The 72,089-nt window shown below is 46.6% G+C and overlaps 1 protein-coding gene and 1 pseudogene across 1 annotated transcript; one reads left to right on the forward strand and one right to left on the reverse strand.

The window, feature by feature from the left end:
- Nucleotides 1-432: 432 nt before the first annotated feature.
- LOC144784181 (coiled-coil domain-containing protein 71L-like) lies at nt 433-29,007 on the reverse strand (annotated as a pseudogene).
- An 8,291-nt stretch (nt 29,008-37,298) lies between these two features.
- On the forward strand, nt 37,299-43,573 carry LOC144785619 (uncharacterized). Its single transcript, XM_078664428.1, has 2 exons — nt 37,299-39,129; nt 42,751-43,573. The coding sequence occupies exons 1-2, from the start codon at nt 38,197-38,199 to the stop codon at nt 43,183-43,185; spliced, it is 1,368 nt and encodes a 455-aa protein (XP_078520554.1). The 5' UTR covers nt 37,299-38,196; the 3' UTR covers nt 43,186-43,573.
- Nucleotides 43,574-72,089: the final 28,516 nt, after the last annotated feature.

Genomic DNA, 72,089 nt, shown 5'->3' on the forward strand with positions numbered 1-72,089 from the left:
CCAACTATTCAGTGATAGGACAAATTAAACAGTCATATGTGTGGGCTAGATGCGGAAGAACAAACTCCGAGGAGGCAATCAGTGTCTATAAATCCACAGTGGGAAGGCAGTTTAGGCAGGCCGTTTCACACAAAAAAACCTCCGAGGGTAGTCAATTCAGGCAGGCCGTTTGATGCAAGGCCATAAAGAAAAGCATGCACTCCTTTGGGACCCTTCGCTAGAGATCTCCCCCTAAGACGGTGGGGCTAGGTCCGGGATGTTATATAGTGGGTGCAGGCCTCACGTGGCCTGGGGACCCCAGCCAATACCCCAGGGGCGCTGTGCTATTCGTCTGACTCTAGAATGCATCTTTGGATGCCGGGGCCATGAGGTTGGGCTCGGAGGCCTGTCAGTAAAGTGTGGTTCAGGTGTGTAACCAGCCCTTTCGCAGCGCTAGAGGCAGGCCATGGGGAAACGGCGGATGCGCCCCACGGGCTCCAGGTTGACCCGCAGGATGTGCTGTGTATGGTGCCGTGCAGCCGCCAGGCTAGTCTCGCATGACACGTCCCGCACGCGGATGCGGGAAAAGCTGGCCAGCAGGCGTGGAGTGCCCGCCTCCCAGATCTCCTCCAGGGAGCAGCCCAGGTGCAGGTAGGTAGCGGGCGTCAGCGGGCTTGGTAGGGGCCAGCTACGGCCACTGCTGCAGCTACCGCCGCTGCAGCTGCTGCCGCTACTGGAGCTACTCATTTCGTGCTCGTCGCCACCGCTGGTGCTGCCCGCCCCGCGGTCGACTCGCCGCTGCTTTCTGGGCACCCACTTACAATAGCCACGCTTCCTCTTGGTGGAGGGCTTGGTCGGGCCGGCGGGCCAGTTTTGGAGGCGCGAGGGCAGGCGGTGGCTTGTCCGGGCTGGGGCACCAGTGCGCGGCACAAAGAGTAGCTGTAAACGTCCTTGCTGCGCAGGATGACCGGCGAGAACTCATCATATTCTGCCCTAATAAAAATATGGGGCTTGGCTGTTTAAATGCCCAATTTCAAAACAAGAGACGCCTCGAATTATTGTTGAATCCATATTTAAATCGATAGTTGAACCCGGAGAGCCATTCTTCAACCAGGCAATGAAGAATAAAGTCTCGCGGAGGGCCATTCTCGAGTCAGGCAATGAAGAATTCACTCTCCACACTAAAGGCTGGGTGAGATCAGTCGTGGCAGCCATGAAGGTGTGTCCAGCGGGTTTGAAAGTATACAAATGCCAAGAAAGAGATGTCAAGGGGGACACGTCGAGTCTATATCAGCAGCAGGAGATACGTTTTGATGTCAGATACAAGCTGTCAAGAAATATTTCAGTGAGGATGTTGATATATTAATTCTGAAGAGATTAGGTTCTGTCTTGGTTGAAAAGTTTGCCGGAGCCGAAGGAGGTCTGTACATGGAAGAGTATACTTTTGTTAAAATAGTATTGAGCCCAGGTGTTGAGATGACAGAAAATTATATCAGATGTTAATATCCAGCAAAGAATAGCACTAGAGTTATTTTGCAGACAGAAGATAGCTATTTAGTGAATTGGTATATTTTGTCCACTAGGTGGCAGCAAGCCCTTGAAGATTAATGTCTCTGTTTTTAAACATTGACCCAAATGCTTCATTTTGTATTATAGAAGAATTGAAATAGTTATTGAAAAGGAATGTGGCAGAATTTATTGACCTTGTCAGATGAAGAGCTTTAGTTGTCTAAATCCATAAAAATCATCAGGGATAACTGTGGCAGACATCAACATGACGTTGTGCGATTCTGAATGGGTTGGAAAACAGTTGTTTTGCCGCTTTTTGCCTTTGATGTATTTTCTGGGGTGTTGCTACATGCACCTAAGTTTTAGTGGACTTCTGGTCACTTACCCTGCGCCTGAAAGGCACTGCTTGGAGGAGCTGGGGGAGGCGCAGGGTGGCCGTCGTTTTTATCATTGACATTTTAGAGTCTGTCTGATGGATGCTAAGTAGAGGTGTGGGGGATAGACTGACTGCCCCCCCCCTTCAGCAATTCCACCGAAAACCTAGAGATAAATTGAGATCCCTGGTATAATTCCTTCAGGAAGTCCCTGTGACCTAAAGATTTGTGCCAAGAATAGCATGGCTGGTGAAGGATCAGAGGGTACCTCTTTAAATTAAATAAAGTGTCCAACCTTCGTATAGCAATCGGAAACCCCCACAATCGTTGCAAACCCCTGAGACTTGGGTTGGCTGATAATAAATCCATTGAGGTTAGAGGCCATGTCTGTCTGGAGGGTGGGCAATGGCTGAAGGAGACATAGTGGTCTTTGATGATGCTTTAGCTTACTCCCATACATCACCTTTGTGATGAGGAAAATTGAATTTTGCCTTGTCATGTGTGCCTACGTGTTCCTCATCATATGTTATATGTGCATGATCGATATGCATATATCCCCTTATGATCGATTTAAGACGCAATTATAGTTGTGTCCAACGTTAGTATACCAGTTATCCAGTCCTCGTGAAAGCAACGAGTATTAGGCCTATGTTGCCCACGTTTTACATTATGCACGTTAATTCATCGAATTGTCCCCGTTACTAGGCCTCAAAGGGCCTGCACACCAGATTCAAGCTCTAGTCTCCTGAACCCACTCCGAGGAGCGATGCAGCCCCACCTGCATCCCTGACCCTTCGCTTACTTCCTGCCGAGCAGCGCGGTGCCCGGCCTGGCTCTGCCTGCCTGTCTGCCAAGAATATGTTATGCCTACAGTTATCAGTTCAGCTCTCCGTCTTTACATTCCTAAGCTAACGAACCGCATAAACATCTTCAGCTATAGTCTAGTCTTCCTGTCTCCATGCAAGTGAATTACTGAATTAATATCCATAGAAGATTCATAGCACACGCAATACACGGAGAATATATGCATGCACCAGCCTTAGTGTCAAGTAGCCTTTGCTCTGATGACTTTTAGATTCTATCAACATGTACTCCAAACACAAGATACCAGATATGATATAGGTACATGTCGTCCTGACATCTCAGACTTTAGTCTCCTCTTCTAGTGCAGAAGACAGAGCCCCCAGCTCTCCCTAGTTACACGTCATGGCCCGTTTGCGCGCACCACTAGGTTAAAGGTTCCAGCTGCCCAGGTAGCCCCCCCTCCATGTATCCACCCATTTATGACACTTCTGTGACGTTTTCATCACATGTCTACGTACACGCCTTCTTTGTACGCCCATTTGTTCTTATCTTACGTTTGTCACTTGTTACGCCTACTGTATTCAATGTAATTGTAATATTTTTCTATATATATCATGTACTGTTAATGAAACGTTGCAGCTGCCATTCCATGCCATTCTATTTCAGGCTGTTCCGATCCTGTCCCTTCCCTTATGCCTGATTAAAGCCTGTTCGACTCAGATACCCCGGATCCTGCCTCTTATTTATTGAGCTATCTGTTTTATTTTATGCATAGAAAAATAGTACCGGTAATTAATTATTTATTTACCACATAATGGCGCCCGAATAGGGACGAGCCCCTTCCCCACGCGCCGGCGATGTAACGCAGGCCCCCTGACCCTTCTACAGCCGTGACGGAACTCTACCGTGCACGTGCAGATATTTCTGCTTCATCAAGTCTCCCTCAGGCCCACGGAGGAGACGGAGACTGCGGTCCGGCATCCAGACGAGGCGGTGAGGAATGCGGTTTGTCCCGACCAGAGCCCAAGCCGAGAGAGCAAGGTCCGAGGTATCCGGAGGCCCACCTATTTCTGAAGCCCGAAGTTCGAAGCGCATGCGTAGTAACCAGACGTCGTAGCAGTCCAGTCCAGTCCGAGGCCTTCAAGTTTTGCTTCCCGGTGAGTACCGTTGCTGGGGGAGTATCTAGACGGGGTCATTAGTTTGTCTCCGGTCCGATGGGTTTGGGTACACAGATCCAGTCCGACGTGTCCATCTAGGTGGATACGGTATGACGTGTCTCTTTATGAGACCGGTATGTTCTGTACTGTTTTAGCAGTGCATCTAGTAATTCTAGTAAGTCCGTTTCTCGAGAAATTCAAGTGTTATGTTTCTCAGTGTGTCAGGTAGTATTCTGTTCGAACTGTTATTAATGTATTTCTATGTCGTGGTATGAGTGATTTGTTTGCCATTTCATTACTGTGATTATTGTGTATTGTGTTAATTCAAGTACGATTCAGATATGCCTCTGTTTTCAAGGTTACGTCAGATAAAAACCAGAAAAGGGTTACTCGAAGAAGCAGTTCCTGTCCCTCCTAGGGACAGTCCTGGACACTTTATGTATCACAAGCATGGCTTAGATGCCATATTATATCTAGACTTATGGGTGGATTATACAAAGAATCTTGAAGAGAAATATAGATGGCCTGTATCAGGTACATGGGATGCCGAGTGCATCATGCGAGTAGAAGAAGCATTATGGAAAAAGAAAGCCAGACAGTCCCAGAAAGATGCCATAGAATTATGGCGCAAAGAATCTCATAGAAGAACCGAAAAAGAATTCAGAAAAGCAGAATTAAGTAGAGAATCCTCAGAAAAAGCCCAAGAAAGGGAACTTCTAGAAGAAGGTGAACGAGTTAGAGCAGAACAATCAGGCAGACAGAGAAATGCCCTAATTAAAGGTATGTATCCTCTTCTCGCCGAGGGTTTGCCGAAGGCGACCCCGGAAGCACTCCATAATTTACCGCCACCATTAGTCCCGACTAAACTGCGTCATAAACCGACTGCAGCTGAAATTTTTCTTTCGTCCTATTTAGACGACACTGTCCCAGAATATGCTAATACAGATCCTACTCCGCCAGTCCAAGTTCAAGTCCAGCCTCTTGTTAATATAATTCCTGTGCCTCCAGTCGTTGGTCCTGTCCATGCGCCAGTCCCCCAGGATCAACCCACATTACGTACTCCTACTGTACCAGTCACTTTACCAGCACCCGCACATTCAGTATTAGTTAACGATTCCAGTTCAGGAGGAGCAGGGGGAGGAACTCCTACCACCCCGCCTCAAACAAAACGCCTGGCGCTGAGAGATGCAGCGTTACAGCACACGCCCAAAGTGGCTACGTATGAAGCCCTCAAGAAGTTCCTTACTGACTGCATATATGATTCAGTTCCAGGCGAAGATCACATGATATTATATTCAGTACGTTTAAGGCGAGTTGCCAACTTTTTGGCCACCCTGCCCGAGATGAAGGAACATCTAGACAGAATATATCATTTTATCCGTACTGGGGAGAACCCAGGAAGTATTCACGAAGCTATGGCACACAGAAAAGTCGAGATTCAAGGCATGATTTTGCAATTTCTGATAAATTGTTTAATAAGAGAACAAGATTATCCTGATAAAGACAAAGACGAGATGAAAGCCCTGACTAGGTGGAGTGACAACATAGCCGAGGGAAAACACAAGACACAAGGTAGTATAGAAAGTATGTACAGGAAAATTCGTAAGGAAATTATAAGTATACACCAGAAGGAGGAAGCAAAAAGAGCAACCGAGAAAGAGAATGACTCTTCAAGCGAAGAGGTAGACAGCGAGAATCCCGCCAGAATAGCGTATGTAGGTAGAACTAGACTTTCCGATAGACATTCACGCCTAGATTACAAGAAAGCTTTTCCTCCTTCCGTACCAGAACAGTGTTCTCTTGAACAAATATTCCAGGCTACAGATAAAATTCTGAAACTACGAATAGGTTATAGTGAACTTAGTACCATGCATGAACAAGAACTAGCCCGATCAGCAGTCCGATGGGTTAATGATCCTGCCACGTTTCCAGACGAAGTAGTGGCTCAAATGTTTCTGAAACTGCCCCCAGCCGAGCAGCGTCTGGTGGGTATGTATATGATCCAGCACCTCATTACACTGTATGAGGATCAGCATTCTGATCCAGGTCCATTACCTGATGTACTGAACGAGTTACTCCTAAACCGATGGAAAGGTCTAGGTACCGATTTAATTAGTGTCATTTTAGAACAGCGCCACAAATACAGAACGTTCCTGAATCCACATTTTGTTCCTGTTCCACCCCCAGTAAGACAATCATTCTACATAGACAGACAGAATCCGTTACGAGAAGTGCATCCAGTTAAGGGAGAGGGAGGAAATCTCGAACGAGTATTTGTTTACACCCCTATCACGAAAATAGAACTTCTAGAAATGAAGAAGTTAATACCCTGTCACGATAAAGATCCAGCAGGGTTCCATCGAGAATTAAAGGACATGCTCCGTATGGGAGAATACTCGTATCCTGATATCATTAAAATGTTAAAGGTCCTGTTGCCTGCGGGCATATATGAAAAACTTAAAGAAAAAGAATGGGAGGTGGGAGAGAAAAAGATAGATTGGACCGCGTTAGAGACCGAAGATAATGCACGAGTCCCAGGAACTGGTCTTGGGGATAAAGCCAAAGAATTACCCGAACTGTTAATACAGGTCTTGCCAAGATTACTAGCCACGAAAAAGGAAGATTGGGATGCCATCTCAGCCTGTAAACAGAAACAAGACGAAGACACTAGTGATTTCTATTCTAGATTTGAGAAATGTTTCATTATTAATAGTGGTCTGAAAACAAGCAGTGAATCGTATCCACATCTTTTTGTTACCAAACTAGTTGAGAATTCTTTACCGCAAGTTAAAAATAGAGTATTGAAAGTCGAAAGTACCTGGCAAGCTAATACTCCATCACAAATGCTCCAGATGCTACAGTATCACCAGAACAGAATCAGGGAAGAGCAGGAACACGAAAGGAGACGTATGAAAGACACGAAAATGAAAGTACTAGTTGCACAGTCTGTTCCACAAGACAGTCAGAAGAGGGGTCCGAATCAAACTAGTCATTCTACAGCTCCCGTTAAAGGGACCTGCAATTACTGTAAACAGCCAGGTCATTATATAAACGAATGTGCAGTTCTGAAACACAACATAGCTACAGGTAAGACGAAAGAGAGACCACGTCCTTCTAGACAAGAACATGTTCCGCAGAATTCCCAGCCACCGCAGAACGCACAACAGACAGTTACAGTACCGCAGCCTATAGCTGCCACACAACACGTAACACAACAGATGTACCAGTATGCACTGTCAGATTATCCAGAATATCAGCAGTATTCATGAAACAGCCTAGAGAGGGAAGTTGGCTTGCCTCTCATCGAGATTCCTGTAGATCAAGAGGGTCCCTATGTACACAGTCAAGTATTAGGGAAAGACAGAAAGTTTCTGATTGATACAGGGGCAAGTAGGACTACCATCAGTCATGACGAGGTTCCAGGGGCTCCACTCTCAGGCTCTAGAAATGTTTCCCTTGGATTTTCAGGAAAGCCTATTGTTAATGAAATATCGAAACCAGTATCCCTAGAAGTTGGTCCATTGTCCCGAACTACAGACTTGTTACTTACTAAATCCTGTCCTGAAAATTTACTGGGTATTAAGACATTGAAAGAATTAGGAGCAGTTATATGCTGTTCCCCAGAAGGTGTGAGATTGTTTTTACGTGATTTTAAAGGTCATTATGTATTGCGTGATTTTGATCCAAGATTACTGAATGTACCACAGCATTTATGGGCGCAAGGTCCAACTGATGTAGGTTGTATGCACATTACACCATATCGTGTCACTCTGAAGCAAGGTGTTGTATTACCACGAATCCGACAGTACAAATTGCCACCTGAGGCTGTAGCAGCCTTATCCAAAATTATTGACGAGCTCATTGCTCAAGGAGTGGTTGTAGAAACTGACTCCAATGTATGTAATTCTCCTATCATTCCGATTCTTAAACGTACTGATCCCAATGCACCTCCAGTTTATCGATTAGTGATCGACCTTCGAGAACTTAATAAATGTATCATACCCCAGTACCCAGTGGTTCCAGATATTTCTTCCCTATTAACTGCCATTGATTCCGAAGCTACGTTCTTTACTGTTATTGATCTCAAGAACGCATTCTTTAGTGTCCCCATTCATCCAGACAGCCAATTCCTTTTCGGTTTCTGTTTAAATGGAAAAAGCTATAAATTCACACGAGCTCCTCAAGGTTTCACAGAAAGTCCTAGCATCTACAGTCAAGCGCTTAAAAGACAACTAGACAGTATTCACTTGCCAACTGACACTGCCCTGCTCCAGTATGTCGATGATCTATTGATCACAGCCCGTTCTGAACGTGACTGCGAACGTGCGTCGCTTACAGTCTTGTATTTCCTGGCAGAGATGGGGCACAAGGTGTCCCTTTCGAAACTGCAATTTTGTGTCCAGCAAGTGGTATACCTTGGACACTTACTGTCCAAGAGGGGTAGACAGTTGACACCAGACCGTATCCAGTTAATAGCACATCTTCCACAGCCCAAGACTCAGAAGGAGGTACGAGCTTTTATCGGCCTCACTTCTTACTGCAGACAATGGATTCCTCAGTACGCATATCTAGCTAAGCCACTGATACAGTTAACGACACAGGAGGCAGCCACATTGACTGTCCTCCCCTGGACCCAAGAACATACACTTGTTTTCAATGAGTTAAAGAAAGCTTTATGCCAAGCACCTGTTCTAGCGACACCAAACTACAGTAAGCCTTTTACACTTTTTGTCACTGAACGTGATGGTACAGCATTATCTGTTCTTACACAAGATCAAGCAGGACAACACAAGCCTTGTGCTTATTTTTCTAGCACATTAGATCCGGTGGCCCAGGCTCTGCCTGCGTGCCTCAAGTCAGTTGCAGCCACAGCCCTAGCTATCAGACAAAGTGATTCCATAGTGTTAGGACACTCCCTGACAGTACAAGTTCCACACTCTGTGGAAGTTCTCTTGAACCGAACACAGACTCAGCACTTGACAATAGCACGTTTAACAGGTTATGAACTGACACTGTTTCAGCCACACATAGAAATCAGACGCTGCAACATTTTAAATCCCGCTACACTGTTACCCTCAGTTACTTCAAATCCTGCCACACATGACTGTGTGGAAGTTGTTAACACCATGACAAAGCCAAGACAAGACTTGACAGACATTGCATTACCTGATCCCGACCTGACACTTTATGTGGATGGTTCATGTATGAGAACAAGTACAGGAGAGTTAGTAGCCGCGTATGCAGTGACTACTGAAACCGAAGTTATAGAAACGCATCGTATTGATACCCTGTCTGCTCAAGCAGCAGAGCTCGTCGCTCTGACCCAAGCCTGCATATGAGCCAAGAACCTGAAAGTAAACAGATTCACGTTATGCGTTCGGAGTCGTACACGACTTTGGAGTACTCTGGCAAGAGAGAGGTTTCATGACTTCTCATGGAACCAAGATTCAGCATGGCCCCCTCATTCAAGCTCTGTTAGATGCAATACATTTACCGACAGCTATCGCTATCATGAAGTGCAAAGCACATACGAAAGTCACTGACATCATTTCCCAGGGTAACGACCTGGCAGATCGAACAGCTCAGACTCCAGACATTCCAGTTAACACGACACAGACAGACGTTCCAGTTCAGACTACTTGTATGACAGTTAAGGACCCTACACAAGACGTACTAGATATACAGTCACATGCTACCCCAGACGAAATCAAGAAATGGTCTGAACAAGGAGGGGTCCAGACAGATCAAGGATGGGTGACGAAGGGAAAAGCCACATGGTTTCTCCCCGACTCTATGGTTCAAGTCATTATTAACACCGCACATAGTCCAGCACATTTAGGAGAAAAAGCCATGTTAGACAGTATTCAGAACCTCTGGTTTAACAAGCATTTACGAGCAGCAGCCAAGCAGAAAGTGCGTACCTGCATGATTTGTTGTCAGTTCAATCCAGGTAAAGGTGTTCCGGTGGAACAAGGTGGATTCCATCCTCCTGACCACCCTTTTGAAGTCCTCCAGATGGATTATATTCAGATGGATCGATGTCGAGGTTTCAAGTATGTCCTCGTAGTTGTATGCGCTTTGTCCAGATGGACAGAAGCATATCCAGTCCCAGATTACACTGCCGCGACCACTGCCAGGCAGTTGGTTCGTGAATTTTTCCCGCGCTATGGATTACGGAGGGTCGTGTATTCAGACAACGGCCAGCCATTCTCCTCCGAGCTCATGAAACAAGTATCTCTTCTGTTAGGGTACCAGTGGAAGTTCCACTGTGTACGACATCCTGAAGCAGCTGGTCTCGTCGAGAGACATAATCAGACCCTGAAAATCCGCATTGCAAAGGTATGCGCAGAGAAAGGCGTAGATTGGATGGTAGCACTGCCAGTCGCCCTTTTTTACATGAGAATGGTCGCTCACTCCCGTTCAGGTCTGTCCCCTTTCGAGGTAGTTTTCGGTCGTCCCCCAAACATGTGGGGTACACCTAGACCACGTACAATTACCGATGTTGACAGTAATATGCTGACAGATTACCTGGCTTCCTTGATGTCTGCACTACTCTCTTGTCGTTCACAGGTTGCCGCTGCCTTTCCAGACAACACCCAAGTGAAACCGCACGAGGTCATACCAGGCGACCTCGTTCTGATTAGGAACTTTGATCGTTCAAGTCCGCTGGAGCCCCGCTGGAAAGAACCAAAGCTCGTTCTGATGACAACAAGGACCGCGATCAAGGTCGAGGGCCGAAAAGGCTGGTTGCATTCCAGCCACGTGAAACGATTCCATGAACTCCGTCCAAAGACTCTTTTCGAGGACTGCCCCGTTCTCAAGGACTGCCCAGATACTGACTCTAAACTTCCCCTGTTAGAGAAAACTCCACAACAGGAGTATAAAGTAAAATTAAGGTCTAGTAAGTCAGCCAGTTTAATTGTCTAAGTCCCTCTCGGGTGAAACGGTTAGATAGGTTCCTGACATGTATGAGATAGACCCACATAGTGAGAGAGTTAGTCGAAACTCTAAGAGAATACGTTATCAGAAAAATCTTCGAAGTCGATGCATTGTTACTCTATTAATCATGTTATTTCTGTGTTTTACGATTACAGGCATAAGTTATGTTTTACATATATATTTTCCTCCTATCGTTTCACATGTACATTTTTCCTCTAATGTTACAGTAGAGCACACATTTAGTGAACTGCCTCCTCACGAGTTATCCTATCGTCTTGCCATGCGCAACAATACTTTTATCCGTATGTTACACTATTCACACCAGACTAGCAATGTCACTAATTGTTGGGTGTGTGGTCGACTCCCCCCTTTCCAGACACCGAAGGGAGTTCTGCCACTCTTTCCCTATCCGTTTTCACACAATGGTTCATGTGGAGCATGGTCCACGTTAACGTCATCCTCAAACGATATGTCCCTTCTGAATAGAACATGTTTCCCAGACAAGGAAGGTCTTTCCCATAGAACAGGGTTAGATCTAGAAAATGAAGTATATGATCTAGGTAATTATTCCTCAAATTTCATGGTTTTGAATGTTCAGTCCGAGACTACTCCAGATTTGCCTGCTATTACAGTCTTACCAGTGAAAGGCGAATTATGTGTCAGAAAGAATGGTTCAGTACATCTAGGACACAGTGATTGTACTACTGTGGTCGAGTATAGTGACAGTGGGAAATCTACTTTCAAAGCCTGACGTCATTCTTATTTTGTGTGTGGTCAGACCGCATATGTTCGTCTGCCCCTAGATTGGGATGGAACATGTTACATTGCCTTCCTACTGCCACCAGTTTTCCTAGCCCCGTCCGATTATCACCGAAATACACATCTAGTACACATCAGACATAGAAGGGAGATCGGGTCCCCCATTGTCGATCAAACTGAAACTGCCTTAGAACAGTATACAGACTTCAATAAAGGTTTCTTTTTCTTCATAGGTCCTGTCCAGAATAGTAAGCTAATACGTAGGCTAACCAGAACCCTTGAAGCAGTAGTGAATGAGACTACTTCCGCTCTAGGTAACTTAACCGAAGAACAATCTGCTATGAGATTTGTCGTGCTCCAAAATCGTCTCGTTCTTGACGTCATACTGGCCGATAGGGGCGGAGCTTGTAGAGTCATCGGATCTAGTTGCTGCATTTTCATTCCTAATAACGCACCGTCTGTATATTCAGCTATAACCAGACTTCATAAAATAGCCCATCAGTTACACCAGAATCCAGGCACCTGGACATGGTCCGGCTGGCTCTGGAGTATAATATCTGCCTGGGGATGGAAAGTATTGTCATTCCTGGGTATAGTAGTAATGATCATATTCAGTTGTTGCCTATGTTTACAATGTGGCCCTGCGATTTGCGGCTTGTGCGCTACCTCTTGTATTCCTAGTCCTAAGTCCCGTTCCAAGAAAATTCGAGACGAGCAAATGATGCTCTATGAACAGATAGATGGTATCATGAATATTGATGTTTCCTGATGGAAACGTAGGGCACAAGGAGGGAATGAGGAAAATTGAATTTTGCCTTGTCATGTGTGCCTACGTGTTCCTCATCATATGTTATATGTGCATGATCGATATGCATATATCCCCTTATGATCGATTTAAGACGCAATTATAGTTGTGTCCAACGTTAGTATACCAGTTATCCAGTCCTCGTGAAAGCAACGAGTATTAGGCCTATGTTGCCCACGTTTTACATTATGCACGTTAATTCATCGAATTGTCCCCGTTACTAGGCCTCAAAGGGCTTGCACACCAGATTCAAGCTCTAGTCTCCTGAACCCACTCCGAGGAGCGATGCAGCCCCACCTGCATCCCTGACCCTTCGCTTACTTCCTGCCGAGCAGCGCGGTGCCCGGCCTGGCTCTGCCTGCCTGTCTGCCAAGAATATGTTATGCCTACAGTTATCAGTTCAGCTCTCCGTCTTTACATTCCTAAGCTAACGAACTGCATAAACATCTTCAGCTATAGTCTAGTCTTCCTGTCTCCATGCAAGTGAATTACTGAATTAATATCCATAGAAGATTCATAGCACACGCAATACACGGAGAATATATGCATGCACCAGCCTTAGTGTCAAGTAGCCTTTGCTCTGATGACTTTTAGATTCTATCAACATGTACTCCAAACACAAGATACCAGATATGATATAGGTACATGTCGTCCTGACATCTCAGACTTTAGTCTCCTCTTCTAGTGCAGAAGACAGAGCCCCCAGCTCTCCCTAGTTACACGTCATGGCCCGTTTGCGCGCACCACTAGGTTAAAGGTTCCAGCTGCCCAGGTAGCCCCCCCTCCATGTATCCACCCATTTATGACACTTCTGTGACGTTTTCATCACATGTCTACGTACACGCCTTCTTTGTACGCCCATTTGTTCTTATCTTACGTTTGTCACTTGTTACGCCTACTGTATTCAATGTAATTGTAATATTTTTCTATATATATCATGTACTGTTAATGAAACGTTGCAGCTGCCATTCCATGCCATTCTATTTCAGGCTGTTCCGATCCTGTCCCTTCCCTTATGCCTGATTAAAGCCTGTTCGACTCAGATACCCCGGATCCTGCCTCTTATTTATTGAGCTATCTGTTTTATTTTATGCATAGAAAAATAGTACCGGTAATTAATTATTTATTTACCACATACGTCTTCACTTACGCGCATAATTGCAGCTAGCGGAGATGACTGATCACCACATTCAGGGTTTTCCTCACTCCTGGAACATCACCAATGGGCATGCTGTATCCCTTGTTATGGCCAGTTCTTACTGGTAATGATTATACACTGATCCATGTAGAGAATGTGTTCCTGTGTACCACCAAGCCAATATTCCTCATTGATCCATTGTTGAGAGTCAATTCTTTCTTCTTCCAATAGTATTTTCTGTGAGATGTGTTGCGTGCGGCTCCGGGGTTCGGCTGGAGCGGGAGGTTCTGGTCTATCTCCTTCCTGTTGATGAGATGAGGCACCTGCCTGCCCAAGATCACCACCTGGTCGAAAAGATATCTTATAATGGACCTGAGAAATGAACGTCCATCTTGCAAGCCTGGAATTTACACCTCAAAGATTTGAAACACGTTAAGTTCTGGTGGTCGTCCACGCTGCAATAGGATGTAAACCGCATCCAAATGGTCATTGCATTGAGGAAATCCTTCTGAGCAGAAGTACATTTTCTGAAAAGAAAGTAACTTGATGCACAGCTTCAGTATCCGTGCGACGTCACAACAGAACGGGCCAAATGACATAGGCAGATGCATCTGTTTCGACGATGAATGCCGGGAGTGTATAAGGTTATTGTAAAATGGGAGTTGAAGTGAATTTGTTTTTGAGGAAGTCCTCTTCCTACTCCCACAAGGAGGGAACTCTTTCCCAAATCAACTCAGTGATTGGTTTAATAGGTCCTCAAAATATTGCAGATAAAATGTCTGTCGTAGTTTGTGAACCCCGCAAGATGTTAGACAGCTTGTACGGTTTTGGAGTTGAGGCCACTACAATACTGCTTAACATTTACTGGGCCCATTCATATTTCTTGGTCCACTGTAACCAATTCTAGGAAGATGACACTAGAAACTTTGAAAAATAATTTATCTTGTTTGATGCAGTTCCAGGTTATCTGAAAACTCCAAAATATCACTCTGGTAGATGACAAGGAAGGCATCTAGTATATCTGTATAACATTACCTGGTGCTTAAGTACCATTGGGTATCATCAAACTGTAAAAACCATAACTATGTAAGAGCTGGTACCTTGAATTAATGCTGTGCTCCACTCATCACTTTTCTTAATTCTGGCAAGGTTGCAGGAGCTTCTCAAATCCTACTTGGATAACACTTTTGCAGTCTTCACCTGATCAAGTAATACAGAAATCAACAAAAGGAGTGCCAGTTGGATATGATTATTGTGTTAAGTTCCCTGTAGGTCTATATTTTGGTCAGTATCAGAAACAGTGGAGCCCCCACTGGTGAGGTAGAGTGTCTAGTGATTTACTAGTAAATAGGTTTTCAATAATTCATCCTCTTTGACACTAAGATCCTCATTACGGCCCGTTTTACACCTAGGGGTCGATTCCGATTCGGGAAAAAAAAACGTCCGTACGATTTGTATTCGGATCCCTCTCCGTACGAATCGTACCCGTCCGTCTGAGTCGCGTTGTACAATCTGTATTCCTTGAATCCGTCCGAATCGTCGTGATCCGTACGTATTGCAAGGCTGAAACCGTGAACCGTATGACTCGTACACATGCCGTACGACTCGTACACATGCCGTACAACCCGACGAGTACTATCGGACCGGGGTATGAGGACGCGATTCGTACGGTCCATGTCAGGTAAGGGCGAGTGGTACGGAAAAGCACACAAACACATACACACCGTACGGTCCGTACCCCCCATGATCGCAGGGGTATGCACCGTACCCCATGTACGATGGTACCCATCGTACATGGGGTACGGCTCGTACACCCATCGTACATGGGGTACGGCTCGTACACCCATCGTACATGGGGTACGGCTCGTACACCCATCGTACATGGGGTACGGCTTGTACACCCATCGTACATGGGGTACGGCTCGTACACCCCATGATCGCAGGGGTACGGTGCATACCCCTGCCATCATGGGGGTATGCACCATACCCGGGGGTGGGCCGTTCCGTACCTGTTTCGGCATGAACTCTGCTTTTACGGCTGTTTTCAGCTCCCGTAGAAAAAGGGTCCTACGGTGCGTACCCGACACGTATCGTACTTGCTGGGTCATAAACGCCAGCCGCGAACCATACAGATGTCACGTACAGCGCGTTCTGAGGGAGTATCGTACGGAGATTAGAGTCGTACGGTCTCTGTACGACTCGTACGGAGTACGGCTCCTGGTACGAATCGTACTTCGTCGTACGTACGGGGGACGTTGCAGGGTACGATTCGTACGGGAAAAACGCTCCGAACGGCTATTTGAAGCGGTTTTTCCCGAATCGGAATCGGCCCCCTAGTGTTATTTCACCTGGAGTGGAATCTCCAGGGTACGGGACGCAAATCGCAAATAATATTGTTTCAAGGCCTGGAATTATTAGGTCAAAATCTCTGGACCTGATCAATTCCAGGCGCAAGACAACGGGGGTAAAATTATGAAAAAGTGGTGCAGCGCAGCAAGTCACCTTGGTGTTCTACATTGCATCACCAAGAAAGGGCAGGATTATGCAGTATTTAAGGCATACAGCGCATTCCTGTCTTTCCACGCTGCGCTGGCACACAATGGGCAGCCATGTGCCAACACAGGCACCTTTGCCCCATGGTGCAAGAGCACCTGTGTTAAATGCAGGGTTGTTTTTGTGCAGGAAGGGTGACCTTCTTGCACAAAAACAATCCTGAGAGACTTTTTCCTCTTTCTTTGTGTGCTGAAGAATGCAGAAATAAATAAAGATATTTCTCCTCATTATGTCTCTGCTGGGGAGGCGTATATTTGTGGCGCATTCCCAGGTTTACAAGTTCTTGTAAATCTGGGAATGCGTCAAAATCTATGGATGTTGTGTGGCAACACCCATGCAAGACCCATGGAAATGCCTTCCTGGTGCAGTGTAATGCAATGCAGCGATTTGCGCTATGTTGCAGGGGCTGCGGCAGACATCGTTCAATAGCCACGTGTGCTGCAGTTGGGGTGGAGCAGTTAATGCTTCACTTGGACAGGCACAAGTGCCCCTGTCACTGCTGCCCTCCTTCCCCATTTAACAGCCCCACCAACAGTCCTGCTGACATTTGACGCTTCGTTAGAGCAGACAGAAAATGTAATCAGTGTTTTCACTGAAATGGTTACAAACTGCTTGGATAAGCACCTGGTCAATCTGGGTGAGAGCAGTTATTCCCCATTTTGGGGGAATCGCTTGCAGAAGCTGGAGTTTGCAGCTGAGATTCCAGCTGGTAAACATCATTGAGATCCTCCGGTATCTCCGCTGCAAACTCTGGGCAACTCGTAATGAAGCTCTAAAGAGAGTAGATCCTGCCACAGGAGATCTTGGATCCAGGGATCAAGTGTTTGGAGCAATCATAGTCTCCAGGAGCTGATAGGATATCAGCTCTGTTGATGTCTTCAAATTCCTTATTCTGGGTTGGCTAGGCAGAATTATCCATTTTCTGCACAGCAAATCAACTTAATGTTTGAGACGGGCACTGGAGGACAAGGGAAGCAGTTATGTACATAATATTCGTAGGTGCATGTCAACGTCTGCTCCCACCATCTTATAATGGATGTACGTTGTTACAACGCATGCTTTTACTACGCATGCCTTTACAACGCAGGTTTTTCAACACAAGTCGTTACAACGACTTGCGTTGGGGGGTGCTGGATAGTGAATAGTTTAATTTACTATTCCAACTCCAGTCCCCGTGGATAGTAGGGAAGGTGTTGGATAGTAAATTAAACTATTACCTATCCTAGAGCGCCCGCCAGCGCAATTCGTTGTAATGACTTGCGTTGAAAAACCTGCGTTGTAAAGGCACTGCGTGGTAAAAGTTGCGTCATAAAGGATGTTTCCCCTTATAATGAGGTCATGAAGTCAGAACAGAGGGGTACCAAGAACAGTGGAAAATGATGGACCATCAATTACATCAAACTACACCTTCTCCAAGTGACCACTGTAGGTGTCCATGAGCAGGGGAGAACCTCACTCATAATGTCTGCAGAGGTTAGCCCTCTGTCGGTGATGCCGCCAATGGGTTCCTTAATTTTTTCCCAAATGATTGGCAAAGATTGCAGCTTCTGAAAGGTACTGTCCATGACACAGCATAAAGCAGCAGAACCCATCAGTCAAAAGTCTTTAATTATCCTTCCAGAGGAAGTAAGAAAATGGGGAGTTGAAAATGTGTCTTTTGATTAACTGGTCTGAGGGGAACTGGTTGCACTCGGTCTGGGTCTCATTCAAAGACAAAAGTGACCTGGTAGCTGACAAGGAAGGGCAGCTCCACACATAATCAACAGTCTTTCTGCAATCCAGCCTTTCTTGTCCTGTTCTGTCCTTTTCCTCTACTGCTGATGGCCTTCAAAGAGGGTCAATTGCATGGCTTCCTCTGCTGGTACTTCAGATGAAATGTTTTTTATCTTGATGCTACTGCTAAATGCCTCCTATGGGACCAACTCTTTTCCAAATGGCGATTTCTTTGTTGTGCATAAATTTGCACTGAAAACTCAATGACAATAGTTGTGGCAATTCATGAACAATGACAATGCATCCTTCAGATCTTCTCTCAGTCCCTGCTCAAAAGCTGCCAAAGCAGCCTCGTTTGTCCAAGCCGCCTAGGACACAAGATGTTGAAAATGACTGATATACTGCAACATCTCCTGGTGCCTTTGACAGAGTTATAGAGCCACTATCTGTTGCTTGAACCATTTACTTATTCGAGGATTGCCCTAAAGTGATTAAGGAAGATCACGTAGAGGCAGACCAATATGCAATGTTTAAGTTCCGAAATGTAGTATAGATCATGGCATCCTTGCTGAGATAACATTATCTGCAGAAAACTGTTGTGGACAGGTCAAATAATGTATTGTACACTGTTCCAGGGAAGACTGGAAGACTTCTCCCGGGAGGACATGCAGACAAAATATCAGAGAACAAATATTGCGTGGACGAAATATTGTGTCAAGAATATCGAGGCCCAAAATATTTTGAAGATAAGTTTCTATTGGTAAGCAACGTTTTAGTATTGGAAACTATTCCACATACATGTACCTTGACCATATATATATATATATATATATATATCAGCTCCGACGCTTGCACACTTAAAGCAGGCACAGGCACTCGTGGGGGTTCATTTGCACACCTTTATTGATCGCAGACGCGTTTCAGCCGTAGCTTTCATCAGTGCTCAATGGTGTAGAGAAAGGTCTCATGTGCACGGGATGTCATTTTTAAAAGTGGAATAGTCTCTCCTGATTGGTGCTGCAATACAGGTAGGCGAAGAAGGACTCCAATAAGATGTACCTTTTCGGGCTGCCATATTAATGTGGTGAGGATACCTTTAATTCCCAGTTCAAATAGATGATGATATGGCAATCATATTTATATATATATATATATATATATTACCTACTGGAGGACACCAGTAGGTAGATATAGTTAGGACCTATTATCCATAGGAAATCCGCAACATTCTATTTGGAATAACTTTGACGCCGATTGACGAATCTTCGCGAACTTTTTAAAACTTTTGGCCAGCTCCGGTCCGCTCTAATCTTGAAAGTTTCAAAGTGATTCGTTAAGCGGGGGCCGAGAAAAAAGGGGGGGCCCAAAAAGCATTTTCCCCATGCAATTTCCCATAGGAATTTAGCCCCAGCTACAACCCGAACTGCTGAACTGAATTACACCAAATTTGGCAAAGAGGTAGTCCTTAATTCAGACTTGTGCCTTTTGCTTAAATGGTGTAAATCCGTTCAGTAGTTCCTGAGGAAATGACAGTTAAAGTCATTTATATATCTATGGGCGCGAGGGATCCGCGTACCCTAAGCGAAGCCTACGCGCACCCTGCCGTGCATGAGCTCTATTTTAATTGGCTGTCAACACTCGAAACCAGGAAGTGTTGGCAGCCATCTTGTGCCTCGGTAGAACCGAGGCACAAGAAACCCCCCAAAAATGTTGCAAAACGCAAACATTTTTTTTTTAAACGGTAGGATGCATGCAGGATCCGCGTATCCTGTGGATAAAAAAAAAAAACGCGGTCTCCCGTGCTAAATATGGTAATTTGCCCCCGAGGGGGCCAAATCCCAGGGGCATTATCAAAAAAATAGTGTGGGGGGTCCCAATCCCCCTCACACTGGCCTGGGGACTGCCATCCCTGGGGCTCTAACTTAATATATGCGGGGCTCTCCCCGCAGCCCCCCGCCGCCCCGGGGACCGCCAACCCCCGGGGCTTGTTTAAATTGGATGGGGGGGCTCTCAGGCCCCCCAGCCCCGGGGACCGCCACCCCCGTGGCTTTAAAAGATTAACTGGGGATTTAAAACATCAGTGATGTCATTTGAGATGTCATCAGTGATATCACTGACCATGTCATGAATGATGTAATATGTGACATCCTCAGCAGTGAATTGCGGGCGCGCGAGATATAGTTAGTACAACTAACTATATTGGAGGAATTTCAATGGTTTTGTACGAGTGAAATGTCCAGCTCACTATAACACCACTAAAACCTATGTTTTTTTCAGTGAATTTCTAAGGTTTTTTAAATGCGAATTCCTAACTATATCAGGCCTGAAACCTATGTTTGTTTCAGTGAATATATATATATATATCAATGCACCCTCCTCAGCAACCAAGGAATGACGACGCCATGTCTTGACAAATCCTTAATTTTTCATTTGTCGGCTGATCGGACGCGTTTTGCCTGAACCAGCAGGCTTGCTCACCAACAATGTTTTGCCAAAATCAACCATTTTTTAAATGCTGTGCATGTGACGTATCACGTGTAGAACTACTAACACAGTATTATGGAAGACAGACTCGTAGTTTGCCAATTCGATATGTTTACAAAAACAAATTAATGTAATCACAAATTAAGGGACAGTATTATACACGAATCATTATTTACATTCAATTATGAATTGCAATAAAATGTAACATCGGTATTTAATGCAGACTTTTCACATTTAGTCTACAATATAAAAGGGAAGATTAGGGTCTGGCAAGTGGGGGCACTTGCCAGGTCGACATGGCAATCTTCCCTTTCCTTACATGCAAGTCACCCCTAAGAAGGCCCAAGGTACCCCTGTGGGCAGAGTGCTGTGTATGCTAAAGGTAGGGCATGTACCCTGTGTGTGTGTGACATGTCCCGGTAGTGAAGTACAGTGGGCATCATTTATGAGGCCCTATCGGCACTTTTGCACCCCCGGAAAGTCACGTTTGTGACGTTCCGGTGGCGCAATGTACCACCGCATATTTATAAGGCCACGAAAAGCCACTTTACGTGGCTTTTCATGGCCATATATAAATGTGCCCCTTTCACTCAGAAAACTGCATGAAGGGGAGTTCCATGGGTGTTGCTGTGGGGGTTCCCACGCAACACCCGTGGAACCTGCCACAATCCCAGATTTACGAAGTATTATAAAGTTGGGAATGCGTCAGAACCTAACGCCATTTCAAGGGTGGTGTTAGGGTGGTGCAACAAAGTGAAATGAAAACATTTCTCCTCCTGCTTTTATTTTTCTATGTGTGCTGCATTCTGCAGCATGCTTAGAAAAAGGAAAGCGCTGGAATGGATTGAATTTGTGCAGGAAGGGTCCCTTCCTGTACAAAATCAATCATCCCCGCAACACAGGCACCCTTGCACCATGGTGTAAAGGTGCCTCCGTTGTCGCACGGCAGCCCAATGGGCGCCGGCGAAGTGGAAAAGGACAGGAATGTGCCGTATCATATAGATACAGTGCATTCCTGCCCTTTCCTTTTGCCGTAGGGCAGTGCAGTAGGAAGGTCTGCCATGCTGCACTACGGCAAAAGCCCATAAATAAGGCCCAGTGTATTTTGTTTTTCACTATGGAAAAACTATCTGTCCCTTAGGATAGAATGGGAGTTTACTTATAACATCTTATAAGCATAACTTCCCATGGGGCCCAGATAGGGAAATGAAGTTTAGTATGCCTGGACTCAGAATGTAGAAATGCATCTTTTAGTAAGAATGATTTTTATGTTCTGTGTTTGAAAATACCTCTTTTAGAAAGTAGGTATTTTCTTACTTAGCCATCCTGTGTGCCTCTGCTGGGTTTTTGGATTGACTGTCTATCTTTGGAGTGACAGGGGCTGGGGATGTCAAATCCCTTCAGACAGTCACTGGGGGATTTGAGGTGTGTCCTGCCTTTCCTGGATGAGTCAGTGCTGGGCCGAATAGACCTCGGCGGCATTTAGAATAGTGGAGGAGATATCCTTGCACCTGAATGGGCCTGGCCTGCTTTATACAATCTGTCTCCACATCCTGCCGGGAAGCTGGGCCAGAGAGGACCAAACTGGTTTGGACTAGGTACAGACACTCTCTACCTAAGAGAGCAAAGAGAAACTGAGTATAAATATTGGGGCTCTCAGAACTTTAGAACTCGCTGGAATCAAAGAACCTGCCATGTAATGGGGAAAAAATGAAACATAAATTTATAAAATATATTATTTATATTTACTTTAAAATCATTAATACATATTAATTTGAGTTAATTATACAATTTTAGAAATATGTTAAAAAATAAAGATACATATATATATATATACATACACCTGTAACATAAAAATTATAAAAATATATAATATAAATTCAAATATTAATATATGTAATATTTTTTAAACCCTTGATTTTAAACTACATTTAGTGCAAAAGTAGGGAAAGTGTTGGATAGCGGAGGGTAAAAAATTAATATTCCCACTCCAGCAAGTGCAACAGTAGAGAAAGTGTTGGATATCGGAGGAGAATAATTTACTATTCCTACTCCAATGTGTGCAGCAGTAGGGAAAGTGTTGGATAGCGGTTGGTAAAAAATTACTATTCCCACTCCAGTGAGTGCAACAGTAAGGAAAGTGTTTGATAGCGGAGGGGAATCATTTACTATTCCCACTCCAATGCGTGCAACAGTAGGGAAAGTGTTGGATAGCGGAGGGGAATCATTTACTATTCCCACTCCAATGAGTGCAACAGTAGGGAAAGTGTTGGATAGCAGAGGGGAAAAATTACTATTCCCACTCAAATGAGTGCAACAGTAGGGAAAGTGTTGGATAGCGGAGGGATAAAAAATTACTATTCCCACTCCAACATGTGCAACTGTAGGGAAAGTGTTGGATAGCATAGGGTAAAAATTACCATTCCAACCCCAGCCAGTGCAACAGTAGGGAAAGTGTTGGATAGCGGAGGGGAATCATTTATTATTCCCACTCCAATAAGTGCAACAGGAGGGAAAGTGTTGGATAGCGGAGAGGAGAAAATTACTATTTCCCCTCCTGCGATTGCAACAGTAGGGAAAGTGTCAGATAGCGAAGGGGAGAAAATTACTATTCCCACTCTAGCAAGTGCAACAGTAGGGAAAGTGTTGGCTAGCGTAGGGGTATAAATTACTATTCCCACCCCTAAAAATGTAACACATATATTAAAAAACAAATGCAATATAGAGCACCTACATTTAAAATACATACTAAAATACATAACACTAACTAAAAAACTATATTTTTTCAACTATATTTTTGCAAATGATATTAATGACTTCGATATTTTAGAAAACAATATTTCTTACCTTAAACTTGATATACTTGAACCCGATATTCTTGCAGTCGATATTTATGTCTCTCGATATTTTGCACTCGATATTAGTGCAAGTTGACATTTCCAACTCGATATTCTGACTGTTTACCAATTATGAAAAAGTGACACTGTGCAGCAAGTCAGCTTGCTGCGCTGCTTGTCAGTGAAAGGGCAGGAATGGGCCGCATATAACACAGTACGGTGCATTCTGCCTTTTCCCAGCGCTGGCGCACAATGTGCTGCTTAGAACCAATGCTGGCCCATTTGCCCCATGTTGCGAGGGTGCCTGCATTGTAAGCAGGATATTTTTGGTGCAGGAAGGCACACCTTCCTGCACAAAAACAACCATGAGAGGCATTTTCCTCTTTCTATGTGTGCTGCAGAATGCACCACACATAGAAAGAGGAAATAACGTGAAGAAATGAAGATGTTTTCAATGTTACGCCTCCACTGGGGATGAACATCATTTTGGCGTATTCCCAGGTCTACCAGTAACGGTAAAGCTTGGAATGCGTCAAAATCCATGGGTGTTACATGGGAACACCCATGCAAGGCCCATGGAACGCCTCTCCGGGGCAGAGTAACATAACGCAGTGATTTGCGCTGCGTTGTGTTATTCTGAATTTATCAAGCCACTCAGGACCACGCAAGGGGGCTTTGCGTGGCTTCATATATCACATCTTAGGGGTTGCTCTCTCTTTAACATGGTGCAAATGTGATGCAACCCCTTACTAAATATGGCTCCTAGTGTATTATGCAGTTTCATTTTATGGCACACTTGCAGACTAAATACTAAGGGGGTTATTAGGATGATGGGCGGACTTAGTCCGCCCGCCATCCTATCGGGACTCGGGACCACCCGCCATAAGGGCGGGGGTCCCGTGGGTGGTATTAGGATGCATCCGCCACTGTGGTGGCAGCATCCTGCATTTATAACATTGTGGTGGGCGGTGCTCTCTGCACCGCCCGCCACAATGCCTTAAATGCATGTATGCATTTGCATACACAATGTGGCAGGCACCGTGCGGTGCCTACTGCATTGTATATGCAAATGCAGGGGGGTACCACAGGTACCCCCCGTGTGCACCCCCCTCCCCTCCTTCACTTTGAGGGCCCGCAGGGGGCCCCAAAAGTGAAGACTGCATGCCTTTCCGTGGCGGCATTGTCGCCACGGAAAGGCATTGTAAAATGCCCATCATAATATGGCTGGCGGTGTCTGATAGACACCGCCACCATATTATTCCTTTTCCGCCCCGGTCGCAAGGCGGACGGTCTTTCCGCCTGCCGAGGTCCCCCCCCCATACTAATATGGCGGGGGGGAACGAGTGTGGATGTCGGGCAGATTGCCCCTGCCAGGCTGGCGGTGGCTGCCGCCAGCCTGGCGGGGGCAATCCGCCCAACATCCTAATGGGCCCCTTATTGTCTGTTGACTGTACCTATCTAGACATGTATGGAAGATGTAACTATAATCATGTGTGAATGTAAGCCACAGTGGGGTCCTGTCCTAGATATATGTGTTTAGTGTTCATTATCTGTAGTAAATCTGTTACTATGATATCACATAGTGGAACTTGGGAGTATAAAGGCAAAGGGCGTACATCATTTGTTCAACAAGTTGGTCGAGTAGATCTGAGACTGTAACTGGGCACTGCTGGTTTCCCACTTTGTGAACAGACTGTGGCACCGAGTGTTGTTTCCCCTGGGTCATGCCCATTGTGTGTTAGGGTCCAGTCCAGGTTTCTGATCACACATTCACTCATGAGCGTTTTTCTTGTTTCCAAGTCTAATCATTCCTGGCACATAAACAAAAGCAGATGAATAAGGTAAGAAAAGGACAGGCCAAGAGTATACAATTTGTTGACATGCAGAAGCCGGGATTAATAGCCATGTCTGGAGAAAGGTATGACTCTATGGGTATTCATGTATGGGTGGTCTTTTAGTGTAGCGATATCAGGCCGTCCTACCTGGCGTCAGGAACGCTGCCGCACTACATCTCCCAGAATCCCCTGGGCCGAGGCAGTACGGAGATTGGGGGCGGCTGGGTTACTTAAGCACCTCCCAGGAAGAGGAGGGTGCTTGTCAATCCTTCCCGAGACTCAGGTCCAAGCCGGATGTCAAAGCGAGTCCCGCTGTGGAAAACGACGCAGAGAAGCCGAGACTGACGCTTGAAGTAAGCGGACGCTTGCTTTCCCGCCAGAGAGGACGCCGTTGGAAGGTAGCGGACGCTTGCCTTCCCGCTTCAGAGGACGCCGTTGGGAAGTAAGCGGACGCTTGCCTTCCCGCCTTAGAGGACGCCGTTGGAGCACCGCGGACGCTTGCCTTCCCGCAGGAAAGGTAGGGGTAACGCGCAGCTGTGCGAGCGAGACTTTATATTTAGGTTTTTGTTTCCCAGAGAGAGTGCACCCACTTTCGTACTTCATCCCCCTGAGGGCCGTAGTGAAATTAACTACGTGGACCCTTCCACGCATTATTCCTGATACGCCTCGAACCTTTTGTCTTCGTGTCGCAACTGCCAGAGTGCGGTGACTTCAACCGTCTAGAGCAGTGCTTGGATACTAGGAACACTGGCCTTGCAACAGAAAGGGAGGAAGATTCCCAACGTTCTGAACATTGAGTAAGTGCTCCTCGATATCTTCCTTGATCACGTGGGAGAAGCTCAAACCCTGTGTGTGGTAATAACTCTCCTTTTTAGGTCTCGCGCCTGCGATGCATATGGCAAAGCCATATGCCATCGCGCAGGCGCGATACTATTGCTGGCGGGTCTGCTTCCCAGGAGACAGGAGATGTCACGCGCACGGTGTGGAAAGCGATCGGCGCCGGCCGCGCGCGCGCGTTTCCCAATCTCCTGTCTCTCTGGGAAGCGCCGTGGCAGGCAGCTGAAGCGCGAGCCGCCTCAGGAGGGGGTCTGCGCGCGGCCGCCTCAGTAGGGGGGTCTGCGCGCGGCCGCCTCAGTAGGGGGGTCTGCGCGCGGCCTCGTTACACTCCCTTTCACTTGTGTGCACTGAAAGTGAAGCGAGGTGCGTTTAGCCCGCAGGTAACGTCAGCAGCCGCGAGACCTCCAGCAACAAGTCTGCGGGGATTAACGAAGCCTCTCGGTCATTAGCGCCGGGTAAAAATATGCCTCCCCGGGAGGAAATCATGGCCGGGACTGCTCCAACATTTCACAATGAGCTTTGGCGGGTCCGAGATAGCTTGATAAATCATGGCCGGGACTCCTCACACATTTCACAATGAGCTCCCCAAGCAGCGCAGGGCTCCGTCGTGTCGTTTCGGGAAGCCAAGGGTGTGAACAAGAACGAGATCTGGGAATGCATATTGCAACTGCTTGACTTGCTCACTGATTCTGTGGTGGGTCAAACTATATTCCAGAATCTCTTCTAATAGGATGGAGTCCTCATAATGCATTGTCTGGTCCTATGTACTCACAGTCCTGCATGCAGTGAGACCTATGCACCCATGAGTCCCAGACCCTTTGCTTTTCATCCCTGCGCACACCGCCATGCACATTCAGGCACTCGGGACTCAAACATACAAGCATGCAGACAACAAACCTACATCAACGCACATACATCAACACACACCAGATTTGCTCACTTTATTGTATTGGGTGCAAAAGTTTTCTAAAGGCTTTGAAATCCTGCAGGCAGCAGCTATCTTCAAACACTACATAGCACCTAAGTAATATAATGTTGGTATGAGAATTACTGCAGCTTTGGGGTACACAGTTGTGGGAAAAATCCATGGATGTAATTAAATGCGAGGCTATTTCAGTGCGGTGCACTAAAGTAGTTATGTATTGTTGCATGTTCAATTCCTTATTAGTTATGCAAATGTTAATAATTTCCTGGCCGTACTTGGTTTGTGAGGGCGCGCCTGTGTATGTTATTGAGGGTTGACGTCAGTTTTCTTCGTGTAACTGTGCAGTTCTTCGATACTGATTTTGCACCCCTTGTGTTCTGTGAGGAGGTACTTTATTCCCATCGCTGCACTGTGCTTCAGCGTGCATTAGTTGCCCCCTTGACTTGTCCTCATTATTTCTTTGTTGGTGTTCTAGTCCTTTGGAGGAGGGAAGAATGGCTTCAGCAGGGGGTGGAGTGGCATGTTCTGCCTCTGAGCAAGGCATCGTTTACTTCCTTCTTCACAGCCTCCTTGACGCTGTCGGGAAGAGCTTTTTTTAGGTGACGCTTCCTGAAGGATTGAAGCACTGTATACTGTACTGCTTTTCTTTTCTTTCCGAGCACAGTGCTGATTCTTGGGGCATGTTTTTTTCATTGTTATATTGTGCATTTATATCTTCTCACTCCTGCTCCTCTTCTCCTGTGCATTTCTCCTATTCTACTTTCCTTCCACGTGGGAGATCCTTGAGTGCTTAATTTAGGTCTCGAGTGCAGCCAGACCGTTTCATCCATTGGTCTGTTATGTTAATGCTCGCATTTTCCTTACACCCACTACAGCATGAGACAACTGGGCAGCCCACTGCAGCCATTGCTAACTTTACTGTGATTGACCCCTTCACAGAGGGCACATCTGCCCACAAAGTAGTTCCTTTCAGTGCTGTGGAGTACTATTGCACTAAGTGCTTGTAGAGACAAAAATAATATTATACACCTCAGCCATTTTTTCTTACATTGACGAGGCTCCAGCAGCTTCCCAGTAACAGTTTTGAAAATAAAATACGCATTGACAGACCTATCCGCTTTGCCAACGCTTGTTTTAGGTCTCGTCTAGAGACCACTTTGCCTCGCCGCTTCTTGTTTTCTAGAAAATTCGTAATAAATATATACATAAATACAAATACTTTAGGTCAACTGTCTTTAACAGTTGGTCCGTTCAGGTGTTAGTCACAATTTCCTTCCCCCCACCATAGCATACAGCATGAGGCAGTGAGTCAGGCCACATCATCCACTGACTGTCCAGCACTGCGAGGGACGGCATTTTGCCTGATTACTTGTGCTCGGCCACCTGACAAGGAGTGCATTTCAGCGTCGGGGCTGGTGTACCTCTGCTGCTGGGCCACTCCTTTAGTTATATATATTTTTTATTCTTATTCAAGTGGGGGGCTTTTCACATTGGGAATAACAGTTACAACTAATTGTATGCATGCTAAGACCTGAGGTTTTGGCTTCCTTGGCAATGCTTGTGATTATTTATTTAGTCAACTACTAGACAGTGCAAAAACTTAGAGTGGGCTTAGAACAGGACCCTTGGTTAACATTGGATGGCATTATTGTCACTCATTTGCTTTCTTGTTATTTGATGGCTTGCTTTCCCATTCCTCTGTTTATCCCTCCTTTGGAGCATAGCCTTTTTGTGACCCTTATGGTTGGTTGACTTGTATTCTTCCCCTGCTCACATTTAGGGAACTACATTTTAGGGCTCGTCCTATTAATCGCGCAAGCGAAAATAGGACGAGAGTATTGAGGGCAAAACAAGCTCTGAAACCACCAGGCGGATTACATCGAGTGCATGTGCTCGTGAACGCGCTTACCATTTGCTCCCGAGCCGCCTGCCTCCGAGAGCTTCACTTCAAAGGGATCCACTCCCCCGCCTTTGCACTTTTCACGGCTGCCAGGTAGTGTCTCGCATTTCTCTCCCCCCCCCCCTACAACATTCTTTATCTACTCCGCATATGCTTTACCTTCCCTCGCTCGCTCCCCCCCAGGCTCTTTTATCTACTTGTTCCTATTGCTGTCACAACATGCTTTTCTGCAACATTCAGCATGTGATTTGCGCTTTCACTTTCCAAACAGCCGGTCACTTCCGTCACATGTTTTTTTAACTAACTCATTTTATCTTTCTCCCACTCCTTCCGAGATGTTGTTTATTTATTTATTTTTAATTAAAAAAGTGCCAGATCTGCTAATAATTACAGATGTTGAGCCATCGCCAAGGCTCGAACACTGGTCCCCAGCTCCACAGTTCTCTCTTCTCTCTCCATGCTTGTTCTTTTTAAATTCAGTTGGGAGCACTTCACTTCACTTCCCATGCTCGCTAACACAGCAACACTGTCCTGTCCTTACTACATAGTGCCTTTGTAATGATGAGTGTGGGGGAGTCTCATGCTCCTTACAGTTGAATGAGGCATGCCTTTCGCCTTCCTATGCCTTGTTATGCTCCTCCCGCACTTTTCTTATTTGTTTATTTTACCTACGGCAGTGCTAACACTGCAGCAGAGCGCATGCACACACTACTTAAAAGACACATTAAACATAGATTGTGGAGGTGCTAAGTGGAGACTCAACAGATATGCTCAGGTCAGTTAAATTGTTGTAAGTTTCCAGCAGCTGAAACGTAGAGTGACCTCACAAACAGGCAGCTTCAGAACTTCCACTGTAAAATGCGGCTGCGCTTGAATTACTTGTTTATTTTTCTTTACTTTCTCAGGCTTTTTTAATTAAATATCGTCAGAAGGAAAAGAAGCTGGCATTAGCCCCAGTGTGGTGTGAATGTCCTTTCTTATATTAAAGATGCTGCTGGCCACCTGTCTCGGGTCCCACGGGCAGAACTGGGAGGGAAGGTGCCGCAGCTCTCATACCCAAGTGTGCTCCGAAGTGCGTGAACAGAGCTGCTGGGAGACAGGAACACACTGACAGAGCGAGGAAGTGGCCTGATGTAAAATGAAGTGCTTGGCCAGCAGATTTCAAGGAACTCAGACGAGAAAGTACATTCTTTCTGTACTTCCTATTTGGCTTTCAAGAAGCTACACGAGAGCCGGTTAAAGGTTGCCCAGAATGCCAAGGGTCCCGGAATTGACACAGTACAGTCTTCAATCTCGGACATCCCTGGTCTAACGCCTCAAACACCCCACATAGCACCCATAGCCTCCTAAAAGCCACCTGTTTGTTGCAGAATAGCTGTACGCAGGGCCATAGACTGCAGATGGTACTTGGCTCTCCGAGCTCTGCCCTCTGTTAGACTCGTTTTTTTGTGCCTTTCTGCCCCCTGTTAGACTGGTTTTTGTGCCCATCTGCCCTCTGTTAGACTAGTTTTTCCCTTTTTTTTCTGCCCTTCTGCCCCCTGTTAGACTCGTTTTTTTGGGCCCTTTTGCCCTCTGGTAGACTCGTTTTTCCCTTGTTTTTCTGCCCTTCTGCCCTCTGTTAGACTCGCTTTTTGTGCCTTTCTACCCTCTGCATCGCCACATCATCACTCAGCGCTACCCCAGCATCACTCGGCGCTACCCCAGCATCACCCAGCACCACCACATTATCACTCAGCACCACCACATTATCACCCAGCACCACCACATTATCACTCAGCACCACCACATTATCACTCAGCACCACCACATTATCACTCAGCACCACCACATTATCACCACAGCACCACTCAGCACCACCACAGCACCACTCAGCACCACCCCATTATCACTCAGCGCCACCCCAGCATCATTCAGCACCACCACAGCACCACTCAGCACCACCACAGCAGCACAACAGCACCACCACAGCAGCACAACAGCATCACTCAGCACCACCACAGCATCACTCAGCACCACCACAGCATCACTCAGCACCACCACATTATCACTTGGCACCACCACAGCACCACTCGGCACCTCCACAGCACCACTCAGCACCACCAAAGCATCACTCAACACCACCAAAGCATCACTCAGCGCCACCAAAGCATCACTCAGCGCCACCAAAGCACCACTCAGCGCCACCTCAGCGCCACCTCAGCACCACTCAGCGCCACCTCAGCACCACTCAGCGCCACCTCAGCACCACTCAGCCCCACCACAGCACCACTCAGCGCCACCACAGCACCACTCAGCACCACTCAGCACCACTCAGCACCACTCAGCACCACTCAGCACCACTCGGCACCACTCAGCACCACTCAGCACCACTCAGCATCACTCAGCACCACCCCAGCATCACTCAGCACCACCCCAGCATCACTCAGCATCACTCAGCATCACTCAGCATCACTCGGCACCACCCCAGCAACACACCAGCACCACACCAGCACCACCCCAGCACCACTCAGCACCACCCCAGCACCAATCAGCACCACCCCAGCACCAATCAGCACCACCACAGCACCACCCAGCACCACCCAGCACCACCCAGCACCACCACAGGACCACCACAGCACCACTCAGAACCACCACAGCATCACTCAGCACCACCCCAGCACCACCCCAGCACCACCCCAGCACCACCCCAGCACCACCCCAGCACCACTCAGCACCACCCCAGCACCACCCCAGCACCACCCCAGCACCACCCCAGCACCACCACAGCACCACCACAGCACCACTCAGAACCACCACAGCATCACTCAGCACCACCACAGCACCACTCAGAACCACCACAGCATCACTCAGCACCACCACAGCACCACCCCAGCATCACTCAGCACCACCCCAGCATCACTCAGCATCACTCAGCACCACCCCAGCACCACCCCAGCACCACCCCAGCACCACCCCAGCACCACTCAGCACCACCCCAGCACCACCCCAGCACCACCCCAGCACCACCCCAGCACCACCCCAGCACCACCCAGCACCATCCCAGCATCACTCAGCACCACCCCAGCACCACCCCAGCACCACCACAGCATCACTCCGCGCCACCCCAGCATCAATCTGCGCAACCATTCAACAACAACTGTTTCAAATATGTTCTCTCAATGTATCCAGCTTTATCACAAATGTCACCAAAAGATGTTAATATTTCACTTCTGTTCTTGGATTTTCGTCACAATAAAATACACTGAACATAATCTTCACAAAAGTTATTTACAAAAGTTTAAGCTATTGCCATTATAAATTACAATCACTTTTATTTAAGTATTAATTATTTAAAAAAATTAAGCCATTGTTTTTTTATTATCAATACATCTAAGTCACGTAAATACAACATATGTTGCATTACAAATGCTATAGGTGTCACATTTGCGAAAGTTATAACTATTGGCATTGTAAATGACAAAGCTATTAATTTAGCCATTTTCAAAACCAACACATAAATAAAAAAAAATGTTATTTACAAGACCAATAGCTCAAACTTTCCTAATGCGAGACCTATTGCATTGCAAATGCTTGTTATTTCCTTAGCTGTTCATGGTACGGAGGCCATTCCCCTGAGACCAGACTGAGGGGGGTGCTCTTTCCACACGAGACGATTATTGTTTCTCCCCTTCCCTTTTCCCTGTGGTGCGTTCTCCCCCAGTAGTGTACCTCACTTTGGGGGAGTTTGCGTTTAAGGGAACTGGGAGGTTTCTCTACAAGCCGTGGTCCCTGCAGGCAATGCAATCCAAGGTTAGTGGCAAGCATTTCTAAACGGGGCTACAGCCATCTGACTAACCTGACTTTTAGATAATGTTGCATCCAGCCGTCAAGGGGTGCAATGAGTGCAGAAAAGGGGTCAAAACACCTTCATTTGTTCAGGATGATGTAGGCGATAGGGTTTATTTACATGGGGGAAAAATGCAATTGTATGTTCATACCAACCCAAGGAATGTGGGTTTCCTGCTCTGCAGGCGCAGGGTTAGAGCTGACAGGGGTACACCAGGGCAACCCAAGTGACTTTTGAGAATTACAAAAACTAAGTTAAACTACACAAATCAGAGCCAAACCCCTACGCCCAGGTTGATGCACTGTGTCGTGTGCAATTCCAACCTCACAATGTTAATTTACATCTGTTTATCTTATAAAGGGCACAGCAGGCAGCCCTTTAAAAGAACTCTATGGCCCACAGGCTGCATTCTTGTTTTATGATGGTGTATAATGGCTTTACTTCCAGAATGGGCCCTTGTTTTAGAGTCAAGATTAAACCCCGCCAGATTGTCTCTCAGTGGCATAAACAAAGCCAGTGCCAATTAACTATTTACAAGGAAGTTAATGCATGTTTAAAAAAAAGCCATTAAGTCACCGCCATAAATAACAATTGTGTCTCTGCTGGGCACCTTCTCCCTACTGGAAACTCCATTTGACCATTTGTTAGTCGTTTTATATTAGAGCCATTTGCTAGCTTTTTGGCCTTTTGGCATCTACTGACCTGCCATGCTGAGCATGTCGGAGCAGGTAATTACTGTCTCGTGGGTTCGGCTGATAGTTTTAATCAGCTACGACAATTTTCTTTTTTAATTCAATGTAGTAATGTGCAAGGACCCCTCTGTATTACAAATACCATGTGTAACTGGCCAACTGGAATTTCCACCATTGGTTAAGATTTTCTTAGCTGTGTGGCAAATAGGCACAACTGCAGTACAGAAAATAGGAAATACACACAAAAAATATGATAGGCAAATATTTTTGTGACCCTCTATTAAACTAAAATCAATTGACAATTTTAGCCATTATACTGTAATTTATGTATTTGCAAATTCAAGGTCACGAGTGAGATTGTGGCATTCCAGAGTGAGTCCACATGCCAAAAATTCTGATCACATATAAACCTGTAAGTGAGCATTTAGCAACATATAAAGAGCATGGCTCTCAAGGATTTTGCTACAGGTAGGTGTGGCAGACTCTTGGAATACCAAGGCCCATGCCCAGCTTCCCATAATTTAAGCAGCAGCGTCAGGAAACTGCCTTTCACCACGAGATCCTGTATAGTAAATCCAATCCAGCCTGGGCATTATTATGGGGCAAATGAAAAATCAAAAGATAGGCATTACATTTAATTTACTATTGAATCCTAGAAGTACGCCACAAATACTACTGGCTTCCTCTTAGCTTACTACTGGGATTCAGGAGTAAGTCAGGCATAGTACAAGAGTTGGGGCCACATGTATGAAAGTTTTGGGCATTCTCAAACGGTGTGCTTCGGTATACTCAGGCATTTGTGAATGCAAAATAGCCTTTCCTGATGTATGAAAGGCTTTGTAGTTGCGATTTTAGTTAATCGCAAAAATCGTGATGACCCAAAATGGCGACTACAAATATGGAATAGCCAATTTCAATTCCCTTAGCACACATATGAATCATTTTCCAAATGCAAACTGTGCATTTAAGACAATGCAATTACCATTGACTTCAAGCCAATATACTGAATGTAATTACAATGTACTTACGTACATTCATCAACGATTTGCAGTTAGTTTTTGACCAATGAAACAAATAAAAGTCTAGTCCTGTCAAAGTTAAAGCGTGTTTCCAAAGTGGAAATATAGTGGAACATCATGAAAACAAGCACTGGAAAAGCCAATAGGTCTGGCTTTAATGAGCTAAAAAAACAATATGTATATTGCCCCCCTTGCTAGACTCTGAGGTTTTTTGGCCTTCAGGTGTTGTCCTATGCGGATGACACGCAAATCGTTGTTCATTTATATGGTGATTTGCACGGGATAGCTTCCAAGTTTAAAAAGGCTTTACCACTCATCCCGGCAGAGCTCAGAGTAGCAGTGGTCATTGATTTAATAACTTTGCACCTTGAGTATTGCAACACCTTAGTTCATCTTCCCTTAGGAAAGTGATCATTCCAAGACTTCAGAAAGCCAGATGGAGTGGACGCTTCTTCTCAGTAGCTGCAGCCAAACTATGGAACACTCAGCCCATTCATATTGCAAGTCTGGATCATTTTGCATCCTTTCGGAAGCAATTTAAAACCTAGCTCTTTTCCCTTCTGTGATGGCAGCTTTTCTTGATTCAGCGGGTGCCCCTTGCCTTTGCAACTTTAGCTCTTTCTCTTTGTAACTTCAGCTCTTTGATGCTGTGGCATAGTGTTGTTCCATTTCTTCCATTTTCCAAAACATATAAATACAGTCATGCATAAATGCTCTTTCCATGCATTAGCACAATAAAGCCAGACCGACTAGCTTTGTCAATGTTTCCTTCTGAGTTGCTGCTCTCCCTTTTGGCATACTTCAAAGTGAATAGCTGGATACTGGTAAAACTCACAGGATCACAAATCTCATCATGCATAAAAGAATATACGCGCTATTGGTCGATACCCTTTACTAAAACCAGGGTGCTGTATTAAAACAGATTATCATATTTGATCGCAGCAGGTTAGAAAATCTGTATTTTTTTAATGAAATGTTGAGTTAGGCGTTCAATACATCTTTTAAAATTTAGAGTGGGAAATAAAAAACATAATTTTACCTATGCTTATATAGGCTACACTCACCTAGATCACAAAAACACATTTGTGTGTATGTAGACTGGAAAAGCAGGTATTCCTTCTGGAGATATTAGTGTTGCTGAACCTTTAAGAATGACAGCTTCACCAGAAATATTGATTTACGCGAACATTGACACAAAAATATCTACAACCACAATATTGTGGAAGTCATTATATTTTGGTACATATAGATTTACTATTCTTAACCCCATGTCTACGTACCTTGTTGATACATAAATTGTCAAGACACACACATATGGAGTTAAGTATAATAAACCTATATTTACTTACCTCTACTTGCCTTGCCAGTATTTTGGTGGTTTTTTTTTTTTTTGCTTCAATATAGTTGTAGAACAATACTTAAAACTCAATTTTCCAGTACCGTTACCTTCTATGGTTTATTTCTTTAACACAAAAAAATATCCAGGAGATAAATAGCCTATCATTTACTTTCACGTAATCCTTCCACTTGCACAGCACAAACACTCACTTGCAATGGGATTATTTGAGCAAAACTTAAAATGGCAATCAATGCACTGAACAGTAGAAAATAAATTCCTAGGCAACTTACATTTATTAAACCTTCACAGATTGATATATTAAACAATAGTAGTAAACTCAGTATAAAAGATCAAAAATGCACAGATATATTTGAATAACATAATTTTATCTCTAATTATCAAATTCTATATTCTATATTCTAACATTCATTGTCTTAAAAAAATATATGGTGACATTAAGACATTAAAAACAATATTTTAATAATTATTCAGTACATTATTGGTATTCATAGAATTACAGTCAAAACCCAAAAAGTGGCAGAAATAAGTCTTAGACGCGCGTTTCGGCGCAAAGTGCACCTTCGTCAGGAATTGCCACAAAATTATATTATGCATTTGGTTGATGGCACGGGACTGGCTCAAGAAGATTTGGCGTGTTTCTTTATCGTTTATATATTAAAATCTTAAAATTCTACTTCACCCATTTATTTTTAAATGAACTAGATTTGCTAGGACTTCTGTGTTGTGTCACAAAGCGAAGTAATTATGATTTGTTTGTTCTGATTCGCAATACAACTCTCTGTTGTTTACTAAGGTAAATATATATACATACATTTGACTAATCTGATTCAAGATGAAAATGCGATCGATTTAGATAAGGGTTGTCCACATGAATGGCGAACACCGGTAAAGTGGGATCAAACTCCTCTTTAATAATTTTTCATCGTATTCCGTGCACCGTGCAGAATGTCGACGGGCGTCTTTTCAATCGCGTGCTTGTCATCAAACCACACTTAAATCCTTTTGCACCTTTTTAATTACCATGGCTGCAATGGAATGTGAGACATCTTGCCTCATTTTAGTGTAATTGAGATCTGGAAGCAGATGACATTTTGTACTGAAGGTTCTGAAAGTCTCCTTTATCCAACACATGCCTCTCACAGCCCTGCAACCCATCTCTACATACCTATGCCCCCTGGATTCAGTAAAATAGAAGAGAGTGCCAAAAGAAAAGCATGAATGGACAAAAATGTATTGACTTGTTTGAAATTCTCAAAGAATTCCATCGGTAGTCTACAGCAGTCATTGAATTTAACGAGTATCCAAATACGTATTTCCACACATTGAATTGCAGCAGGTGTACAATTGTACATATTGAAAAAGATTGTAAAAGCGCCATGCCACATTTACCTTTTAGATTTGGCCTGGCAGTTTTAGCTATCTGTAGCACCTATCATTTACCATATAAAGAGAATGATCTTTGGCCAACTACTAGCTTATTTGGTCAGGCCATATCACCCTTTACTTCGAGACTTCTGTCAATCACATCTTGGATCAGCCCAGAGAAGTATACTTCACCCACCACATACTATTGGCTGTTTGATCTGTTATTACACCTCCAAGGCAGTGTTTCCAATGCAAGGAATGAGGTGCATTGTTTTCAGCACGTGGCACTACTTGGTTTACTCAGAAGCAAACCTGAATAGGCAGCTTCCTCCTCTAAAAGCAGCATGTACCTCATCATGGGCAGATGCTTACCCAGAGTATGATCTAAGAAATAGGTATGTAATTGCTCTGCAGTAGTGTAACACAGCGGGGTCACCTCGAAGTAATGAATATAAAGGAGTTGAAACTAGTAAAATGCTAAACACTACCTCTTCCTCTCCACAGAACGTTGAAACAGAGGTAGACACGCAATCCACACACTGGCCCTTTAATTCCGAATGGACTTCGGAGTGGGAGGAGTCTCTACAGGACACGGAAACCTCATATGCCGGGATGGACGAATCAAGGGTGTGCTTGTTCACCCAGAGCGAGGAAGGAGACGAGGAGGAAGACGGAAGCAGAGCGGAGCTAAGGAAGGACGTGTATCCCGAGGACGAGCGGAGAGACGGGAGAGAAGCAAGAAGAGGAGCGGTGCGACGGAAGACCGGGCCCGAGGAAAGACAGCCAGAGGACCGAACGGAGGACGGCAAGGAAGGAACGCCAGGAGGCCAACGACACCACGAGTCGCCCAGCCATACACCCGGGGGAGGTGTATGGCTTAACCAGGTGCGTGACAAGCTACGGGGTTGGGTCACTCGTAAAACCATAGCGTCGGACTAAACCCGGGTCCCCATTCTCCTTGGTGGTTTTCCCCCTACCCTGAGCACAAGAACCCTCACCTCGGCAATTAGAAACAGAGTATCTCACGTGTGTTTGGTCCCTCACTCCCCTCCCTGTGAGCCACAACACAGAACAGACACTGATGCACCGTTTTCTTGCCTTTTGTTTTCCCGGTTACGGCCACTGAAGAACACCACGGAAGTAGACGGAGACCTTCCTCGGCGGGGCCCCGACCGAGGACGAAGAGCCGACTCCACAGCTTCCGGCATCAGGAAAGCAGCAAGGAGCCGTTCTCCAAGACCGGCCCGAACCAATAGACAGAAAAGCTCAGATACACTATATTCTAAAATAAAGCCCAGAACTACTAGAATTAGCGTATTGCCTATTATTCCCGTAACCGCTACAGTGGTGGAGAATGCGGGCCTAGGCACCATCTGCGGAGTCAAGATGGAGACAGTTGTAGATCAGTTAGTAAAGGGGCAAGGACGACTTGAGTGGGTGTTAGAACAACATCTGGTATCCGCACAAGCCGACAGAGAAATACTAAAGAAGGCCATTGAAGAGAAACAGCCCTGGGTGGACCCTGTATCGAGGAGTGGAACAACGGAAAGAACCGTGACCCATGGGGCGCCGACAGTGTCTCTACAAAAGTATAGACAGGGAGAGGATCCCGACGCATTTTTGTTAAATTTTGAGAGGGCTGCAAGGGCCTGTGGCTGGCCCGTCGCAAAATGGCCATTCTTTTTGGCACCTCTCTTAGGCGGAGAAGCCCAGGCTGCTTACCAAGTAGCAAATCCAAGAGGAGACAACACCTATGTTGAAATCAAGAAAATAATCCTAGATCATTTGGGGTTAGATCCCGAGGCATATCGCCTAAAGTTCAGAAAAGAGAGAGGATCTGTAGGGGAAAATCCCAAGACTTTATTTGTGAGATTAAAAATGGCGGCAGACAAATGGCTGACACCTACCACCAGCACGAAAGAAGAAATACTCGACCGAATATACCTGGAACAATTTCTTGAGGCACTTCCCTATGCGACGCAAAAGTGGCTTCGACAACATAACAACTTAACAACCACTGAAGCAGTGGAGATGGCCTCATCATTTACCCGGGCTCAACCTAGGAATTTTCCGTGTGAGTTAGAAAGGAAGGGAGCTGTACGAATTGAGAAACCGGTGGCGCGAGGGAGAGATACCATCCGCCCCCGTACATGGAGGAGTGAAAACACGGCAAATACTGGGCCGCAATGTTTCGATTGTGGCCAATGGGGACACATTGCCCGGATGTGTCCCAAGAGAAAGAATGAGGAGGAACCAATGGAGGTCGGGTACCTCCCCAGAGCTGTACTATTTTCCGCAGAGATGGGAGGCTCTTTTAGAGTAAGTGTGAAAGTCAATGGTCATGTATTGTCAGCTTTATTAGATTCGGGCTGCCGACAGTCGGTCATCCAAACTCCCTATGTCAGAACAGGACAATATATTTCACAAGGGTTAGTGAACATCAAATGTGTTCATGGGGACATTCGGCCATACCCTATTGCTGACATTGTAATTGAACAGACTGGGGAACACCCGCAAACTGTGAGAGTAGGAGTAATGTCCAACCTACCCGAAGACCTCATAATTGGGACCGATAATCCTAGCTTCCTGAACATGTTCAAGGATAAACTCAACACAGTATGTCATACAGGGAAGGAGGGTAACACCCTAATTGATCCTCCGCCTAGACACAGCCTCCAAGTTAGGTGCTTGACTAGTAACGCGACATCCCCCACTAAAGGTTCAGCGAAAGCAGCCGGTTATGATCTATACAGTGCATATGACTATGTGGTCCCTGCAAAAGGGAAGTCTCTTATCAAAACTGACCTGCAAATTGCCGTCCCCCCCGGATGCTATGGTAGAATTGCTCCGCGATCAGGGCTAGCGGCAAAGCATTTTATTGACGTAGGGGCTGGGGTCATTGACGAGGATTATAGAGGGAACGTTGGAATCCTCCTGTTTAATTTTGGTACCGAACCCTTCCAAATACAAAAAGGAGATAGAGTGGCCCAATTGATTTGTGAGTGTATAGCTGAGACTAGGCTGGAAATACTCCACCAGCTGGAAGATACAGAAAGGGGCTCTGGTGGTTTTGGCTCTTCAGGCATTCGTCCACAGCCAGTGGCCTCACTCTTAACACAGGACCCTTGGGTTATGGATAGAGGATTTAAATTTGCGCAGATCAGTGATCCCACTCTGTTCAACGCGTGGGAACAGGCGCATCAGAGGGCGGTGGACTCAAAAATTTTTCCTGGGTTTATTATCGATAATGACCTATTGTACAGAATAGGTGGCGAGGGACAGCCTGCCCAACTATTGGTACCTGCCTCATTCAGGGAGCAGGTCCTTTTCTTTGCTCACAGCCATCTCGTCGCCGGTCACTCCGGCGCCGAGAAAACTACGCAGAATATCCTCAGGCAATTTTTTTGGCCCGGTATTTACAGGGATACCGAATCTTACTGCAGGTCCTGTGAGATTTGCCAAAAGATGAATATGGTTAGACCACAGGCAGTCCCTTTACAGCCATTGCCGGTCATTGGCAAACCTTTTGAGAGGGTCGGCATGGACCTCATCGGACCACTGCCTAAAACTAAAAAGGGGTTCCAACACATCTTGGTTGTGGTTGACTATGCCACGCGGTTCCCCGAGGCTTTTCCATTGTCTGTGGCCAATTCCAGACAGGTCGGTGACAAGATGATTGAGTTGTTTAGTAGGGTCGGTTTTCCGAAGGAGATTTTGACTGACCAAGGCACGCCATTTGTGTCTAAATTGATGAAGGAAATTTGTGAGACGTTGAACGTCCACCAGATCCGTACCTCGGTTTACCACCCACAGACGGACGGATTGGTGGAGCGCTACAATCGGACCCTGAAATCCACACTGCGTAAAATGATGGAGGTTAGTGGGGAAGATTGGGATAGGATGTTACCATTAGCACTATACGCCATCAGGGCTCAGAGACAGAGTAGTCTGGGGGTGTCGGCCTTCGAATTGCTTTATGGTCGGCAACCTCGCTCACTGCTAGAAATGACCAGGGATGCCTGGATTAATGAACAGGGGGAGGAAGCAAAGGCTACTCTTGAGTACGCCAGGGACCTGAAAGCCAAATTGGGTAAACTAAGGGAATTGGCGTTGGACCATCTAGAGCTTAATCAGCAGAGACAGCGGACTAATTACGATAAAGGAAAAAAATGGAGACACCTTGTTGTTGGGGACTGGGCTTTGGTTCTCCTGCCATCTTCGTCCCATAAATTCAAGGCTGAGTGGATGGGTCCCTTTAAAGTGGTAGGGGTCATTGGGAGTACTAGTTATAGATTACAGGTGACACCACGGAAACAGCAATCCTATCATATAAATTTGCTAAAGAAGTGGTTGGGTCCTCCTCCTACGACCGTCCATATGGCTACTACTCCTGGATTGGAAGGCTCTACTATTGACATGCTTGTTCATAATGACGAACTAAAGGCCCAACAACAAGTAGAGCTGAGGGGGACTTTAGAACTTTACGGGGATGTTTTTTCCAACAGACCTGGAAAGACCTCCCTGGCGGAACATTGTATTCACACTCCACCCAACAAAAAGGTTAGAATTAAACCTTACAGAATCCCCGAAGCCAGAAGAAATGCGATTAAAGCTGAAGTTGACGAAATGCTGAGATTGGGGGTGATTCGCCCATCAAAAAGCGATTGGTCGAGTCCCATTGTGATGGTCCCTAAACCTGATGGCAGTAGAAGGTTCTGCATGGACTTTAGGGCTCTTAATGAAATTTCACTCTTCGACGCTTATCCCATCCCAAGAGTGGACGAGTTAATTGAGCGACTAGGACAGGCCAAATACATCTCTACCCTAGACTTAACGAAAGGGTATTGGCAGGTGCCTCTGCGACCCGAAGACATCCCAAAAACGGCTTTCTCAACAGCGGAGGGTCATTTTGAATTCACGGTCCTTCCATTTGGACTTCATGGGGCGCCGGCTACATTTCAGCGCCTAATGAATAATGTCCTCGCAGGGTTGTCAGATTTTACATCGGCTTACCTGGATGACATTGTGATTTACAGTCCAGATTGGCAGTCTCACCTCCGACACCTATCTGTGGTTCTGCAAGCACTAAGAAAAGCTGGCCTCACTGTCAATGCTAAGAAATGCAAACTAGCTTTTAACAAAGTTAAATACCTTGGTTATGTCTTGGGGCATGGCCTGATCGAACCACAAATTGAGAAGGTCAGGGCCATTGCGGACACTCCATTCCCATCCACAAGACGGGAGTTGCGTTCATTTCTGGGACTAGTGGGTTACTATAGACGCTTTATCCCACGGTTTGCGGACATTGCGGCCCCTCTCACTGACGCCCTGAAAAACGCTGGACGAGCGTCTTCACCGGTATGTCCCACAGTACCGATGCAGGAGGCATTTAGAGTTCTGAAGTCCGTAATCACTTCTACACCAGTTTTGGTTTCCCCTGATTTCACCCGACCGTTCTCATTACACACTGATGCTTCGGACTACGGGATTGGAGCAGTGCTCTCCCAAACTGGTCAGGATGGCCTCGATCACCCAATTTTATATGTCAGCAGGAAGTTGTTCCCTAGGGAATTGAAATATGCTACGGTCGAGAAAGAATGCTTGGCCATTAAATGGGCCATTGAAAAACTGGCGTATTACCTAGAAGGCCGCCGTTTTGAACTGTTCACTGATCACGCTCCCTTGCTCTGGATGGCACGCAATAAAGCAAATAACGCGAGAGTGTTGAGATGGTTCCTCTCACTGCAACCATACTCCTTTTCTATACATCACCGCAAGGGCTGTGAGAATGTCGGGGCGGACTTCCTATCACGTCATCCACTCCCCGATCGTGAGTGTCCGGAGGGGGAGGTGTGTAACACAGCGGGGTCACCTCGAAGTAATGAATATAAAGGAGTTGAAACTAGTAAAATGCTAAACACTACCTCTTCCTCTCCACAGAACGTTGAAACAGAGGTAGACACGCAATCCACACACTGGCCCTTTAATTCCGAATGGACTTCGGAGTGGGAGGAGTCTCTACAGGACACGGAAACCTCATATGCCGGGATGGACGAATCAAGGGTGTGCTTGTTCACCCAGAGCGAGGAAGGAGACGAGGAGGAAGACGGAAGCAGAGCGGAGCTAAGGAAGGACGTGTATCCCGAGGACGAGCGGAGAGACGGGAGAGAAGCAAGAAGAGGAGCGGTGCGACGGAAGACCGGGCCCGAGGAAAGACAGCCAGAGGACCGAACGGAGGACGGCAAGGAAGGAACGCCAGGAGGCCAACGACACCACGAGTCGCCCAGCCATACACCCGGGGGAGGTGTATGGCTTAACCAGGTGCGTGACAAGCTACGGGGTTGGGTCACTCGTAAAACCATAGCGTCGGACTAAACCCGGGTCCCCATTCTCCTTGGTGGTTTTCCCCCTACCCTGAGCACAAGAACCCTCACCTCGGCAATTAGAAACAGAGTATCTCACGTGTGTTTGGTCCCTCACTCCCCTCCCTGTGAGCCACAACACAGAACAGACACTGATGCACCGTTTTCTTGCCTTTTGTTTTCCCGGTTACGGCCACTGAAGAACACCACGGAAGTAGACGGAGACCTTCCTCGGCGGGGCCCCGACCGAGGACGAAGAGCCGACTCCACAGCTTCCGGCATCAGGAAAGCAGCAAGGAGCCGTTCTCCAAGACCGGCCCGAACCAATAGACAGAAAAGCTCAGATACACTATATTCTAAAATAAAGCCCAGAACTACTAGAATTAGCGTATTGCCTATTATTCCCGTAACCGCTACAAGTATTTATTGTGCTAGTCTTTTAATAAAGGAAACATTTTTGTGTTTGAAAAACACCACATAAAAATATAGAAAATTTGTGTCTTTAAAAATAAAAATGATAACTATTATTCAACTTATTTTTCTTGATGATTTGAGTGATTATTTTAGTTAGACTCTCTCTTCATTCCCTAAATAGGGTGGTTTGTTTTCATTGTGAGCATGCCCCTTGAAAACATATTGCCAGTCTTACATCTTCGCAAGAAGCACACACACACCAAAGTGATGACACTGATATTCATGCATATAACATAACATGTGTATTTGTAAAGCGATTGTTCACCCCAACGGGGTATCTTGGTGCAGAATAACAGAAGTTTATTTCAAACAAGTCAAAATGGACTCCAAACTTGCCACCTTTTTTTAAAAGAATTGAGAATCTCATAAAAGATGCACACACAACCTCACTGGTGTAGCTTTTTGTTTCGCAAGTGAGTTGTTTTACTGTACTGTGTCCTGATAGATATGGGTGGAGCCAAAAAATGTTGTCATACCTCCCAATATTAGGTAAAGAGGGGTGCCAAGTCAAAAGCCTTTTAGGCCACCTATTGACCCCTAAATAACCTAAAGGTGTGACATGTGCATGCAATAACAGATCCTAAATCAGTGACTCAGGATGTGCGATATTTATGGGTGCTGATATTACATGGGAATGTGAAAATTTCTTAGTGTAACTGGATTTCCACAAACTGAAGTAAAGTAAAGGCGGTGCTTAACGTCAGCCATAGGTTGCCGGTGAGGCCCACCGGCTCTCGTTTGTTAGGACCGGCACTTATGCTTCACCATCAGATATTTCCCAAGAGCAAGGCTGGAAAACCACAGAAAATGGGAAAGATGGAGGAGGAGAAAGATGAAAAATGTATGACAAAGGGAAAAAGCTGAATACTGCAATAATAAGATTATGGAGCAGGGAGTGTCTGTTGGTGGATTAAAGAGGCATGAGGTGGAATCAAGACTACACAAACTTGTTACTCAGCGAGGTGACATTCTGTAGCAGCAGCTGCCAACTTCTGAGCAGAGTATTGGGCACCTGCACTTAACCTTTTACAAATTAAGCACTGAAAGGTGTTGGAAAATAGGTTTCCCCTGGTGGCATTACATGTGACCAATGGTAATGTTGAAAAGAGCCACAGAACTCTGACATTTCCAACCATAAAAGGGCACCTGCAGTACAGTTGGACTGTGAGTGTACCCCCAAAAAGACCTTTTCTTTCAGAGGTGCCAGGGAAGGGATTTATCCAGGGCCGTTTAAGTGCTACAGTCTCCCCTTCTGGGGGACATCACTCGTGAACCAATTGAAAATGTACCAAGCTAGGTGTGTGAGAAATGTATTCCAATTGCAGAAAAAAATGAAAACAATAATTTTTGCACATTTCCCCTAAGTCTAACCCTGTGGCCATTTCTTGGGCTGACAGGATGCCTATAAAATGAGTAAATTAATGCAAGAGGTACTAATTTCTATGTTTTACTTTGGCCTTTTAAAAATAAAAGAGTACTTAACTGACCAGTGACAAAAATGCATGGATAATAAAAATGTCTGGTTGAGTAGTAGGAATGTCACTGAATGTGGACCAACACAATGCCACTGGCTTCAGAAGTTCACATCCTGGAAAGTGTATTTCAAACTTAGGATCTGATGTAGAGTTTAGTGGATGGAGTATAGTACGTCAAGGTGGAAGTGGGCATTACACCCACCACTCTGATGGACTACTGTCTGCCAAATCCAGAGATCAGCGTAAGTTGAGCAGTGATCTCCGTACCCTGGTAGGAACTGTTGTTGTGGTGGTTCCTATCACGGTATACAGAATTTGGTGGACGGCCACTGTTGGATTTGACAGCTGTTCATCAAGTGTTACCAACATTTTAGATTCTAGAAAATAAACTCCAAAAGTGTGACTTTATTATTGAAAAACAAATTACTAAGGACCCATACACCCGGGATGTTTTTCCTCTGGTTATGGAGGTAAGTATTTTTATTTCTATTACTCACTACCAGGTTTTACCTGCCAGTGAGGGACAGGAAAAAAAAGGACATTACACCGTCCATCCTATTTAGGGTGGACAGTGTGATGTCCTTCCTCTCATGGCCCATACTCTGATGAGGCATCAGTGAAAGCCTATGGAGGCAGGAGGACTGCCGGTTTGGCCCATAGGATATTCCTTCACATTTGTGATGCAACACCCTGTCTGCCAAACTCTAAATATGGTCCTTATGGATTTTTTAAAACCATCACTAAAAAGTGTTATTTGGGACAAACCCGTTTATAAACATACTGCAAACTTAAATTTCCCTGCCAAAGTAAAATGCGCGTGTAAGGTCAGCACCAAAACTCTCAACCAGCTCTTTTTTCAAAGCATTTTTAAATCGTGAAAAACATTTGGGACCTTTTAAACGCTGTGAAATGCATTGAGAGATGGTCCATAATTTGGGCTGAGCCAAAACAAAGTATCTAAAACTGTGAAATTATTTTACGAATAGCTTTCTACCACAAATCAAAAGAACAAGTATGAACCATACAGAAGTAAGTCATGTTACACCACCACACACACAAAATAAAATCACAATTTTATAGGAGCGGATTAGACAGAAGCAGACACTGCAGAACGTTTAATACTAGCATTAGTCAGAAGGAAAAATTGGCTCTGCTTTGCGTTATGTTTTTTTGGTTGGGGAGAGGGTGAAACATCACGACAGAAGACTAAAATAATCTGCTTACTCTTTGAGTCTATAAATCAAATACTCAATTTATCCGATGGAGCAGCCAAAAGTGGTTTCTAATAAGTACAAATAAACCCTTAAAAATACAGCTTGTTATTCTTGTTAATGGATGTGCGAGAGATATTGTGTGTGACAATCCTAATCAAGTGTGTTTACTTTAATAACGTTTCTGGCATTTCTATACTTTCCTCTTTCAAAAGTGTTGTAGGTGGGAAAAACATTATTTATGCTAGCATAATGTAACACTCAGTGGTGCACATGTGCTTCTCGATTCCAGATCTTGAAGTTAATAACTTCGGTGTCAACTGCTATGATATATTGTTACCACATTTTTCTATTCCTAACATTGTGCAGAGGCTGAAGGCACTATTTGGGAAACAATCAGGAGGGCAGATTTACAAGCCTCTTGCGACACGTTTGCACCGCCGTTGTGTCACTTTTGTCTTGCAGCGGTGGCGTAAAAAATTTGGCCAATTTACAATGTGACGCATCTAGGGAGATGCATCACGTTGTAAAGTCCTGCGTCACATTATACCTGTGTTAGGCATACAAGGTGGTCGTTCCCATGCAGGAAAGCCTCGTAAAAGTGACGCAGTGAAGTCTACAAGATTTCACTGTGCCACTTCTAGGACGCCACTGCGTCAAAACCTTACGCCTGTTTTAAGCAGGCATAAGGAGTGACGCAGTGTAGTGAGAATAGGCCCCAACATGCATTGCTGGAGTTACATCTTGCTTGCGACACAACTTCAGCAATGCGTGATTTTTGCGCCAACAGATGTGTCAGAATTTCTGCGGCATCGGTCAATCCTTGTGCCATGGTACTCAGTATTATAAATACGATGCATCCTTGGTGGCACAAGGGTTTCTCAGGGTGGCGTAGGGAAACTGGCGCATCTCTACTGATGCGTCAATTTCTTGTAAATCAGCCCCAGGATTTTTAAGTATTCAAGAAGATCCCTTGGAATGTACAAGGTACTTCATTCAAATCCGATTTCAATGTCTATTCCTATTCCTTTGTAACTGGACCTGTCGTACACCTGGTGGAGATGTGTATGTGTACTTCTTTTTCTGGTCTGGCTAGAGACAGCTTTAGCTCTTTGTCAAGGTTTTGCAATCAACACAAAATACACAGAGAGATTGGCCTTTTAAGGGCGTCCTCAGCCATTGGAAGATTCTTTCACATTTTAGATCAGCCCACCCTGCAGCCACTGAATGATGCACCTGTCAGTCATGAGTTATGGGGTTCTATCATGAAGAGCTGCACATATGGTCACCCTAGAGCGGAGTGTCTATTTTTGCATTCGAGGTGGCTAAAAATATATGTCTCTGTGTTAATGCATGAACTTTAGCACAAACTTGTTGGAAGCTGAGAGGCAATCTCTACTTGCTGTATCTTATGTGTGCTGCCTACATTTCATGCTTGAAACCATACAGATTTGGACTTATATGTACAAGCCTTATACAGTCTGAACATATAAAAACAGGCGCCTGGCTCTCCAGAGAGCCAGGGCAGTTTTTCATGATAAGGCCAATGGAGTTTTTCCTCTTTGTGGATGCTGGACATTAGATTGGCCAGTAGATGTATGAGTTTGCATCTGGAGAAGAAACCTCCTGCATCTGCATCAGCAGGGACACTTGGGAGCATTGGCTGCACCAGCGGGCATCGCATTTAATACCAGTTCCATTCACCATGCCAGACAGAAGGAAAATGCAGCAAGGCTGCAGCAAGCTAGTGCTGGAGGCCTACCTGTGGTCCATTGGAAGTATGTCTTGACGGCAGTGATGTTACTCACTTACCACCCCCGCACTCATTTACAGCAGATTCTGCGCCAACTTCTAGGACCAGATAACTGCAGTGCACCCTGCTGCCCTTTTCACCAATTGGCCTAATGCACAGAAACAATAGTTGCAGTGGGGGGGACAGACCACAGCTCATCAGCTGATCTGTACTCATTGTCTGTCCATTCCATGTCCTTCTGCCAGACGGCTGCCTACACAACCTGTTGCCTTCTCTGCCCATTGGCCCACGTCACAGACCACAGCTACCGTGAAGGATTGACAGGTAAGCCTTGAAGTGGATAGAGAGAGCTCGAGGATAAAACTGATGGAGTCGACACACTGGTATTTTGGGAGTGCTTCAGAAGAGCCATGAAGTAGGCAGAGGAAGCTTGGCAGTGGGGCATGCGAGCCAAGAAGTGGGCACAGGAAGCATGGGGGAGTGGCTAGTGAGCTTGGGGTAATAGATATTTGAAAGTGAGCCAAATGATAGATGGATACCACACCCCCTTCCATATGTACGCCCCTTTCCTGCACCAGATACAGACCACTAAAACATTGGACCCCACCCTTGCCACGCGTCACCTACACACCTCTCTTGCGCTGATTTAACTTAAACTCTGGTCATTTCTCCGGTATCGTACGTGTCGGCCCAGTTTCGTTGAGCGGCGCACAAGATGGGGAGTCAAAGGGTGCACTTTGCGTGTCCATCGTCCTTCATCGTGTTATGTTGGCCTTACAAACGCCTGCCAGTTGAATTCCAACAGTGCCTGTCCTTTTTTATGTACTCCTGTTTCTTGCTGGTTGAATAGTCACTTCTCTGTGACTGTCACTGTCATCCTTTTGCTGTAATCCTTACTTTTTTTTATAAAGCTGTGGAGTTTGATTTTAGCAGGCTTGTTTAATTACTTTAGATGTCAGCATTTCCCATCTATTTCCAACAGCTGGTAAGAACAACAGTTCCACAGATGTATTCTTATTTCACTGCCAACCTCTCTAGCACAGGATCAACGTTTCAATAACAAAAATCTGTTACTATGCTGCCAAAAACATGAGGTGGCCTAAAACTTCAGAATTATACCCATATGAGTAAAGGAAGTAAACATTAATACTTTTTGTTTGAAAAAGTTATTTTCACAGGTTTGAACATTTAGCAGTAATCATTCACACAAAGGCTTTATCAAAATATCAAAAATATTTTTTGCTTCACATCTCATAAATGTCAATAAAAATCCCCAATAAAAATAGAACTTTATGATAAGAAACCCATGCTCTTCCTAGTATTTCATCCTATTCTTATATTCAATTTTTATAATTTTTCAATATATAATTATGCCCAATTTCATTCTTGATTATTGTTTTTAATATAAATAATTAATCAGAATGTCGTACAGTCCAGTATAATCATCTTTCTTATAGATGCTGTTTTTCTACTCCTGCACCGTTCAGGGTAGTGAGAAACGACCTGCAAAATGTTCAATGCAGATTCTATGGCCACCCTCTTTTCATGGCCTTTTTCACGCCCCTTGTAAGGCTGTGCCATTTATTTCAGTTCACAATAAGTAGAAGCAAATATCTGGTTTTCTTGGATTCGCTTCTGGTTGAAGCACACTGAAAAAGTGACCATCTGCCTGTGATCCTTGAGTACTTGTTTTAATGCTCTCATAGATGTCAGTGATCAGATGGGTTGGCAAGCTCAGGGACATTGTAAAGGCCCCCAAGCAGCCAGTTATAAAAGCCTAACCAAGGACTTGGGTGACAGGGTGGTCAATCAGCATTGATGATAAGCCTGACGTTTCAACAATTCTGATTAGCTGTGATCGAACAATTGCAATGGGTCTCTGTGGTTCAACCCTTCTGATTGGCTGATGGAAATCAATTCTGCCTTCAGTATCCCCAAAGCATTTTGCAGACTGTGGTGTCACTGGCAGCTTAAAAAATGAACATTTTTCTGTGTAGAAATAAGGACTTCATCACGTTTTCTTGTCTAACAATAAAGTAGATTTTGGCGTTTTTTAACCACATTGCACACCGTAAGGAAAATAAAAAGTAACAAATTAGCCCAAAAAATTGGCCATTTCATAATTTTATTGTAAATTGTTGATGAGCACTATCCCAAACTTAGTTAAACGGAAAATCAATATTCGAAACGTTATATTATTTTTTTTGCGTCCTGAATACATATGTGTACCAAAATGGGGTGTAAACAAATCCATTATTTGTTCTCTTGAGTTCGAATTGTGGACTCGCCACTTAATCGAATCAATACAGTCTACAAATAAATTGCTTTAAAGTCCTTTTTTTCATTTCCTTAGCAGCAAATAGTTGCAAAACTTAGAAGCAATGCTGGGATCATCTACCTATCAAATGGTAAAAAGTATTCGACATTTCATAAAGTCCAAAATGATTACGTATGATAAACACATAGACATAGTTTATCTCAGCGTAGATTATTTGCACATTTGTAGTCATTTTTAAAACCCTTGTGGAATCTCATATTTGATGGAAGGATGGATAATCCCAGTCCTTCTAAGAAGAAACCATCTAAGTCCTTCCATGAAACTTTGTAAGGAATGAACATCTATGTTTACCTACTAAAGTGGGAGCAGGTGGAGTTATGTATAGATAACAAAGAACATCTGGTCCTCTCCATCCACAACAATTACTGCTGTTAAATTCTTTATGCTTCAATCAATACATACAGCATCCGAGAAGCTGGAGGAAAATGCAGACCAAACCATAGAACAGCATTAGAACGAGTAAAGGCATACAGGCGAAAGGCATCAATAGCAATAGGAAAAGGTTATGCCAACTAAAGAGCCCCAATGACACTGAAATCAGAACTAGAGGCAAGGAACAATGCCACCCCCCAGAAAAAACAATGAAGCTCAGGCGGCCAGCATTCATTGGGAGTGAACAGGGCAGTATGGCTCCGATTTATCCCAGCTCGTGTCCCTTGCAGAACTATTTCCTAAATGAGGCGCATATGTGTTTTAATCCAAACACTCCAACCAAAGTACACACATGTGGTTTTGGAGCCAAGGTCAGGGCACAGAACAGCTCCAGATTATGAGAGCTGAAGGGAGCCCACCTCGACCACTGCTGTAGTCGTTGTCCATATTTAAGAAATTAGCAAAAGCGAACCAAAATGTGAACATGCTGCACTGCGTTATGTGAATTTTTTTGCAAACCTGTGACCCCGCGTTTACAAAGATTGGCGACGAGAGTTGAAGGCATTGAATTTTTGACTTCATGAAAACAAGCATTTGCAATGCAATAGGTCTCGCATTATTAAAGTTAGAGCTATTGACATTGTAAATGGCAATGCCTTTTATTTAGCCCCTTCGCTGCGGGGGTAAGAGCTGTCAGCATGACCGTCAATCACAGAGAGAGTATCAAAGAGAGCAGCACTCGACAGAAAGTTAGTTTCGGTACCTGCAGGTCTGTGGACTGATGCTGGGGAATAAAATATAATGTGCACTGTTTGTTTTAAATAGTTTCTTGTGCATGCATTTAGCAAGAATTACCTTTCAAGTGATATTGGCAAACAACTCTAATGCAGGTTACGATTTTCAATGCCATAGTGCTTCAGGATTGTGAATGTAAAAGCAGAAGAGGTAATAAAATGTAATACAGATCTTGCTTTATATTAATTCATGAAACAGTCACCGTATTTGGGATTTCTATTCTGGGAAAACAGCAACCTTTCCTTTGCAAAGTAATAGGTTTGCACATCTTACTATGCACGTCACCATATCAACTTAAGAAAAAATGATCTTGCCATCAAATGCCTGCTGAAGAGTCCACTGTACACCTTCAGAAGCAGTAGATTGGTTCCGCGCTCGAAAGTATGGTCTTAAACTATTTCTGGAGTTTCGTGTTGTATATTTGCAGGGAGACTCTGGTGTACAGATGGCTGAAGGCAGGCTGTAGCCACCGCGGGTCGTGGCAATTCAAGTTGGCCTCCAGGCCGCGATGTCTGTGGCCTACAGCTGGCTGAAGGCTGCGTGAGGCTTGAGCCTTGGTAATTCAAGTTGGCCCCCAGGCCTGCCTGCAGTGAAAGCCCATAGCTGCCAAGGTTTCAGATTTGTACGAGTGACATTTGCTGCAAAAACGTCCCTGTAACAAAAACGGCCCCCAGGGGCCCAAAAACGGCCCCCACCCGAGCGGACCACCGGGGGATTGCCTGGTGCCCGCTATGGCCAGTCCGGCCCTGGTCACAAGAGCAGTAAAAAGACTTACAAACTGCGAGAGCCAGCAAGCCAAGTACTGTTAATTCATAAGGGGAGACCTAAACACGATGTTATTTTTGCTAATCTATTTACTTCATTGTACTACTTGACAGCGGCCGAATATGGCATTTTGCACCTTGTTCATTTATTGTCCTGTGCTTTGTGTGACCTTGAAACTTTTAATCACCATATGTAGGGGTTCTACTTATTTACAAATAGAATTGCACTATTAGTGGTTTAGTTAGCAGCTTTTTAACAATGACTAATGTTTTGCCCCATCGCTTTAGTCGATGCTAAACTAGAACGGAGCACCACAGCTCTTGACTGTTTTTTAACAAAAAGGACCCCTTGTCGGGGGGAACATGGCGGCTGGACGTTAGCCGCTAGCACCCGGAGCTCCCATCACGGCCACTTGATTAGTTAAATCCCGGGACGGAGGAAACTTACGCTAACCCTGGACTTGCCGAAAATGAAGATGAAGAGACGTCTTTTCATCGCACCACTGTGGCCGCGACATGTTCCGGATTCTGTGTCAGCTGCGCAGCTGGGATTGTGCAGGGAGGAGGCTGGGGAACGTCTGCCCGTACCACGCCTTGGGGCGTATGGCGGCCGCATTAGCCCACCTTAGGGGGAAACACAGCATTGGCAGTTTCTTTTGCCAGGAGCCGGTTCAGAGAGGAAAAGCCGTGCAGGAGGGTAGCGGTAAGTTTGACAAGGCCGTAGCTGCCGCGGTCCGGAGGTCAGTTGCTCCAATGGAGGATCATCTGCAAGTAATTGGGGCTGCTGCCAGTCAAACTACTTAAGCCGCCAGTAGTACACAGGTGGTCAATACATCACAAACAGCAGCCGTAGCCATCACCATTACCAGGAAGTGGGGGAAAAAAATCAAAAAAGGCCACAGTGAGTGGTAGGAGGGCTAATATTAATAGTAAAATAATTTCTGGCCGGACAGACACCCCAAGGGATACCGGAGAGCAATTTCAGGATTTGACTACTGCTGGGCGTATTTCAGCATCCTCCCCTACTACTGGAACAGTGCTCTTAAGCTGTGACTCGGCGTTCCAGGTATATCACGTTAAAGGCAGGTCAATTAAACCCAAATAAATTATCACCGCCGACGTGCCCGGGATTCCCGAGGAAACGCTGTGCCCGCCTCCCTGCTCGGGGCCGCACTGCCATTGGCGGACCCCTGAGGCAGGAAGCCAGGCAACGGGAGAGAAGACGTGGGCCGGGCCAGAAGAGAGAAGGAAGTCCCGCCTGCTGCTGGGCTATGATTGGCTGCCCGCTGGGATGGAGCAAAGAGGCTGAGTCCTCCCGCGGCCCGGGGCTCCCGTGAGCTAGGAAGAGCCCCGGGGCCGCCCCACCTTGAGTCCCGGTCCCGAGATGGGGGACCGGGTGAACAGAGGCGCTGTCGGGCGGGGCTCCCAGGGATCGGGAGAGCCCCGCTACCGCCGCCCCAGAGAAGAGAAATCCTGCGTAGCCGGTGAGTGGGGTCCGGTGCTGGTGTGTGTGTATGTATGTGTGCGATGGCGGTGGCGGCGGGGGGTCTTTGTATGTGTGCATGCGTGTGTGTAGGTGCGCTGGTGTGTGTGTGGGGGGGTCTCTGTGTGTGCGTGTAGGTGCGCCAGTGTGTGTGTAGGTGCGGCGATGGGGGGGGGGGTGTGTCCCCGGTATGCGTGTGCGCCTGTGTATGCGTGGGCGTGTGTATGCGTGTGGCTGTGTATGCGTGTGCCTGTGTATGCGCGTGGCTGTGATGTGCTCATGCGTGAGTGTGGGTGCGCGTCCAGGACAAGAGAAGCGCGTGGCACCCTCTTGTCCCTCCTTCCCCCGAGACCGGCAACATGAAGTCTCCAGCTGGGCGCATCCTTTGGATGCAGTACCAGCGAGACCTAAAGAGCAAAGTGTCCTGTCACTGCCCCAGCATAAATTCACATCCATCTATTGCATTCCCTTCAGCTGTATGGCATGCCCAAAATCACCAAATGTTTGTCAGGCTTCAGGGACCCATGTTTCCCTGCTGTCTCTCAATGTTACCATTGCCCTGAGTTAAAAAGCACAACAACCCTGGCCTGACAGCTGCATCATCTCCTCTCCCCTCTGCCGGGTGTCCATTAGTGATAGTGCAGCTATGGTGATCTGGCTCTTGGTGTCTTGAACACTAGTCTCTGTTGCAGATTTTCCACTCTTTTACCCTGGCAAGGTCTGTGTTTGATGCTTTTAAGAGTGGAAACTACTTTAAGTCTGAGGAGACAATTTATCTGAATGAAGATTGGAATATAAATCAGAATTGATCCCTGTTTGACTACTGTAGTTTCTCTCCATAAATAGGAACCATTTCTTCCTTACTGTATTCCCAATTGCGTTTGTTTTTTATGATGTCTCTGTGTATGTTTTTTTTGCTTGATATTGCAACTGTTTTTTTAAATGATTAGAACTGCATTTGTGATATGGAAAGATCACAAGGACCTAATGACTATTTTGGATACTGTGTCTAATATGTTTTTAATGATTCTTTGAATACATTGTATATTTTTTATATTTTATTTTTAGATTTCCTCTTTATTCATTTTACTGGTGTGTAAAGAATGTCAGTGGCAAAATCATTGCTGGGTGTGTGACATTTACCCAAAGGGGATTTCTCTTTAGACTAAGGTCTGTGTTAAGACAGTGATTGGTGACCGCACTCTCAGTCTTCTTCTGCTAGCGCCTAAGGAGGACAAAACACATACCTCTGACAACACTAATGTAGGTGAGGACATAAACACCATATCGTTAAATGAACCATAGGTCTATTCTGAAATGGATAGAGGTGAGTATAGGCCCATTTCTAAAGGATGTGTGAGCCCAACCCTGTTGCATTTATCTAAGTTCAAAACTAGCCACGTGGCCAAATATGAATTATTGCAGTGTACTTTAATGTTTGTGAACGGGAAGGGTATTCGTTATTATACAACAGTAGTGTTTTCTTGCAGTTTGCTTCCCCATGGATAGTTCAATGAAATGTTATTGTATATCGTTTTATAGTGTCTTTGAGTGCCACCAGCAGCTCCTTGATGCTAAATGAGAGACGTATATATGCGCTTCCTATGACACTCAAGCAAGACCAAGCTGTGATCATCACTGGGTTGTGTGCTGCCTACAAAGTGTGTCCTCTTTTTGTGCCTCAGAATGGCAACTGGAGACTGCTGATCCTCTATCTGATTTACTGTAAGGTGTAATTTAAGCATTAGCCACTGAAAACCTTGCCTTGTGTGTCTCATGTTAAAAGAAGGATATACCAATCAAACTATAATTAAAGATATACCTTACACATTTTGTAAATCAGCTCCACCCATCTGAACCTTATAAATCAACTTCAAACCACCCTATTGTATGAATGAATTGATACTGTGGACTGACGGCACCTTATGAATCAACCTCAAACAACCGTATTGTATGACTGAATTGATATGTGGACTGAACATTATAAATCAACCTCAAACAGCTTTATTGCATGTTGGAATTGATACTGTGGACTGAACATTGTTAATCAACTCTGAACAGTCTTGCCTATTGTGGAATTGATGCAGTGCACTGAACTTCATCAATCAACTTCAGACCGCCTTATTAGATGAGTGAAGCAATACTATAGTCTGGTGATTTAAGCACTCCTTCTCCCAAATATATTTTAGGAGTGAGCTTGGACATTAGATGATGCATTGCATATCTCGGATCCTATCTTTAATCACAATGACCTTGGTGCAACAGCTGCTACAATATTAAAGATTTCGGATCTCAATCATTGTTGGCCATTTGATCAGTCAGTTTAGTATCGACTTTGGCTGCTTTGAATCAAGTTGCTACCACTTGAGTGTTGTACCGCAAAAGACGATTTAATTCAGCCAAAAATATAATAGGGTACCGATGAATTTCGCATGCACAGCCTTAAAACTTGAAAATGAATAAAGAAGTTGTACAATGGAGTCAATTGTGTAAGGTCCGAAGAATGCTAAAATAATATTCCAAATAGCAAATAAAAGAAGTATGATCTGAACGCTTCTATCTGAGGCACATACCAAGACATTGCCGGCATATAGACCATAATTCTATTAGCCAACATTACTTTTTGCTAAAATATATTATAAAACCAGAATGTTCAAATAAACCATTGGGATGCATTGTTTAATTCTGCGAAACCTGCTAATCAGAAGAATCTTTGCAAGCTAGTGACACTTGTCCTTGCGGAAGGGTCCAGTGAAAGATCACCAAGCAATCGTATGATCTTTGGATTGCACATATGCACACCTTAAATAAAAGAAATACCAACTCATCATCAACAATAAACTTTATTCGGTCATCAGACCATAGAAGCACAAAATACATACATACGCCCGAATAAAAATGTGAAATAATAAAACCCGTTGAGAGCTTAAAAAAGACAGAGTAATTCATCATTTTGGCATCAGCTTAAAAACCAGTGCAATATTCGCTGTACAAACACCAGCAGATCGATTCAAGATGCCTACTAAATATATAAATCAAACTAATTAAAACTAGGTTGCTAAAAGGGCGTGCGAGTAATCTGATGTAGCTGTGCTTCCACTATATAAGAAAACATAAAATCAAAGACCAATGGTGCGCTTGATAATAGTATACCCTCATGTTTAAACTCAGTAACTCCACCATCAAAGTCAGGGCATATTAGGATGGAGTTAAAATTGAGCTCTAGGCTTTTGTTCTTAAGCCACACATATAGCCCAGGAGCTTCGCAGTTGCGCACACCAGTGATCATCTAGTACATGATTTTAGTATGCGCAGAGTGGCTCTGGAGTCGCGGGTTCCAAGCTGCTTACACATGGGGGTTAACCATTTTGCCCTGGGTCTAGAATATGTTGAGCGAACGAAGAAAACGTGGCCAATTGATTCGATTGGAGCAGGGCAGCAGGGGCACTGTTTAATCTGGGCAGCATTGCATGACCATGAATTTGTAAATAAGGTTACCGGCAAGGGACCGTGCCTAAATTGCATATATAATTTTTTATCAGCCGGCACTTTGATGAGGTCAAGATAGCCTTCCAGTGAGCAGCTTGGTTTGAAATCTATGAATTCCTCATTTAGTCTGCCCTGATTGCTAGCCATTGATTCCAACTGCACTACCTGGTCCCAATACAATACTTTAATTTGGTTCTTGGTATATGGTGCTGGGCAGTTGATGTTATGCAGCCTTATACCAAGGCTAGTGATGAGGATTCTAATGTTTTTAATCCATCCTATTTTGTTCCATTCATCTAATGAGCAAACCTTGTCTAAAGCAGATGTGTACAGAGACAGTTCTGGGCTGGATACAAGCCTCTGCCAGAGCAGGCGGAGCTTCACTAGATCATTAATTGATTTTATACCCATATCCAGTTTTAAGGGGCAAGGTGGTGTACTCAATGGGAGGGACTCTAAATTCCTGAGAAACTTGTTGCTCAATTTTCAAAGCCCAAGAGCTCTGCCCCATAAAGGGCACTGCTTGCAGACTTGCTTTTGTATAGTTCAAAGGCTGCTGCAACTGGTTTTGTGTAAGAGTGACGGTGTTCCTTCTTTAAAGCCCCTGTTATCTGTAGAAACTTGAGGTGGGCCTTGTTTAAATGCTGTTTCAAGACCATTCCTTCGGACAATTTAATGCCCAGATATTCAAAACTACTCACTCTCTCTAGGGGTTATTATTTAGAGTTAAAGGTTTTATGGGGGTCGAACATCATCAGTTTAGTTTTAGAAGTGTTTATTTCAAGACCCCTCTCATCACAGAAGGTCTTGAATCGATTTAATAAAATTTGGAGCCCCATAGTTGTTTTCGAAACAAGAAGAGTATCATCTGCAAAAAGCGGAGTTACGATTTTCTGTTTCCCTAGACGGGGAACGTCCACTGGAGTTGCTTCTAGGAAATCGACCGCTTGATTGAGGTATAGCGAGAACTGTGTTGGAGCAAGAACACAGCCCCGATGGACCACACACTCAATTTTAACAGGATCAGTAACTTGTCCCTGTCTGCCCCATCTTACCCTGGCAAAGTTCTCCGTATGTAGATTTATTAGTAAAGACAGAATTTGTATAGGAATCCGCATCTCCATGAGGACCTGCCAGAGCTTGCCCCGTAACAACTCAATATCAATATTAGATCAATGGACCTATGAAGTAGTGATGTCGATGTTTTTAGATCAGTGGGATATGACGCAAATTATGCTGATGTTTTAGATCAGAGGCACTATGAAGCAAATTATGTTGAATCAGTGGGACTATGAAGCACAGGATGTTGAATCAGTGGGACTATGAAGCACATGATGTTGAATCAGTGGGACTATGAAGCAAACAATGTTGATGTTGTAGATCAGTGAAATATGAAGCCAATGATATTGATGTTTTTAGATCAGTAGGACTATGAAGCAAATGACGTTGATGTTTTAGATCAGTAGGACTATGAAGCAAATGATGTTGATGTTTTAGATCAGTAGGACTATGAAGCAAATGATGTTGATGATGTTTTAGATCAGTGGGACTATGAAGCAAATGATGTTCATGTTTTAGATCAGTGGGACTATGAAGCAAATGATGTTCATGTTTTAGATCACTGGGACTATGAAGCAAATGATGTTGATGTTGAAAACAAGTAGTTGAACTCAATAAAAATGCTTAATCTGCCAATACTAAAGGCCCAGATATTTTCATATTTTCTCTTTTATAAAAATAAGATCCCCACAATATTGGGCTTCTCAATTAACCTATCTTATAAATGCTATACTTGAAGGATATCTGAGACAAAGGGGTCGATTCCGATCCGGAAAAAAGCGCTCCGAATTGCCGTTCGGAGCATTTTTCCCCGTACGAATCATACCCGTAAGCGTCCCCGTACGATTCAGCAAGTACGATCCCAACCAAAAGTGTCACTCCGTACGCCTCGTAAAAAACGCCGTACAAATCGAAAGTCCATACGAATTGCAGTCGGCTGACGCTCCACGCTACGTCCGAACGTAAATAGACCGCGTCTTCCGAACCAGGAAGTACGATCCGTGTTGAACACACTCCGTACAGCTCTTTTTCTACGAGAGCTGAAAACTACCGTAAAACCACACGCGACAAGCAGGACATATACGCCATTGTCCGTGTCATCCCAATCCTGTACGGTTACCACCTCGTACATAGAAACCGACGACGGCGCAGAAGGTGAGTACAACGAAGTCCAACATACCTGTACGTGGTGCCATATGCGCACATCTCCATTGCACGACTGTAATGTCTGGGTACATTGCGCCACACTCTCCCGCACATCACCAGTGTAATACGGAGACGTGCCGCACCTACGTCATTGACCTTGGGGTACGGTACGTAACCGCACATCACCAGTGTAATACGGAGACGTGCCGCACCTACGTCATCGACCTCGGGGTACGGTACGTCACCGCACATCACCAGTGTAATATGGAGACGTGCCGCACCTACGTCATCGACCTCGCAGTACGGTACGTCACCGCACATCACCAGTGTAATACGGAGACGTGTGGGACATACGTCTGCCATGTCAGTGTAAGTGTAAGAGGTGTGTAGAAAACACACCCAGCAGTGCCCAGCATTAGAGTGTGTGTGTGGCTAAGACCCCCACCAGTGCTCACCAGTGCCCAGCATCAGAGTGTGTTTGTGGCTAAGACCCCCACCAGTGCCCAGCATCAGAGTGTGTGTGTGGCTAAGACCCCCACCAGTGCCCACCAGTACCCAGCATGAGAGTGTGTGTGTGGCTAAGACCCCCACCAGTGCCCACCAGTGCCCAGCATCAGAGTGTGTGTGTGTGGCTAAGACCCCCACCAGTGCCCACCAGTGCCCAGCATCAGAGTGTGTGTGTGGCTAAGACCCCCACCCGTGCCCACCAGTGCCCAGCATCAGAGTGTGTGTGTGGCTAAGACCCCCACCAGTGCCCACCAGTGCCCAGCATCAGAGTGTGTGTGTGTGGCTAAGACCCCCACCAGTGCCCACCAGTGCCCAGCATCAGAGTGTGTGTGTGGCTAAGACCCCCACCCGTGCCCACCAGTGCCCAGCATCAGAGTGTGTGTGTGGCTAAGACCCCCACCAGTGCCCAGCATCAGAGTGTGAGTGTGGCTAAGACCCCCACCAGTGCCCATCAGTGCCCAGCATCAGAGTGTGTGTGTGGCTAAGACCCCCACCAGTGCCCACCAGTACCCAGCATCAGAGTGTGTGTGTGGCTAAGACCCCCACCAGTGCCCACCAGTGCCCAGCATCAGAGTGTGTGTGTGTGGCTAAGACCCCCACCAGTGCCCACCAGTGCCCAGCATCAGAGTGTGTGTGTGGCTAAGACCCCCACCCGTGCCCACCAGTGCCCAGCATCAGAGTGTGTGTGTGGCTAAGACCCCCACCAGTGCCCAGCATCAGAGTGTGTGTGTGGCTAAGACCCCCACCAGTGCCCAGCATCAGAGTGTGTGTGTGGCTAAGACCCCCACAAGTGCCCAGCATCAGAGTGTGTGTGTGGCTAAGACCCCCAGCAGTGCCCACCAGTGCTCAGCATCATAGTGTGTGTGGGGCTAAGACCCCCACCAGTGCCCACCAGTGCCCAGCATCAGAGTGTGTGTGTGGCTAAGACCCCCACCAGTGCCCACCAGTGCCCAGCATCAGAGTGTGTGTGTGGCTAAGACCCCCACCAGTGCCCAGCATCAGAGTGTGTGTGTGGCTAAGACCCCCACCAGTGCCCACCAGTGCCCAGCATCAGAGTGTGTGTGTGGCTAAGACCCCCACCAGTGCCCACCAGTGCCCAGCATCAGAGTGTGTGTGTGGCTAAGACCCCCACCAGTGCCCACCAGTGCCCAGCATCAGAGTGTGTGTGTGGCTAAGACCCCCACCAGTGCCCACCAGTACCCAGCATCAGAGTGTGTGTGTGGCTAAGACCCCCACCAGTGCTCACCAGTTCCCAGCAGTGCCCAGCCGTTGAATCAAAATACATACCATTGTTAACCTCATTACCATCAGGAGATAGACACATGTTAACATACCCAAATCTGAACATCACACCAGCTCCCAGGCACACAGCAGTCACAGATATTATCAGACAAACTAAAGTTCAGAAACTGAAATAAATAGCGTTATTCAGCTGGTTCAAAATTGAAAACGCAAATAAGAGTTCTTGCTCATAAAAGGCCAATGGCCAGTCCAAACAAGTCAGAATAACAGTTTGTGCCTTGATGGATGTGCTCACACCCAAACTTGCCTGCACATGGAGTTCAATCCGCTGTGGTAACTTTGGGGACATCATCTGTGGAATCCTCTGGCACCGCATGGACAGGAGAGGGGAGGACAGGTGGAGTGGGTGCAGGTGTTGTGGATTCATCCACACTGGCCGGTGCATCGCTGAAAGTAGCAAGATAAACTTGGCTGCACACTTCAGCCAGTTTGCAAAAACTACCACCTGAACCCGGGGACACATTGGGGGTGGAGGTAGAGGGCTGTGAGTCTGTTCTCCTGGGTCTGTGGATGCGTGTGTGATGTGTGTCCCCTCTCCCTGTGGGTGTGCCTACATCCCCTTGAGATTGTGTCCGTTGAGATTTGAGCTTCTTCTGCCGTGTGGGTGTGCTGGGTGTGTCTGGTGTTGTGTCTGACCTGTGGCGTCTGCGTGTATGTTGGGTAGGTATGGGAGAGGCTGAGGTGGATGGGTCTGAAAGATGGGGGGGGGGCAGATGCTGCTGGGTGCACAGAGCTGCCGTCAGTGTTGACTCTATGGCAGCCACACTCCGACGTAGATCAGACATGGCAGATGACATGCCCTCCATGAACGACACCAACTGTGTAATGAGTCGTGTATGTCCATGGAGGACAGTCAACATGGATGTCTGACCTACTACAATCTACCGGAGTAGGTCCACAGACTCAGCACTGAGGGCAGCAGGGTACACAGGGGCAGGGGCTGCGGTGCCGGGAACAAAGGAGAAACGGGGCTAGCACGGACCCTAGGGACACTAACAACTGGGAGGGTGGAGATGGTACTGGAGGAGGGGAGGCCAGCCAAAGATGAAGAAGTGACCAAGCTGCATATTCCCCCTCCTCCTGAGAGTCTGATTCGGAGCCGTCTGCATAGTAGGATGTGTCAGTCACATGTGGTCTGGCCTGCAGACTCTCCTCACCCTCCGTGCCACTGCCTCCCTCTGACTCCTCAAAGCAGGTGGCACTGTCGCTGGGTCCCTCTGCCTGGTCCGCGCCTGTGTCTCCTCCAGATTCTGATGATGATGCTGTGAGCAAGGAAAATAAGAAAAATATATCAGTCACCTGTACACATCAGACATATCAGCTAAAAATCATTTGGGCACATTTATAAACATGGCATGCATCATGAGTCACATGCCACTGAACTCTGCACAATGCTAAGTCTAGTTTTGGGCAATTGTAAGAGAGACAACGCTCAATGTATAGTAGGATACAAGCAACAGGCAAGGCAAAAACTTGCATGAGAGACACAATGATGAGCCACTGCCTGACAACAGGATAGCTGATGATGCATCACAGTTCATTTGCCCACCCTGCCACCCAAATCCAGACCTGGTCATGTTTGATTTGCTTTGACCTTGTGCCACATGGGAAAACTCCTGCCTGAACTGCCATGTGATGCCATCCTGGGACCTGAACCAAGTGTTCCATCACCTCACACTGGCATCACAGCTGTCTACACCCAAAGCCACATTGTGTGGCTGACCATCAATATTATTTACAAACAACATGCAACATATTTAGAGAATATGCACACACGCACTGCCCAGTGTGAGTATGCACAAGGCAAAATTAGTGCACTTGTACAGTGTGCACCTGTAGCTAACACATGACAATTAGAAAGTGTACCATGGAGAAAGGCCACTGAGGCTGACTCGTGCAGAAAACACATGTTGAGACTCAAGATCAGTGCCAAAATATGAAGAAGGCCAGACACAGTGCACATGTGGTGCTACATGTAAGGTACCAACAGGTGTCACAGACCCCCCTCCAACATGATGATGTGCAACGGAAGATGCATACTAAGACATTGCACCATATGAGTACATGTGAAAAACAATCATTAGCCAAAGCGGTGGTCAAATGTGGAGTAGGGCAAGGCATGTAAAGAAGCAGCTGATGAAACTGGGACATTCTTATGCCAATCCATTAAGTGCCTGTATGACCACACGACTCCAACTATGGGGGTGTTACCATGCCTCGGAGCACTGCAGGTAGCATGTGACACACATGACAACCAACAGACATGTACCTACCCCCTTCTTGCTGCTGTCCATGCTGCAACTGCCTATGGAGGTCAGGGAACACCACTTCCAGGACCCGGAGCATGTGGGTGGTGAGGTGGCGGGTGCCGCCATGCCGGCGTGGAGCTTCCAGCTTCAGCTGTACTCTGGCGATGCGGCGGGTCCAGCACCGGATGTCCTGCCACCTCTTCTTGATGTTTCTGAGCCTCCTGCTAGGCCCCCCCCCTCACTCCTGACAGCCCTGGCGATGGCCACCCAGATTTCACCCTTCTCATAGGCAGATACCTGTCATGAATGTAAAGTAAAAGAACATCAGTACACCTGGTCCATGTTTCAATGACACACATACCCTCCTCTCCGCTGACTACATCCTCCTCGGGGACCTCAACTTCCACCTGGAGAACAACAACGACCGCAACACCACCACCCTGCTGGACAACCTCGCCAACCTTGGACTCAAGCAACTGGTGACCACCCCCACCCACTACGCTGGACACACGCTCGACCCGGTCTTCTCTTCCAGCAAGGACATCGCCTTCAGCCACGCCACGGGACTCCAATGGACGGACCACAGCTGCGTCCACTTCAGATACAGAAAGACCACGCTCCACCATCACCAGCAACAGGCCCCCCGCAGAAGCTGGCACAAGATCACTGCAGACCAGCTCACTACTTCCCTGAGCAAGAACCCTCCCACCAGCACAACGAACCCCAGCCAAGCAGCCACCAACCTCACGAAATGGATCAGCGACTGCGCAGACGACCTCGCCCCGCTGAAGACCCCGCCGAGCAGACCCGGCAGCAAGAAAGCCCCATGGTTTAACGACGAACTCAAGAGCTCCAAGAAGAACTGCAGAGCACTCGAGAAAACCTGGCGCAGAGACCCAACACCGGACAACATGACTGCCCTCATGCTCGCCACCCGAAAACACCACCAGCTGATCCGCGCCACCAAGAAAACCGCATTCAAGGAACGACTGGACAACAACGCACACAACAGCAAGGAACTCTTCAACATCGTCAAAGAGCTCTCCAACCCCAACGCCGGAAACAACGACATCACCCCGTCGCAAGACCTCTGCAACTCCCTTGCCTCCTACTTCCACAACAAGATCGCGGACATACACAACAGCTTCAGCACTCAACCAACGCACGCCACGACCGAACCACCGCCCCCCACCACCACCCTCCGCGCCTGGACCCCGATCAGCACCGAAGACACCATCCGCACGATGAACTCCATCCACTCCGGATCTCCGACAGACCCCTGCCCTCACCACGTCTTCAACAAGGCCGACGCTGTCATCGCACCCCACCTGCGGGACATCATCAACACCTCCTTCGACATCGCCACCATCCCGGAGAGCTGGAAGCACGCCGAACTCAGCCCTCTACTCAAGAAACCATCAGCAGACCCTACCGACCTCAAGAACTACCGCCCCATCTCGCTGCTCCCGTTCCCGGCCAAAGTCATCGAGAAGACCATCAACAAGCAACTGGCCGCCTTCCTCGAGACGAACGGCTCCCTCGACCTTTCGCAGTCTGGTTTCCGGGCCAACCACAGCACCGAAATCGCCCTGATCGCAGCTACAGATGACATCCGAGCCCTGCTCGACAACGGAGAAACAGTGGCCCTCATCCTCCTGGACCTCTCCGCGGCCTTCGACACTGTCTGCCACCGTACCCTAGTACAGCGCCTCAGCAACGTCGGAATCCAGGAGAAGGCACTGGAGTGGATCACCTCCTTCCTCGCCGGAAGGACACAGAGAGTCCGCCTCCCCCCATTCAGATCGGAGGCCACCGAAGTCATCTGCGGCGTTCCTCAAGGATCCTCGCTCAGCCCAACTCTCTTCAATGTCTACATGAGCCCCCTCGCAGCCATCGCACGCCAGCACAACCTGAACATCATCTCCTACGCCGACGACACCCAGCAGATCCTCTCCCTCACTAACGACCCCGCCACCGCCAGAGCCAACCTGCACGAAGGGATGACAGACGTAGCCAAATGGATGTTGAACAGCCGCCTGAAACTGAACTCGGACAAGACGGAAGTCCTCATCCTGGGATCCTCACCCTCCGCCTGGGACGACTCCTGGTGGCCCCCCGCCGTGGGCAGCGCACCCAAACCAACAGACCACGCACGCAACCTGGGCTTCATCCTGGACTCCACCCTCTCCATGACCAGACAAGTCAACGCCGTCTCCTCGTCGTGCTTCAACATCCTGCGAATGCTACGCAAGATCTTCCGATGGATCCCCACCGAGACCAGGAAGACGGTCACCCAGGCCCTCGTCACCAGCCGCCTGGACTACGGTAACTCCCTCTACGCCGGAACCACCGCCAAACTCCAGAAGAGACTCCAGCGGATCCAGAACACCTCAGCACGACTCATCCTGGACATCCCCCGCCGCAGCCACATCTCCGGACACCTGAGAGACCTGCACTGGCTCCCGGTCAACAAGAGAATCACCTTCCGGCTCCTCACCCACGCACACAAAGCCCTACACAACCAAGGACCAGGATACCTCAACAGCCGCCTCAACTTCTACGCTCCCACGCGCCAGCTTCGATCGACCAGCCACGCCCTCGCCGCCGTCCCCCGCATCCGAAGAGCCACCACAGGAGGAAGGTCCTTCTCCTACCTGGCCGCCAAGACTTGGAACTCCCTTCCGACCCACCTCCGCCTGACCCAGGACCACCTCGCCTTCAGGAAGCAGCTCAAGACCTGGCTGTTCGAGCAGTAGCGGACCCCCCCCCCCCCCAGCGCCTTGAGACCCTCCGGGTGAGTAGTGCGCTATACAAATGCTCTGATTGATTGATTGATTGACATATGTGCACAAAATACTTGAGGACAACAGGGCATCGGATGCTCCACACATTTGCATCATTGTCTAGGAGTATGTGGCCTGTGAGCAAACACAACTGCATTACATGCCATTTAAAGGCTACAGATGACATGAGGGGTGCAAACCACTCTTTGAGCATGGCACTCACTGAGCAATATATGCTACATCTGGGTGCACTGCAGCACGTGACATGCTGTCACACACCCCACTACAACAAAGAACCCTCTTGAAACAACACTGTACACCCTGGCACTCACTCCCAACAACATAGCATCTATCCACTATACATACACAGTGGCTATAATCTCACACACACAACAGGTGCACACTCCAAGGTATTGAACACATCACTCACCTGATCCTCTGGTCTCCCATACAGCTTGCTGTAGTTAGGCAGGAGGGCATCCAGCAGGGCCTTGTTCTCACCATCACTGAATGCAGGTGCCCTCTCCATGCTCAGCTAATCAGGGTCCAGAGGATACAGAGACAGCAGCTGTGTTTACCACTCCAATGTTGTGCAGGCAAGTGCCCTCCCACAGCCACATGCTGCCTTATATTTGTGCTGCAGAGGGTCTGTGAGTCCCAGGAGTAGTGTGTGATAGGCCACCATATTTAGCATCCTATGTTTCATCCAATCCCATCACACATAAGACCATGACACACATATGCATGGTTTGAAAACTGAGCCAGAGCTGAACAACAACTTTTGGGGTACGCTGTGCTCGCGTATGGCTAAAATGCAATAGGGAAACGAGGCGTACACACGCACGTACCATTGGGGTACGCTGTGCTCGCGTACGGCTACATTGCAATAGGGAAACGAGGCATACACCCGCACGTACCATTGGGGTACTCTGTGCTCACGTATGGCTAAAATGCAATAGGGAAACGAGGCGTACACACGCACGTACCATTGGGGTACGCTGTGCTCGCGTATGGCTAAAATGCAATAGGGAAATGAGGCGTACAAACGCACGTACCATTGGGGTACGCTGTGCTCGCGTATGGCTACATTGCAATAGGGAAACGACCATTGGGGTACAGTGCGTCAGACATGCTCAAATGAACGCTTGTGTAGGCTGCGTTCCTGACCTCCTTCAGGTCACCATTGGGAGAGTGACTCCAGGAAATCACATTGCAGGGATGTAGTCTACACTCATGTTGACGATGTGGATGCATACATCAGCATGGCATCCTTACATCAGCATGCCCCAGGTCTGGCAGACATTGAAGAAGCACAGGGACTGTGACCTTGTGGCTCAGTTGATGTGTGAAGAGCTTTTGAGACATGTCATTAATCATTTTGCACATGTGTATCACATACATTCAACACTTCGCACCTGAGTAACGTCTGCAACATATTGTGATGCACATCAACACTGGAATGGCACACCATTCAGTACATGGAACTGTCACATGATGACAGCAACATGCCCACTGTCACAGAGGTCGAATTGACGCACAGCATGACCCTGTGTGACCACGTCATGTGTGTGCCATGTGCGACATTGTGCATGCTGTTTGCATATGAAATAAACAGGTCAGTATTATATTCCTCACCTTAGAATATCCCCAAGTGTCATACTGGATATAGCAATTTGCGCTTAGCAGTACACTTGTGTGTCGGTAGGCATCTCCTGCGGCTCCGTGTGTGTCATTGGCATTGTGTGCGCCGTGATGACGTTGTCTGAGTACTCATACGTCACCTCTGCGTGCTCACGTCAGGTCCTCTTTTTTCACACCACCAGCGCTGTTCCCGTATCAGTATAACCTTACTCATTTTTCTTATTCAAATCAAAGTACGATCACTTCTGACCATTTAACTTGGATTGTCCGACTCAGGACGGTGCCAATAGGGATGGCCGTTTCCAAGCCTGTGAGGATTGCGACCGACTCATGTCGGTGACTGACCCTCACCGTCGGTGGGCCCGATTCACAGAATAAACTTAAGACTCAATCCTAAACTTACTACTATTTTGGTATTCACAGAATGAACTTACTACTTTTGGTATTCACAGAAGTTAGGATTTTGTCTTAAGTTTGTCTTAAGACAAACTTAAGACAGACTTAAGACAGACTTAAGACAGACTTAAGACAAAATCTTAACTTCTGTGAATACCAAAAGTAGTAAGTTCATTCTGTAAATGCCAAAAGTAGTAAGTGCATTCTGTGAATACCAAAATAGTAGTAAGTTTAGGATTGAGTCTTAAGTTCATTCTGTGAATCGGGCCCGGTGTCTCCACTTTTTTTACGTCAAGCACGACAACAAGAGCTGGTCCGACTGCCGGGACCAGACATATGAAGCTAGGTGTGAGTGGTCCCACAAGCGGCTCGAACTCCAGCAGTTGGCCCTGCACCGCAATAGCGCATGGTCTGGATGTAGGTCGAGTGCCTGGGCGTGGGTGTTGAGACATCAGAGCCCCGGGATTTGACATCAGTCCTCCAGGGCAAAGTCGTCAGGTAACCACAGGAAGTCAAAGAGACGTCATCGCACTTCAAACTAACCACAATGCACGTGCAATGCTGCATGGGATTCGGGTGACACCGCCCACGCGGCTCCGTCAGATTTGCAGCCGTCGTAGCCAGCACCACGACTTCCGGTCCCTGGCCAGCATGCGACGCAGGAGGAGTAAGTGCGCTTCCTCATGGCCATGATGTCCCTCACTCCACCGACGGCCTACGCCGCGGCTTAGGGCCCAGCGGACCCGTCTGGGGCACTAGCGGGTCTGGTGCTTTGCCCCTGACGCCGTCACTCGCTTTGGCTCTGACGCTGGCGGCGCCTTCGTCCCGGCCCCGCTGGGACAGACAGGATCCGATTGGTGATCCTGGTCCTCGCTGGTTCACCTCACAACCTCACCGGCAACAGTCCCCCAGGTGTCACCCTTGGCACCGTCCTCGGGTGGTGCTGCTCCCGATACCACACACTATACGGCTCCGGCGTGGGAACTGCGCGGCAGAACACCACTTTTAATGCTGCTTGTGGAGTTAAACTACAACGAGCCGGGCACAGCTTATGACAACCATGATTATCAGGGAATGGGTGATAAGGAGTATTGGGAGGGTTCTGAAGACCCACTGACACGTGAGTGTCAGTCCCAAGATGACAGGACAGGTGGACTGGGGGATGCGAGTGGTCTGGATACCTCACCAGACACTGGTAATGTCTCTACTTCAAACGTGTCTTTAGATGAGCGGGCAACGTACAGTGTTGTGTTTACGTGGGCGGCCGAAGCCTTGCCCCTTCATCTCCCTGTTGCGGCCGTGAGGACCAACCTCCTCACTGAGGTCCTTAAACTGCAGTCAAGGTCCGCTGAGCCTCTGTAGCCGTTTCATGAGGAATTGACTGACACTATATTGGCCACCATGTCCAGGCCCGCTGCAGGTTTGGCTGTAGATAGGCACGTTGCCAGACGCCCACACCCCTCCCCGGACGACCCATGTTTCCTGTCCTCCCACCCCACCCCAGAGAGCATGGGCATCCAGGCCTCCAAATCACAGACCGCATTCCCGTTTGCTCCGCTGGACAGGGTATCCAAGAGGTATGAGCAGTACGGAAAGATGGTATCATCCTCCCTGAGTCTGGGACTGAGGTCTTCCAACATCACATGCCTCTTTGTCCGCTACACACACTCTCTGTGGGACACGGTTGTGGAACTGCGGCCAGAGTGCACGTTGTAGGTACGGGCAATACTTGGCCAAGTCCTTGTAGAATGCCGATCTGCGACACGGTATTCGATCCGGTGTGGGCTGGATAGCACCGCCTCACTGGGCAGAGCGATGGCATCCACGGAGGCAATTTGTTGCAAAGCCTGGTATGTATTCCAAGTTAGGAATATGGTACTAACTACTGTTCCTTACAGATATTTCATTACAAAAGGTAAGTAACTAGTAAGCAGAGACTGTAATACTCCTGAGGCGGAAAGCCGGGAGAGGAATTGTGCTGCTGCTTTTTTAACTTGTGTTGTTCTTTGCTCATTTTTAAAACCACCTCCTTCCCTGAGCACTTACATTTTGGGTCAGGGCGCTTCCTGTAGCAGACACGCTGCGGACTTTAGCGCTGACGTGCTGCACAGGGTAATCTTGCCGCCACTCCCCCAGCCACGCACAAGCCACGCCCACTTTAGCGAGGCCACGCCCCTTCTCTGACGCATATAATCTGCGCTGACTACGAGCGCTCCAGAGACTGTAATACTCCTGAGGCGGTAAGCCGGGAGAGGAATTGTGCTGCTGCTTTTTTAACTTGTGTTGTTCTTTGCTCATTTTTAAAACCACCTCCTTCCCTGAGCACTTACATTTTGGGTCAGGGCGCTTCCTGTAGCAGACGCGCTGCGGACTTTAGCGCTGACGCGCTGCACAAGGTAATCTTGCCGCCACTCCCCCAGCCACGCACAAGCCACTCCCACTTTAGCGAGGCCACGCCCCTTCTCTGACGCATATAATCTGCGCTGACTACGAGCGCTCCAGAGACTGTAATACTCCTGAGGCGGAAAGCCGGGAGAGGAATTGTGCTGCTGCTTTTTTAACTTGTGTTGTTCTTTGCTCATTTTTAAAACCAACTCCTTCCCTGAGCACTTACATTTTGGGTCAGGGCGCTCCCTGTAGCAGACGCGCTGCGGACTTTAGCGCTGACACGCTGCACAGGGTAATCTTGCCGCCACTCCCTCAGCCACGCACAAGCCACCCCCACTTTAGCGAGGCCACGCCCCTTCTCTGACGCATATAATCTGCGCTGACTACGAGCGCTCCAGAGACTGTAATACTCCTGAGGCGGAAAGCCGGGAGAGGAATTGTGCTGCTGCTTTTTTAACTTGTGTTGTTCTTTGCTCATTTTTAAAACCACCTCCTTCCCTGAGCACTTACATTTTGGGTCAGGGCGCTTCCTGTAGCAGACGCGCTGCGGACTTTAGCGCTGATGCGCTGCACAGGGTAATCTTGCCGCCACTCCCCCAGCCACGCACAAGCCACGCCCACTTTAGCCGAGGCCACGCCCCCTTTCTCCTCCCCTATCGCCTCCATATAATCATGTGCCTGTTTAGGACGCGCAGTGGACAAGCGCAGCGGGCGCGCCGGTTGCGCGCCGAAGGCGCGCCTAAGGCAAGCCCGTCTGCGCCCGTCCGCGACCGGCCGGGCCCAGGGACCAGGCAGAATGGCGAAATCACCAGGTACACCTTTGGTGAACTTCGTGCTTTACAGAACTCTGGCTTAACCCTCCTTGACCCTATAACTTATGCGCGTTTAAAGGCTAATAACATCCACCCCCATTATGCGTGGCAGGAGCCATCCTCTACCTTAATTCAAAGCTCTAATTCTGTCATCCCGTCCTCATGCCCTGATGCCCGGACCCTCCGTTGTTCATACCTCAACACCAGATCCCTGGTAAAACATCAATTAGATATATTTCTTTTACTTCAATCGGATAGGCCAGACATACTGCTTGTCTCCGAAACCTGGCTCACCGCTGACTCCCTGCCAGATATTCTCTCAGCTTTACCGTCAGATTATTATATATTATCTGCAAACAGAAAACCAGGAAAAGCTGGTGGTGGCGTCGCAGCCATCATTCACAAAGATCATACGTTCACCGCCTAATCTTCCTTAGATTTACCAGACACTGAAAACCTGGTAATTAAATCTGACAACGA

This window comes from Lissotriton helveticus, chromosome 10, assembly GCF_964261635.1.
Source record: "Lissotriton helveticus chromosome 10, aLisHel1.1, whole genome shotgun sequence".
In the NCBI taxonomy this organism is placed as follows: domain Eukaryota; kingdom Metazoa; phylum Chordata; class Amphibia; order Caudata; family Salamandridae; genus Lissotriton; species Lissotriton helveticus.

Excerpts from the sequence above, each read along its gene's own strand:
- LOC144785619 (XM_078664428.1), top strand. The coding sequence starts at position 38,197 with ATGGAGACAGTTGTAGATCAGTTAGTAAAGGGGCAAGGACGACTTGAG. Across the intron at positions 39,130-42,750 it reads AGATGGGAGGCTCTTTTAGA|AACGTTGAAACAGAGGTAGA; the intron begins GTAAGTGTGAAA and ends TCCTCTCCACAG.